The sequence below is a fragment of the Physella acuta genome, unplaced genomic scaffold, assembly GCF_028476545.2.
Source record: "Physella acuta isolate Inbredline_101_S28 unplaced genomic scaffold, ASM2847654v3 ptg000071l, whole genome shotgun sequence".
NCBI lineage: Eukaryota > Metazoa > Mollusca > Gastropoda > Physidae > Physella > Physella acuta.
This window is the reverse complement of record NW_026731591.1, coordinates 31,459-103,547: the sequence shown is the minus strand read 5'-3', so window position 1 is coordinate 103,547 and position 72,089 is coordinate 31,459. Positions and strand designations below refer to the sequence as shown.

At 34.4% G+C, this 72,089-nt stretch overlaps 1 protein-coding gene, 1 long non-coding RNA gene and 1 other non-coding gene across 3 annotated transcripts; 1 reads left to right on the top strand and 2 right to left on the bottom strand.

Moving 5' to 3' along the window:
- Positions 1–10,077: 10,077 nt before the first annotated feature.
- On the bottom strand, positions 10,078–10,150 carry Trnat-ugu (transfer RNA threonine (anticodon UGU)). Its single transcript has one exon. It is a non-coding gene; the product is annotated as a tRNA-Thr (tRNA).
- Positions 10,151–35,090: 24,940 nt separating this feature from the next.
- On the top strand, positions 35,091–36,745 carry LOC131952271 (uncharacterized). The gene is made up of 2 exons (XR_009388524.1): positions 35,091–35,182; positions 35,313–36,745. It is a non-coding gene; the product is annotated as an uncharacterized LOC131952271 (long non-coding RNA).
- A 9,173-nt stretch (positions 36,746–45,918) lies between these two features.
- Positions 45,919–63,386, bottom strand: LOC131952287 (large ribosomal subunit protein uL29-like). Its single transcript, XM_059314897.1, has 2 exons — positions 62,988–63,386; positions 45,919–46,143 (listed from the first exon to the last, which is right to left on the bottom strand). The coding sequence occupies exons 1-2, from the start codon at positions 63,381–63,383 to the stop codon at positions 45,919–45,921; spliced, it is 621 nt and encodes a 206-aa protein (XP_059170880.1). The 5' UTR covers positions 63,384–63,386.
- Positions 63,387–72,089: the final 8,703 nt, after the last annotated feature.

The window sequence follows — 72,089 nt, the reverse complement described above, 5'->3', positions numbered from 1 at the left end:
TCACTTTCCCTGAAGCTTCAGGTCAAGCTTATGTTGATGTTCGTATATATCTTCTTGGTATGCTACTCGCTCCAACCACTCTTTGTCGTTAAAGTATATCAAAAGGTGTTGTTTCCCTTGCACTTCCAATAACAAATTGATTTCATCTTTTAATTCAAAAACGAGATTCACATTTCCTATTGACAGCCATCGTACTGTAATGTAGAACCTCGTGATCTTTATTCATGTCTTCGCACAGTTCTTGACACTCAGTCTAAACATCATTTGCTCAGTTGAAATAATGAATATTGAAGACAATGTTTAATCTGTTTAGAAACAATTCATCTTTCTTTTCTTTCTTTATTTTTTTTTAAAGCAGCGGCAAGTGCAAATAAACTTGACTTGGACAAAATGCATTACTTCCCATATGTTAAATATTTTAATTTTAAAAATCTTACAAGGGAGACTATTTAAAGCAATGTCTTGACAGAAATATATGCATATCTAATTAATATATCAGTCAATATCAATTTAAATTTAGTGTAGAAAATTATTAAACTTTTAATTTTATTATGAAATTTCTAATACATTCTTTTTAAATTTTACATATGTAAAAAAATAATTGTGACATTATAAATTGCATACACTAGATACTTTAAAAACAAAAATACTAATAATTAATTTTGCACTATGTTATACGTTTTTTATTTTTTGTAAACATAAAATTATTTTTGGCTCCCTTGTATAAAGGGGAAATATCATGTTATTTATTATTATTATTCAATAACCAAAATAAAACTGATTTTTACAAAACACACTAATGCAGTAAAAAAAAAAAGGTATAAAGGGGAAATAAAACTATAGTATATATATATATATATATATATATATATATATATATATATATATATATATATATATATATATATATATATATATATATATATATATATATATGTATATATATATATATATATATATATATATATATATATATATATATATTGGGGAGCCTAAAATTTGCGGGGTGGCCCTTTTTTTTCTAGTTCCGCCACTGGTTGCAGTACGGATTTAACTAATGTGTTAAGGGCCAATATGTTACCATTATTTTACTGAAGCTAATTGGTCGATGTCGTTCTGTCAGGTAGCTCTATCAAGTCAGACATGTGGAATAATTCTGTGAACGAATGAGTCCTGGGTTATTTAGTTAGCGCCTTACCTGGAGTACATATGCTGGTGTCGTCTTGTCAGGTGTCTATATATATATATATATATATATATATATATATATATATATATATATATATATATATATATATATATATCGTTTCCCCCCTATAGTAATTTCTATAATTTCATCCGTTAATCTCACGTACTCCTTTACAATCTACCATTAGAAAGCTGGGCTGTCAATTAATTACAATCAATTGCTGCGTTAATCCTTGGATATGGAGTTTAAATTTTAAAAAAGCAATACCTTAAAATCAGGGATCGTGGGTTGAATTCTTCCTTCAAGGGAAAGGGAAGGGGAGGGGAATAATGGTCCTTCACGAGCTACTTCTAGTGTTTAAAACAGGGGTCTCCAAACTTTTCAGCCCGAGGGCCGCATTAACTACGAAATTTCAGTTCGGGGGCCAGTTTCTTCCAGGCATGTCTTTGATTTTTCTGGGCAAAGTTCCACAGCCATCATCAACAAACGATTTTTCCTGGGACAAAAAGATCTCCGCGGGCCGGATGAGAGGACTTCGCGGGCCGCATCCGGCCCGCGGGCCGTAGTTTTGAGACCCCTGGTTTAAAAGCAAAATATTTTCAGTCGCAGCGTTGGTAGTGGTGTATTCTAAAATTATGAATTACTGAAGTGTAGAAAATAAAACAACTAAATAGCGGCGTATACTAGCAACTATATACAAGCCTTATTTGGCGTAAATGAAAACGAGAAATGCACATTTTTTGTAAAACGTTTGATTTCAGAACCCAATATGTTTAAAAACATAAGGCTTCGGCATGATTCGTTATTTTTTTTATGTTTAAAAAATTTAATTTACATAATTGTATATAAATCACAATATCGTGCAGTAATATAGATTGTTTCAACCTTTTTCTTTTATACTGTTTTCACTAAGAATAAACATTTACTTTGTTGAAAAAAAGGCTCCTTTATGTAAGAAAAAGAGATGCACAACTACACGTAAATCCCTTTGTTTAATATTTATTCTGTATCCCTTACAGAAGGGACACCATTTTTAAATTCAAGGGAAATAACTTAACAAAATAGCTTAAACAAATACGAATCGAACAACTCATAACAAAATGCACCATGTCTAATACTGTTTTACTTATAAGTTAAAATTATATATTTTCCATATAAATTATATACATTTCATTTCGAAGAGATGTCTGGAAGAAACTCTGGATACAGTGTGTGGACTAGTGACATTGGAGGTTTATTGATTTTCATGTTATTTTTGGAACTGTGATTATTCATCAATAAATAAAGTGTTGTAATCTCGAACCTGCAGTCAGAGTGTGATTCTTTAGATGAGGTGGATGAGTCAGTGCCGAATGAGGTGTCCACAGCCTGGCGACAGAAGTCCTAAGTCGTGGACAAATACCTACACGACAGGCGGTAAGACACCTCTGTCGCATCTAGGTGCTGCGAGAAGGGGTACAACACAACCTATCAAGGTACGTCACACGTCTGTCACATTTGGCGTCGTCGGCAGGATGGAAACGAGAAATACACACAAACAACCACGAATCATAAATCAATCACAACAACACACAATCGGTTACACATGTAAACACATTGGTATAAGGAAGGCGCCGTGATACAATCTATATATATATATATATATATATATATATATATATATATATATATATATATATATATATATATAATTCTCTTCTTGGAGACGATAGAAAACACCAAGCTGTAAGCGCGCTCCCTACCACCCCCACCCCTAACTGTGGTTCACGCTAAATGTTTACAATCGAAGAGCTGGGTTTAGTGACGGCTATTAGGGGCAGATAAAGTAGTTTGAAACGATTTTAAACTTAGGGGAGGTAACTAAGAAGAGTTAGCTTTCGGGGGTGGGGGTGGGGTGGGGTCGTAGGGGTCGGCTCGTATTCAATATTTTACCTCCCTTTAATATTTTGTTTGTTATTACAGGGGAGACTATTAGATTACAATTTGCTATTTTTACAAAAAAAAAACTTGTAAAAAAAGTAAATTACAAAGTATACCATTTGTCGCTCTCTTCACACAAAACATTATTTTTATCAAGTTGGTTTTAATCGATATTATGTGTAATTTATTTATTTTCAAATAGTTATTAATTTTATCTTAATTTAGTTCCGATATTTATTTATTTATTTTCAAATAGTTATTAATTTTATCTTAATTTAGTTCCGATAATAAAAACTTTAATATTATTTTTTAATTGGTAATATATATTTCAATAGCTTCTCAAAATGGTGTATGTAAGTTAAAATTAATTCTCAAAATTTTGGATCCCTTAACGGGACAAATTTTAATTAAAAAAAAGAGAGGTGTGGGAGGACTCAACAGATACAGATATACATACAGATGTTTAAAAAGGAAGATTGATTGATCTGTTGTGTCTCAATTCATTGTACTCTACATAACATACCAGCTGCTTATAAAAATTAAAACATTTATTTCAGCTCTACTTAAAAGCTCAAACCCCCTCAACCCACCACGACTATGAAAAAAAATCCATTAAATCACCTTTTAATTACACATTTGCAATTTTAGGTTAAAAAAAAGATTGTAATTAGACGTTTTGTATTAGTTCTTTTATAAGCAAACCATCTTAAATGAATTTAAGTAGGCTACAAGTAAGAAAGAAATATTACTATTGTAAATCTGTATCAGTCCTCACAAAACGATGATGAAAACTGTAATACTAAAGCGAACATGGCAAGGCAAACTGACGCTGTAAAATACATGTCTGAGGAAAAAAAGAAATTCAAAAGGGACAACATTCACTATAACTTTCAAATTTATTACACTTAACTAAAGGGATAAGGTTACCTTAATTAACTTATGTTGAACTGTGTAGCAATAACCAATCGCTAAAATTTTTCGAGTGACGCCACAACCGCTAGTCTGGTGCAGAGGCGTTACACCCTTACCGTCGGCCCGGGGAAAAAAATTTTTTATTTGCACCCCCCCCCCCCTCAAACTTTCAACTTGCACCCCCCCCCCCCTCCCCATATATTTTTTATATTTGTAATTCAAAACTGCTGCTAGAATCAGATTTTAATTTGTTTTTCCAACCCATTTTGGCGCCCCCTAAGGTCGGCGCCCGGAAACATATGCAACCCCCCCCCCCCCTCGCTACAACTCTGGTCTGGTGCTGCTAACGAAAATAAACCATTACGTCATAATCCCTTTGTTTATCTACTTCTACAAAAAAAGTTTTTATATTTACCACTCCTTGTGTTACCAGACTGGAAATAAACAATAAGAAAATTTACCCTTGTACAAACATGCAGGCTATTCTTAGAAACAAGAGACACAACACAAACAAAGCCTTGTCTAAAAATAGAAAATTATCCAGAGTTTCTTCCAGGCATCTCCGCTCACCCCGCCGAACGAAATGAAATTTTTATAGATAATATATACTTTTAAGTGTCCCTCCCCCCCCCCCCCCCCCCCCCGAAGAAAATCAACCGCCCGCGCCCCCCCCCCCCCCACCGCCCCGAAAATTGCAAGTGCTCTCCGCACCGGGTGACACCATTTAAGTGGGTGACACCAAGGCAAAAAATAGTAAAATATATAGAGAAAAATGATAATTCCACTTAATTGAGGGATTAATTCGAGTGTTAAATAGTGTTTTAAGAGGTGCAAATCATCGAAAGTTTGAGGGGAGGGGAGGTGCAAATCGAAAGTTTGAGGGTTGTGCAAATCGAAAGTTTGAGGGGGGGGGGGGGGGTTGCTAATTGAGAGTTTGAGAGGGTGCAAATAGAAAATTGAAAGTTTGTCCCCGGGGAGGGTCGCTACGCCTCTGGGGGATTACACCGTTAAGTGCCGCACCGGGTGACACCCGACCTCGCTACGCCACTGCATTTTATAAACGTAGTAAAATTTCTTAATAGATTCAGGGGCGGAACTATCTGAGCCGTTGGAACACCGGGAAAAATCCTATTGGGCCGCCATGAAATAATCCCGTTGGGTCGCCAGGATCAGTGCTGTGTAAAGCGCATAATATAACGCCGATTCTAGCCGGAAAAAAGATATGCATGCGCAATGGAGGGTGGCCGGAAAGAACCGCAACGGAAAAAAGGGCAACGGAAAAAAAGCGCAAATCAAAAAGCGCAACGGAAATAAGCGCACACGGAAAAAAGCGCAAAGAGAAAAAAGCGCACACAGAAAAAAGCGCAAAGAGAAAAAAGCGCAAACGGAAAAAAGCGCAAAGAGAAAAAAGCGCACACAGAAAAAAGCGCAAAGAGAAAAAAGCGCACACAGAAAAAAGCGCAAACAGAAAAAAGCGCAAACGGAAAAAAGCGCAAAGAGAAAAAAGCGCAAACGGAAAAAAGCGCAAACAGAAAAAAGCGCACACGGAAAAAAGCGCAAACGGAAAAAAGCGCAAACGGAAAAAAGCGCAAACAGAAAAAAAGCGCAAACGGAAAAAAGCGCAAACAGAAAAAAGCGCACACAGAAAAAAGCGCAAACAGAAAAAAGCGCAAACGGAAAAAAGCGCAAACAGAAACAAGCGCACACAGAAAAAAGCGCAAACGGAAAAAAGCGCAAACAGAAACAGAAAAATGCGCAACCAGAAAAAAACACAACGAAAAATGTGCAAAAGAGAAATTTAGCACAAAGACCATATGGACTAGATGACACATTTATACATGACTGTTAGGGCTGCTGTGAGAGTGTCGTGTTTGATGGGAGCCGGACGTTTTCCCGAAAGACACTTGCCCGAATGCCGTTTGCCCGAAGGCCGTTTTCCCGAATGGACACTTGCCCGAATGCGACAAACGCCCGAATGGACACTTGCCCGAATGCGACAAACGCCCGAATGGACACTTGCCCGAATGCGACAAATGCCCGAATGGACACTTGCCCGAATGCGACAAATGCCCGAATGGACACTTGCCCGAATGGGACAAATGCCCGAATGGACACTTGCCCGAATGCGACAAATGCCCGAATGCCACTTGCCCGAAGACCGTTTGCCCGAAAAATGTTAATATTAGATAATAAATAATATTTTCAAATAGACATTCTTTAATCAATTTAAGTTTGAAATTTTTATTAAAAACACAATTCTAAGCATAAAACAAAGTTGTTTATATTTTTAAATTTAGCTTTTTTTTTTTTTTTTTTCAAAACTGAGAAAGCGCTGTAAGAAAAACTTTATTCTTTAATAAATGGTAGGTGATGTTGGCGGAGGTTTTCTAACATTCTTTTGATGAATGTTTTGAACACCTTGTTTAGCCGACGTGTTGCGGTGGTTATATAGCTTTTATGACACGGCGTGGGCGGCGCGGCGTCTCGCAACATTGAACAGAGGAACGTTTGTTTGTTTATCTTATTATGCTAAACTTGTGTGGTGATCATTTAACAAAAGAATGAGGCGAGGTCTAGGTGGCGATGTTAAAAACTAAAGGTAGCCAAATATGTTTGATCTCCATTTAATGCGCCTTGTTAAGACAATGTGTTGAAACGATTACTTAATAAAGAAAGCAAAACTCATTTTAAAATCCGGAGATGAATGAAAATTGTATTTTTGTCTAATTTCATATGGAAGAGAAAGTATTTTTCTACACTTTTTAAATATCAAATACAAATTAATTTAAAATGTCTGCGTGGTAACATATATATTATTTTTTTCACTTTTTTTTGCGTAGATGTGTTTTGTTTACCAACATTTTAAATTTAAATTGATTACGAATGATTATTTAGTAATATATAATGTTAACATTTTTCGGGCAAACGGCCTTCGGGCAAGTGGCATTCGGGCATTTGTCGCATTCGGGCAAGTGTTCATTCGGGCATTTGTCGCATTCGGGCAAGTGTCCATTCGGGCCTTTGTCGCATTCGGGCAAGTGTCCATTCGGGCGTTTGTCGCATTCGGGGAAGTGTCCATTCGGGAAATCGGCCTTCGGGCAAACGGCATTCGGGCAAGTGTCTTTCGGGAATTTGTCGTAGACCCGTGTTTGATCACGTGATCTACTACCATTTAAAGCGTACCACTACCATCTGCATTCCCATCACCACGATACAGGCGATAATCACTTTACACAATGCCTATTATTTTCTTGGTCAATAATTATTCAACTACTATTCTCGTATAAACATAAAACTATCGACATTCCACGAAGTATCTTTCACATTCTCCCTAGTCCGAACTACCTAGCTTGCATACTATAACAACCCGTTCCTATGGCAAAACTTCACTCTCTTTCATCCGCGTCATCAAACATGCATTCGTCATATCTCTCGTAACAACATTCATTCGCACCAAAATAACAATTTTGTATTTAATATTTTTTCACATCATGACGCACCTACCTACCTACCTACTACCCACCTACCCACCTACCTATCTACCTACCTAACTAACCACCTACCCACTTACCCACCTACCCGCCTACATACTTACCAAACTACCCACCAAAAAAGTATCGGCGAAGTTCGTAAGTTTCGTAAACTTTTCGTATATATATATATATATATATATATATATATATATATATATATATATATATATATATATATATATATATATATATATATATATATATATATATATATATATATATATATATACCGAGGGGTCTATGGGGGGGGTTATGACCCCCCATAACCCCCCCCCCCCTGCCTACGCCACTGCATATAAGTATTCGCATAGATTTAGAGTAGCGTCCCTTTTGTTTACATGTTTTCATTACCCTTCAAACAAAAGTCTATTTTAGTTATATTGAGATTAAAGAATGTAAATAAATAGTATACACAATTCTGTAGAATAGGAACGATTGGGAGGGAAGTGACATTTAGCGCAGTAAATTTAGAGGTTAGGTAGGGTATAATAAATGGTGGGGTTAGGAAAGTTAAGGGGTCCATTCTCTAATAGGCAATCTATGTCTCTTTCGTACTTTCGTGTTGGTTTATTGTCGAACCTGTCCTCACCTCACATCACAACAGTTGGGTGACGCTTACCGTGTAATGTTAAAATAAATAGCATGTAATTGAGTTAGTTCGAAGTGAGTTTTCATACAAGCCAACCACTAATTAAGGTTGTCGCAAAATGTAACATATATGTAACGTATGTCAATGATGTCAATGAATTTTCATTAAAAAAAAAAAGATGTCTAGTACAGTTTACGAAACTTACGAACTTCGCCGATACTTTTTTGGTGGGTAGTTTGGTAAGTATGTAGGCGGGTAGGTGGGTAGGTGGGTAAGTGGGTAGGTGGGTAGTTAGGTAGGTAGGTAGGTAGGTGGGTAGTAGGTAGGTAAGTAGCTGCGTCATGATGTGAAACAATATTAAATACAAAATTGTTATTTTGGTGCGAATGAATGTTGTTACGAGAGATATGACGAATGCATGTTTGATGACGCGGATGAAAGAGAGTGAAGTTTTGCCATAGGAACGGGTTGTTATAGTATGCAAGCTAGGTAGTTCGGACTAGGGAGAATGTGAAAGATACTTCGTGGAATGTCGATAGTTTTATGTTTATACGAGAATAGTAGTTGAATAATTATTGACCAAGAAAATAATAGGCATTGTGTAAAGTGATTATCGCCTGTATCGTGGTGATGGGAATGCAGATGGTAGTGGTACGCTTTAAATGGTAGTAGATCACGTGATCAAACACGACACTCTCACAGCAGCCCTAACAGTCATGTATAAATGTGTCATCTAGTCCATATGGTCTTTGTGCTAAATTTCTCTTTTGCACATTTTTCGTTGTGTTTTTTCTGGTTGCGCATTTTTCTGTTTCTGTTTGCGCTTTTTTCCGTTTGCGCTTTTTTCTGTGTGCGCTTTTTTCTGTTTGCGCTTTTTTCCGTTTGCGCTTTTTTCTGTTTGCGCTTTTTTCTGTGTGCGCTTTTTTCTGTTTGCGCTTTTTTCCGTTTGCGCTTTTTTCTGTTTGCGCTTTTTTCCGTTTGCGCTTTTTTCCGTTTGCGCTTTTTTCCGTGTGCGCTTTTTTCTGTTTGCGCTTTTTTCCGTTTGCGCTTTTTTCTCTTTGCGCTTTTTTCCGTTTGCGCTTTTTTCTGTTTGCGCTTTTTTCTGTGTGCGCTTTTTTCTCTTTGCGCTTTTTTCTCTTTGCGCTTTTTTCTCTTTGCGCTTTTTTCCGTGTGCGCTTTTTTCTCTTTGCGCTTTTTTCCGTTTGCGCTTTTTTCTGTTTGCGCTTTTTTCTGTGTGCGCTTATTTCCGTTGCGCTTTTTGATTTGCGCTTTTTTCCGTTGCGCTTTTTTCCGTTGCGGTTCTTTCTGGGAACCGCAATGGAGAGAAACCACCGCCTTCTTTCACGGCGATGTTTTCGATGGTACTGCGCATGCGTGTGTTTACAAACAAACCGCAGAACCCTAACCCTGTCACTAACCCTAACCCGAACCCTCGCGCAGCTGTTAAGGCCACTGCGCATGCGCAGAACTATTGTGTTTCGTATCTTCTGTCGAAAAATCTTTTTCCGAGTAGTCACTTCGTATTAATTAATTAATTATATTCACTCGACTTTTATCAATATGTATCCTTTTTTTTGTATCAGTCTACCATTAAAATGAATACATCATTTGATATTGAGCCCTTTATTGTCTTTTAATAATGTACAATATTTTATGTATGTTCTTTAGTTGATTAACTGGCGATTGCGAAAGAAAAGAAAGTTCGCCATTAATGAAAAAAAATTATAACAATAGGCCTATTTAAATTTAATAGAACCCAATTTATTACCTATACGATATAATGCTTGCAACGCATAGCATTTTTTTTTTATTTGTATTAAACGCGCTATTTACAAGGTATTGTTAAATTTATTGTACTTTAGCGAGGGTATGTGATTAATGAGCAACATTTAAATATCAAGATTCGTAGGAGAAACAAAAAGGAAACAAAATACAGCCCCCAGTGAGGATTGAACTCACGACCCCTGGTTTACAAGACCAGTGCTCTAGCCACTGAGCTATGGAGGCTTGTATTCAGTTTGTTATCTATATTTTTAAATTTCGTTTGTACACTAATACCGTATACAAAAATTGTTTATTTGATTTAGTTGAAAATTTGCCAAAATAAAATGCAGATTTAAACCTGAACTTTAATCGAATTTGTTGTTGAATATTTAAAGTAAAATTTAAGGATAATCCTCTATATTGCTTTTTCTTTTAAACTCAGATTTTGTTTTATGTAGATGTTGTATGATAAAGTAAAACTAAAACCTTAACACTCCCCACATACGTGTAGTATGAGCTATGTGTTAAGTACACCGAAACAGCTGGTTGTCATTGATTCATCAGCTAATCTCATTCAAACAATTTTATGGTTTGAATAAACTTGTAACTAGAATAGTAAAAAAAATTTCAGCACTAGGTTGGTTTACTTTTGGATTGCTTTTTTTTAATTTTAAATAGTTTTTTCACCAAGTTATTTAAAGTTATTTAATATCCTTAAAATAAATTCTGAATATAGTTACGTTTTAATAATTTCGTTTATGATTTGTTTAATTATTTATATTTAGTAAGTTAAATAACAAATGATTTAAGCAAAAATAAGACTAAATTTTACTAGTAGCCTACAACTTACAGCACAAATGTATTATTTTATTATTGAAGCTGTAACGAACAGCACATTTACTTTTGTTCTTTATTTCATGAACGAAAAGGGCGTTGAGACAAATCGATAATAGGTTAAAAGGACAACACAAAACGCTGTTATAATTTTCACATAAAAGGGAAATAACCAAAGAAAATATTCAGATTTTGTTTAAAATCTGTTATTTCCACTGATTCGATAACAGCGCTACAGTTTATAGAGCATCAATTGCCTTAAACAGTTTATGTGGTGTACATATGACTAATATAATGTCTATAGTTTATCATTTATGTTTTTAATTAAATTAAAGAAAAGCTAATAGTATTTTATCAACTCCTTATAATAAACATATTAATTTTCTATTTAAAGTAAAATGTAGCGTTTCTCAATTACTAATTTCAAAAACATCTAGCATCTAAATTTACCAGATCAGTTTATTTTTCTTAAGCTTTGAGAGTTGGTATACCTTTTCTTACCCCACCCCCTACCTTCCCAACTCACTAGTTAAGTTAAAGACTATCACATTAGGTCTCCAATTGTTTTAATTACAATCAAAGGCGTCGCGAGGGAGGGGGGGGGGGGGGGGGGGGGCAGGGCCGCGGACCGCACCGGGTGACACCATTTAGGGGAGTGGGGTGACACCAAAGCAAAAAAAAACTCCATTTAATTAAGTGATTAATTAGAGTGAGTTAAATAGTCTTTTAAGAGCAAAGTCTACAAAGCCCGACAAGGGTAAAGAGGGTGGGGGGGGGGGGGGTGACACCATGACGTAAACGTAATGAAAACATGCTACATCAAGCTGTATTTATAACCGACTACAGATAAAAATCGTTAGTATTATCTGAGCACAGTTTAAAGCAATCGCCTCAGGAGTGGGGAGGGGGTGAGTGGGAGGAAGTTACATTAACTCAATGTTGCTAAATATGCCTGATGTAAATGGTTTGGATGAGAATTGTAATAACGTATGTGTTAATTCATGTATGGTTAGAGGTAAAAAAAATTAAATACATCCAGAAAAAATATATGTGAATACATATTCACATGCGTATATACATACATACAAAAGTATATGTAATATATAAATATAAAGCAAAGTTGTCGGGTGCCCGATATGGCACTTCCCGGCGCCTCAGGCGCTTTCTTATTTCAATCATTTTGGCAACGATACGATCAAAAAAATAAAATTGCCTTGGCAATTGCCTCATCTGGAATTGCAGCAACACTTTTAGGTGGTGGTAGAACAGCACATTCAGCCCTAAAATTACCGTTGAATTTGCATTCCATCGAGACGCCAACATGCAATATCACCTAAAATTCTGGAATGGGAAAAGTTCACCAAACATGTGAGCTGACCATATGGGAAGAATGCACGAAGGCGCTCAAAAAAACATTTGAAGCGATGGACGGCACAGTTCAAGATTTGAGGGATATTGGGCAGCACTTTTGCGGATCTATCATTTTATTGTCATTTTATTTTAGAAAAGTCTGCCAGTTATACCACGTTCAACACCAGCCGATACGCTTTATGCATGTCTCAAATCATCTTTTCTATGGCGACATGTAAAGAAATTAACCTTGACAACCAATATGCGTGATCAACTTCAATATGTGCTTCCACCAAACATTTTGCAAAACAATTGGGAAGATGACAGTTGAGAAATGGTAACAATATATTAAAATGCTATATACGTATCAATTAATATGTATATATGAATGTTGATCATATTTCCATATTACAATGATAGTAAAAATGTACAATGAATGCTATAGTATTTTTCCGTATAAAATTATTTTATACATTTTTGAAGATGCAAATTAAGTGTAATATTACTTCCTTTTTTAAAGGAATGATAAGTTTCAATAAAAAATGTAAATGTAATGTCATCATTAATTTCACAATGTGTTTCTTTAATTTGTTTAAACTTTTAAGATCGCATTAACGCGCGGGAAGGGCACACTAGTTATATATAAATCACAATGTCTTATAGTAATATCGATTTTCCAACCTTTATCTTAAATATCGTTTTCACTCAAAATAATTTTTTTACTTCTTTTTTTAAAGATCTTTAAGTAAAAAAAAAAACGATGCATTACTACACTAAAATCCTTTTATTGAAGATTAATTCTATATCCCTTAAAGAAGGGACACAATTTTACAATGCAAGGGAAATAGCTTAACAAAATAGCTCAAATAAAAACGAATCGAACACCTCATAACAAAATACACCATTTCTATTTATTGTTTTACATATACAATGTATGCAATTGTACAGTATGCAAACAATTTTGTACTAATTTTAGATAACAAAATAAAATATAACTTATATCAAATTTTCACTTAGAACAGAGACACATTAGCTTTATTTTAAGAATCTATTATTTAAGTTGTGTTAAAATACATTTAACCACATGCATCTTATAATGTTTTTCATTTTAAATTTCTGGATCCCTTACAAAAGGGACAAATCTGTACTGATCTTAGCCCAGCGGTCGGCTACCTTAAGAGATGAAGAGCCAAAAGTTACAATTTACAAAATTTCCCAGTTTTTAAAGAGCCACTAATATTATATTCCAATATTTTGGTATTTCATAAGGATTAGGTAAATAAATTTCATTTTTTTTAATTTGAAATAAACAACGTTAAATATGAACTAATTACTGCACTCCAATATTTACGCTAGCAGTCAGTCCATATTATATGGTGCGAGTATTGTAGGATAATCTGGAGCGATTAGATGCCACTGTTTTCTTGAGTTTGTAGATCAATGTATACTTGTAGTGAATAGTATGGATGGATAAATGTTCATTATACGATGTTACCTGTCCGTATTGTTCATGTTCCACCCTCTATCTGCATGTTACCTGTCTGTGTATTTCTCATGTTCAACCCTAGTGATATATGTTACCTGTCTGTATTGTTCATGTTCAACCCTCGTGTTATATGTTACCTGTCTTTATTGTTCTTGTCTAACCCTCGTGTTATATGTTACCTGTCTGTATTGTTCATGTCCAACCCTCGTGTTATATGTTACCTGTCCGTATTGTTCATGTTCAACCCTCGTGTTATATGTTACCTGTCCGTATTGTTCATGTTCAACCCTCGTGCTATATGTTAATTGCCTGTATTGTTCATGTCCAGCCCTCGTGTTGTATGTTACCTGTCTGTATTGTTCATGTCCAACCCTCGTGCTATATGTTACCTGTTTGTATTGTTCATGTCCAACCCTCGTGTTATATGTTAATTGCCTGTATTGTTCATGTACAACCCTCGTGTTATATGTTACCTTTCTGTATTGTTCATGTACAACCCTCGTGTTGTATGTTACCTTTCTGTATTGTTCATGTTCAACCCTCGTGCTATATGTTACCTGTCCGTATTGCTCATGTTCAACCCTCGTGTTATATGTTACCTGTCCGTAATGTTCATGTTCAACCCTCGTGCTATTTTATTAACAGCAAGAAATTTTACTCATCGTATTAAAACAGTTATCAAGAACGATTTATAATGTAAGTCTACTAGAAAATCTTATGTTATGCTTATTAATGTCCTTACTAATTTTGACTTTTTAATTCTATGGGGGTTGCGGGTCACTTAATTTTTTTTTATAAAAGAAGGTCGCAACTCGAAAAAGTTTGGGAACTACTGCTCTAAAACTAAACTTTATCCATCTGTGTCATTAAAAAAAAACAACCTAGCTTTATTTGCCCAAGGGTTCGAACTCGATCCCGTTTTGATCTCAATAACAGAAAAGACCATGTTTAATTTGTTTAATCAACAATAATCTTTCATCTCTCTTGTTTTTTTTTAATGCAGCGGCCAGCACAACTCTGCTTGGCCAGTTCAAAACGTATTACTTCCCCTTTGTGAATATTATTTTTTATTTTTTTTTAGATAGGGGAAACAGCTCTTTGCAATAATTTATCAGAAATACATCCACAACTAATTAATATAATACTCAATATACATTTAAAGCGTGTGTTGAAACTCTTTATAAAAACAACTTTTTATGTTATATATTTTTATTAACTTAACGTTTTACACAAATGTTAAAAATAATTGTCATAGCATAAAATATCAAACTCAAACTTTAATAAAAAATGTATACTAAATAAACATTTTATGTTCTCAGAACTAGTTGTGGTGGTATTCATCATAAGTAGAATTTATACTCCCTCTCAAAAGGGAAAACCAAAACTCAGTCCTGGTATATTAATAGCTATGTGGATTGTTCTTATGTATCGCAGTGCATAATCCTCCTCCTGCTGTAATACAGCCATGTAGTTGCTATCTTAATCTCTAATTGTATTGTCACTATCACAGATGAACACATTTCTTGAGGCAACATGACCGTGTTTGCTTATGTAACATAGGGAGCAAACTGTCCACCCTCCATTTAGCTGGGTGAGGAGGGTGTGTGTATCACCCTCTATGTCAACAATTAAGGAGGGTGTGTGTATCACCCTCTATGTCAACCATTGAGATGGGTGAGGAGGGTGTGTGTATCACCCTCTATGTCAACCATTGAGCTGGGTGAGGAGAGTGTGTGTATCACCCTCTATGTCAACCATTGAGGAGGGTGTGTGTATCACCCTCTATGTCAACCATTGAGCTGGGTGAGGAGGGTGTGTGTATCACCCTCTATGTCAACCATTGAGCTGGGTAAGGAGGGTGTGTGTATCACCCTCTATGTCAACCATTGAGCTGGGTGAGGAGGGTGTGTTTATCACCCTCTATGTCAACCATTGAGGAGGGTGTGTGTATCACCCTCTATGTCAACAATTGAGCTGGGTGAGGAGGGTGTGTGTATCACCCTCTATGTCAACCATTGAGGAGGGTGTGTGTATCACCCTCTATGTCAACCATTGAGCTGGGTGAGGAGGGTGTGTGTATCACCCTCTATGTCAACCATTGAGGAGGGTGTGTGTATCCCCTCTATGTCAACCACCAAGTAGTGTGGACGACAGGGCAACAATCCAATGCCCAGTTGTCTCCTTTGTAAACTTTCAAAACGGCGAAGGCTTGTTCTGGTTGGCCTACGGAAAATATGTCCACTAATATGTTTTTGTTCAAATAGCGTCTGTGTCCACTGTGTTAGCGTTAGAAAGTTGTATGATGATACATAAGCAGGATTGTTTCCCCTCTTGTTGAGGGTTTTATAGAGAGCATTTATTCAGTTAAAACGGTACATGCTACTGCTGGTCTAGATGAAAACGTAGTTAAAACCACTGAACAAGATGTGAGAAAGGATGAGTAATGTGTAACAATTAGTGGACAGCAATGTAGTCGTTAAAACCGGTAACAATCTTTATATTACACTGGTATTAAACCTAATAAATTACCTCGTTTTTCACATTTTATTGTGTACGGGCAGGTAACGTAATCAAATGGTTCCACGTTTTAAACAGTCATCTGTATAAATTAGGTAATACAACATTAGGCAATAGGCAAGTCATCTGTATAAATTAGGTAGTACAACATTAGGCAATAGGCAAGTCATCTGTATAAATTAGGTAGTACAACATTAGGCAAAAGGCAAGCCATCTGTATAGATTATGTAGTACACCATTAGGCAATAGGCAAGTCATCGGTATAAAATAGGTAGTATAACATTAGGCAATAGGCAAGCTATGTGTAGAGATTAGGTAGTACAACATCAGGCAATAGGCAAGCCAACTTTACGTGACAACAATTTGACTATGTGGTGAAAAATGTATTAAGTCTCTTGGTATATGTTCAGATTAGGTATAGATTAGGTAGTACAACATTAGGCAATAGGCAAGCCATCTGTATAGATTAGGTAGTACAAAATTAGGCAATAGGCAAGTCATCTGTATAGATTTGGTAGTACAACATTAGGCAATAGGCAAGTCATCTGTATAGATTAGGTAGAACAACATTAGGCAATAGGCAAGCCAACTTGACGTGACAACCACTTGACTATGTGGTGAAATATGTATTTAGCCTCTTGGTATATGTTCAGACATATTACCCGCTCCTATTTATAGAATGATATAAACAGTTTGGTCCAGCGTAGGGTAGTTAGAAGTGGGTGGGTGGGATGACCCGCTTCAGGCACCACCCTCAGGAAATACATCCATAATGAATTAATGGGCAAGGTATGAATAAACTTTTTAATGTTATGCTGAAAGACATTTTAAAATAGTTCGGCACCGCTAGTATTTAAAAAAAAAGCGATATTTCCAGAGACAAAAAAAAAAGTAAAATAATAATAAAAATAACCCAAATACAAACACCCACAAACAAAAACATATATGTTTCACATTTTTATTGTAAACTTAAAAAATCAAATTCAAATAAATGCAACTTGATATCTAGAAGATTCTTGATGTAACACTTTAGCTGTGTGCTATTGTGTCACGGGACATTTAGTTTTTGACTTGAGCCAATATGTTGGGTCGACTTGTCAGTGCTTCTATCTAGTCAGACATGTGGAGTGCTTATCTGGTGGTTGGTGTAGAGTTATGCTATCTGATAATATGTCGTGATTTTTGTAAAGTTATCTTGAGATATTGTGAGATATTTTGTCTGAGATCATTTGTCCTGTCACCCTAATGGAGTCATCTTTAATAAGATTTGCTTCACACATAATCCAATTTACGAATATAAATAAATCAACTATTTCAATCAAATGTGCTTTAAATCTATAGATTTATTTATCAGGATGTACGCTGTCAAATATATACCATATTCGCGACCAAAAATAATAAAAATAAATTAGTTTGAAAAACAACATAAATTCAATTGAACGGCCGGGTTTTTAATGGAATTATTTAAGTCTCTTAATCAGTGTGTGCATTTAATAATATTAAATTAATGTGGTGTTGTGTTGACTAATTATGTAGATAATTTGGTTTTTATGATAAATATTGGAAGGCTATTTTATATTAAATGTGTCGGATTTTGAAGTAATTAGTTATTTCATTGCTTTCTCACTAATATCGTTCAACGTGCAGTAAAGCATTTTGCGTTTTGACCAATAACTTTTTTTATAAAATATTTTTTTCTCAAACTAGTATAACATAAAAAATATATAGACCTATGATGGCTTGTGTCTCTAGAAACCATGATTGTATTCGTGTACACCTAAAGCTTTCCTTAAACGATAATACGCTACTGTCGTGTTTTCGCAGAAAAATTACTACGATAATAAACGACCTGTTTTTAAGTTCGATATGTGCTTTAAAAAATAGCGAACTGAATTTAAAATAAATTTACTACTGCTCCCAAACAAAGAGTATTTCTGACTAACATAATGCTTTACTTCTTTTGTATACACAATTTTATAAGAGTAAAGCGAATTAATTCAGTAAACTTTCAAAATAAAACAATAATTGAAAACAAGTAAAATCAAAAACAATTTTTTTTTATATAAATTACTAAGTCCTACAGAAATATCGCGTTTTTCAACCTTTATTTTATGTATAGTTTTCACTCAAAATAACCATTTACTTATTTTTTAAAATGTTAAATGTTCTTTAAGTAAGAAAAAAAACGATGCATAAATACGCGAAAATCCCTTTTTTAAAAATTAATTCTATATCCCTTACAGAAGGGACATACGTTTCAATGCAAGGGAAATAACTTAACAAAATAGCTCAAACAAATAAGAATCGAACAACTCATAACAAAATACACTATCTCTATTTATTGTTTTAATTACAAAATGTATGCAATTGTATAATATGCAAAATTATTTGTATTAGTTATAGATGAAAATAAAATTTAACTTGTACCATATTTTTACTTAGAATTGAGACACATTAGCTTTATTTTAAGAATTATTATTTAAGTAGTGTTAAAATATGCTTAACAATAGTGGGTCTTCCTGATTTCTGCTTTAAATTTCTTGATCCTTAAAAAAGGGACAATTTTGCACTTGTCTTATACCTAGCGGTCGGCATGAGCCAAAAGTTACAATTTTCAGAATTCCCCAGTTAATAAAGTGCCATTAATAATATATTCCAATATTTTGGTATTTCATAAGGATTAGGTAAATAAATTTCATTTATTTTATTTCAAATGTTTTTTCATATAAAACAGATATTTCGCGCAAGAAGTGTTTTAGCTAGCTCTGCTATGATAAAAGTAGTAATCACATAATATAAATATAGGACTAACCCAATCCACCTTAGAAGCCAACAAGTTGTTTTACTTTCTTTACGGACACCACTGGCTCAGGAGGTGTCTCCCATAGCCAGGCAGGCCTCAACACGGTCAACTTCGACTGCTGGCTTGGGTATCGGTTGGATTACTGTATCGGTCGCTTCTCACCCTACTCCTACCCACAGTCCAGTACCTAGCTCAACTGTAGGAAGCTAATAATTAAAATACTACGTCACTCAGGTCAAACAAATGCATACTGACAGGTAGAGGAATGCCTTTTGTATAAAATAATATTCCACATTTAACGATAATCAAAAACGTAGGCACTTGGGCAGTGGCAAGTGTTATGATAGAATATAAATATCTATCATGATGTCTCCACTTCTCCCCCATTCTTGCTATAAATATCTATAATTGTGTCTACATTTCTCCCCCCTTTATGCTATAAATATCTATCATGGTGTCTACACTTCTCCCTCATTCTTGCTATAAATATCTATAATGGTGTCTCCATTTCTCCCCCATTCTTGATATAAATATCTATCGTGGTGTCTCCACTTCTCCCCCCTTCTTGCTATAAATATCTATAATGGTGTCTCCACCCCCCCCCCTTCTTGCTTTAAATATCTATCATGGTGTCTCCACTTCTCCCCCTTCTTGCTATAAATATTTATCATGGTGTCTCCACTTCTCTCCATTTTTTGCTATAAATATCTATAATGATGTCTCCAACCCCCCCCCCCTTCTTGCTATAAATATCTATCATGGTGTCTCCACTTCTCACCCCCCCCCTTCTTGCTATAAATATCTATCATAGTGTCTCTACTTCTCCCCCCCCCTTCTTGCTATAAATATATATCATAGTGTCTCCACTTCTCCCCCCTTCTTGCTATAAATATATATCATGGTGTCTCCCAACCCCCCTTCTTGCTATAAATATATATATCATGGTGTCTCCACTTCTCACCCCCCTTCTCGCTATAAATATCTATCATGGTGTCTCTACTCCCCTCCCCCTTCTTGCTATAAATATCTATCATAGTGTCTCCACTTCTCACCCCCCCCCCCTTCTTGCTATAAGTATCTATCATGGTGTCTCTACTTCTCCCCCCCCCCTTCTTGCTATAAATATCTATCATGGTGTCTCCACTTCTCCCCCCTTCTTGCTATAAATATCTATCATGGTGTCTCCACTTCTCCCCCCCCCCCCCTTCTTGCTATAAATATTTATCATGGTGTCTCCACTTTTCTCCCCTTCTTGCTATAAATATCTATCATGGTGTCTCCACTTTTCCCCCCTTCTTGCTGTAAATATATATCATGGTGTCTCCACTTCTCACCCCCCTTCTCGCTATAAATATCTATCATGGTGTCTCTACTCCCCCCCCCATTCTTGCTATAAATATCTATCATGGTGTCTCCACTTCTCCCCCCTTCTTGCTATAAATATCTATCATGGTGTCTCCACTTCTCCCCCTTCTTGCTATAAATATCTATCATGGTGTCTTCCCCCCCCCCCTTCTTGCTACCCCACAGGTAACGGTACACACCTGGACCTGAGTCCAGCGGTATCGTAAGGTAGACCGGGGCTCGACCTCAGACTGCGGTCATGGGGGTGGAGCCTGAGTCATGTGACCTGTAGGGTAGGGACGCCACAGTCCGGTCACTCTACCTTCTCCCCTCTACGGAGGTAGCCTGCACTTACTTGTATTAACTGTACTGCTATATATTATAACATAATTATGGAATGTGTATACAACAATTTATGAAAGAAAGCGATATTTTTAGTAATGTGTATGGCAGGCGCTATGTCAAGATAATTTAATATGGTAAATGTATTATCTTTGTTACAATAGTAACGTTGTATGTGTCTGAAGTCTGAATGAATGTGTATATCACACAGATGTTAGAAAGTTTGCCAAATGTATTTTACAGCCGGCCAGCTTGGGGCTAAAGCCTAGACGCTACAGAGGTCCGTGTGTGAGCAAATGTGACCACGCCGCCCTGGAGACCAGTCGCCCATTTCAGGCTACTCTGACTGAGTTAAAACTTTGCTCCTATGTTCATTACTCTATGACAACCTTCATGTATTGAACGTTAAATCGTTGTTACACCTTTTGCACTGAGTTAATTATTGACTCATAATTTCAAACCCTTTCACTTGGCCAAGTATTTGCAACCAGTCAATTATAACAATATAACATTAATAAAACACACGACCGTGGATTCTGGTGCTCAAGCGGCTGTCAGCTGACTGTATACTTTCTACCTCACCTACTCTCATTGTTCTCTGATGAGTGTTTAAATTATGATTAAGTTTTTTTTTTTTTTTTACAGTATCATACTTTGTATGAGTTTTGTAAATTAAATAATATAATTCGTAATATTTGTGCATGGAACGGGAGAGCCGCAACTTGAAATCAAATGAGCCGCATGCGGCTCGCGAGCAGCACGTTACCAATCCCTGTTTTAGTTGATTATGTTTGTCCCTTTTCTAACGGGAGCCAAAGATTGAAGAACAAATGAAATTTGAATTACTTTCAAGACTTTCAATTTATTTAACATTATGTATATAAAGATAGTTTTTAAAGAAAGTTATAGTATCTTATGCTAAGTGAAAATAAGATAAAAATTGAACTTGTTAGAAAATAATTTTATACTCATTAAAAAAACAACTAAAAAATATATTCATTTAATAAGTTCAACAGTAAAAGAAATGGTAAATTTTGTTTTGAGTTTTTTTTTATTCATTTTTTTAAAATTTATTTTGTTAAATAATTTCCCTTGCATTAAGAATTGTGTACCATTTATAATGAATTTAGGAATCGCCATGCAGTTAAGTATCGTTGTTACTTTCTTAAAAAAACTATAATTTAAATAAAGTAAATGGTTCTTGTTTCTTTATTCTGTGTGATAACATCTATATATATAAAGCAAAGTGGTCAAGTGCCCGATAGGGCACTTCCCGGCGCCGCAGGCGCGTCAAATTTGGCACGATGGTGCCTTCGGGCAATAGAACACGAAGGCCGGTGACGGTTGGCCGAAAAGTCTACGGAGAAGGGGTCAAAACTGACCTCGACTGACCGGCGCCTTATATGGGCTATATTACGAAAAAAAATTTCCTCCGACGACCCCCCTTGAAATTTTGTGAGGTGGTAGGAGAACACCTTGGGGTGTCACAAAAAACTCGCCATGTCCGGGAAAAATCGGGAAATGGGTCAAAACTGACCAGTCGTATTTCCCTATATAATCTTTGTATTTTATGGGAAAAACAGAGGGTCATTTCAAAACGGATTTTAGGGCACTTACCCTGTTTACATCTGGCTAATTTTTGGCATGTTTATAGGTAAATGGCTTGACCGTAGGGCAGACCTGTCGGTCTTACTCAAAGCCTTCGACGAGGGCTAAAAAGTGACCGCGAGTGAAATTCTCTTTATATGAGCTCTATTACGAAAAAAAATTTCCTCCGACGACCCCCCTTGATATTTTGTGAGGTGGTAGGAGAACGCCTTGGGGTGTCACAAAAAACTCGCCATGTCCGGGAAAAATCGGGAAATGGGTCAAAACTGACCAGTCGTATTTCCCTATATAATCTTTGTATTTTATGGGGAAAACAGAGGGTCATTTCAAAACGGATTGTATGGCACTTACTCTCTTTACATGTGGCTCAGTTTTGGCATGCTTATAGGTAAATGGCTTGACCTTTAGGGAAAACTGTCGGTTACACTCAAAGCACTCGACGAGGGCTAAAAAGTGACCGCGAGTGAAATTCTCTTTATATGAGCTCTATTACGAAAAAAAAATTCCTCCGACGACCCCCCTTGAAATTTTCTGAGGTGGTAGGAGAACACCTTGGGGTGTCACAAAAAACTCGGCATTTCTGGGAAAACTTCGTAAAGCGGTCAAAACTGACCAGTTGTATTTCCCTATATAATCTTTGTATTTTATGGGAAAAACAGAGGGTCATTTCAACGCAGACTTTAGGGTACTTAAGCTCAGTATATCTGGCTAATTTTTTGCATGCTCCTAGGTCAATGGCTTGACCTTTAGGGAAAACTGTCGGTTACACTCAAAGCCCTCGACGAGGGCTAAAAAGTGACCGCGAGTGAAATTCTCTTTATATGAGCTCTATTACGAAAAAAAAATTCCTCCGACGACCCCCCTTGAAATTTTCTGAGGTGGTAGGAGAACACCTTGGGGTGTCACAAAAAACTCGGCATATCTGGGAAAACTTCGTAAAGCGGTCAAAACTGACCAGTTGTATTTCCCTATATAATCTTTGTATTTTATGGGAAAAACAGAGGGTCATTTCAACGAAGACTTTAGGGTACTTAAGCTCAGTATATCTGGCTAATTTTTTGCATGCTCCTAGGTCAATGGGTTGACCTTTAGGGAAAACTGTCGGTTACACTCAAAGCCCTCGACGAGGGCTAAAAAGTGACCGCGAGTGAAATTCTCTTTATATGAGCTCTATTACGAAAAAAAAATTCCTCCGACGACCCCCCTTGAAATTTTCTGAGGTGGTAGGAGAACACCTTGGGGTGTTACAAAAAACTCGGCATATCTGGGAAAACTTCGTAAAGCGGTCAAAACTGACCAGTTGTATTTCCCTATATAATCTTTGTATTTTATGGGAAAAACAGAGGGTCATTTCAACGCAGACTTTAGGGTACTTAAGCTCAGTATATCTGGCTAATTTTTTGCATGCTCCTAGGTCAATGGGTTGACCTTTAGGGAAAACTGTCGGTTTCACTCAAAGCCCTCGACGAGGGCTAAAATGTGACCGCGAGTGAAATTCTCTTTATATGAGCTCTATTACGAAAAAAAAATTCCTCCGACGACCCCCCTTGATATTTTGTGAGGTGGTAGAAGAACACCTAGGGGTGTCACAAAAAACTCGGCATATCTGGGAAAACTTCGTAAAGCGGTCAAAACTGACCAGTTGTATTTCCCTATATAATCTTTGTATTTTATGGGAAAAACAGGAAAATTTTAACACAATTTTTAGGTTACTTAATGTCTGTACATCATGCTACGTTTTTGCATACACTACTAAAGATGACTAGGCCGTATGGAAAAACTGTTGGTCAGACTCAAAGCCCTCGGCGAGGGCTAAAAGATGATCTTGAGTGAAATTCTCCTTATACGAGATATATATATATACTAGGCATACTGCCTAGCTTCGCTTAGGTTTTTAAAAAACATTTGAGAATTTGAATACTTAATTATTTAGCGATGGATTGGGTGTGGAGTGCTTTAATAAGTTGAATTTAAACAGTAATGCTAACTTTAGAAAAGACATGTTTTTGTTCGTCATTTATATTATGTTCGTACAGAATTTTTGGAAAGTACGCAATGTATAACTAAAATGGAATTAGAACTACACAGGTTTCATGAACAGTATATCTCATAGTTTATATTACATTGCCTTTTGAAATTAATTAATTAATTTAATTAACATACTTAACTAAATTAACAACTTAATTTTGTACTAAAACAAATGCTATACTTCGTCATTTTCTGTTTCTGTTTAAAATAGTATACAATTATTTGAAAAATAATAATTTTAAAAACGTTACCTCCCTTGAAAACTGAACGTATGACGTATGTCATTGTTTACTTATATTGTTTGCTTATATAAGAAATTACGTTATATGAACATATTTAACGACAATAATGGCTGTTTATGACGGGAATAAAGTTTTTTTGTTACCCTCCATGGTCGGTCTACGACGTCACATAATATTAAGGGGATCGTTCGTCAATTTATTTATATATATATATATCTCGTATAAGGAGAATTTCACTCAAGATCATCTTTTAGCCCTCGTCGAGGGCTTTGAGTCTGACCAACAGTTTTTCCATACGGCCTAGTCATCTTTAGTAGTGTATGCAAAAACGTAGCATGATGTACAGACATTAAGTAACCTAAAAATTGTGTTAAAATTTCCCTGTTTTTCCCATAAAATACAAAGATTATATAGGGAAATACAACTGGTCAGTTTTGACCGCTTTACGAAGTTTTCCCAGATATGCCGAGTTTTTTGTGACACCCCTAGGTGTTCTTCTACCACCTCACAAAATATCAAGGGGGGTCGTCGGAGGAATTTTTTTTTCGTAATAGAGCTCATATAAAGAGAATTTCACTCGCGGTCACATTTTAGCCCTCGTCGAGGGCTTTGAGTGAAACCGACAGTTTTCCCTAAAGGTCAACCCATTGACCTAGGAGCATGCAAAAAATTAGCCAGATATACTGAGCTTAAGTACCCTAAAGTCTGCGTTGAAATGACCCTCTGTTTTTCCCATAAAATACAAAGATTATATAGGGAAATACAACTGGTCAGTTTTGACCGCTTTACGAAGTTTCCCCAGATATGCCGAGTTTTTTGTGACACCCCAAGGTGTTCTCCTACCACCTCAGAAAATTTCAAGGGGGGTCGTCGGAGGAATTTTTTTTTCGTAATAGAGCTCATATAAAGAGAATTTCACTCGCGGTCACTTTTTAGCCCTCGTCGAGGGCTTTGAGTGTAACAGACAGTTTTCCCTAAAGGTCAAGCCATTGACCTAGGAGCATGCAAAAAATTAGCCAGATATACTGAGCTTAAGTACCCTAAAGTCTGCGTTGAAATGACCCTCTGTTTTTCCCATAAAATACAAAGATTATATAGGGAAATACAACTGGTCAGTTTTGACCGCTTTGCGAAGTTTTCCCAGAAATGCCGAGTTTTTTGTGACACCCCAAGGTGTTCTCCTACCACCTCAGAAAATTTCAAGGGGGGTCGTCGGAGGAATTTTTTTTTCGTAATAGAGCTCATATAAAGAGAATTTCACTCGCGGTCACTTTTTAGCCCTCGTCGAGGGCTTTGAGTGTAACCGACAGTTTTCCCTAAAGGTCAACCCATTGACCTAGGAGCATGCAAAAAATTAGCCAGATATACTGAGCTTAAGTACCCTAAAGTCTGCGTTGAAATGACCCTCTGTTTTTCCCATAAAATACAAAGATTATATAGGGAAATACAACTGGTCAGTTTTGACCGCTTTACGAAGTTTTCCCAGATATGCCGAGTTTTTTGTGACACCCCAAGGTGTTCTCCTACCACCTCAGAAAATTTCAAGGGGGGTCGTCGGAGGAATTTTTTTTTCGTAATAGAGCTCATATAAAGAGAATTTCACTCGCGGTCACTTTTTAGCCCTCGTCGAGGGCTTTGAGTGTAACCGACAGTTTTCCCTAAAGGTCAAGCCATTGACCTAGGAGCATGCAAAAAATTAGCCAGATATACTGAGCTTAAGTACCCTAAAGTCTGCGTTGAAATGACCCTCTGTTTTTCCCATAAAATACAAAGATTATATAGGGAAATACAACTGGTCAGTTTTGACCGCTTTACGAAGTTTTCCCAGAAATGCCGAGTTTTTTGTGACACCCCAAGGTGTTCTCCTACCACCTCAGAAAATTTCAAGGGGGGTCGTCGGAGGAATTTTTTTTTCGTAATAGAGCTCATATAAAGAGAATTTCACTCGCGGTCACTTTTTAGCCCTCGTCGAGTGCTTTGAGTGTAACCGACAGTTTTCCCTAAAGGTCAAGCCATTTACCTATAAGCCTGCCAAAACTGAGCCACATGTAAAGAGAGTAAGTGCCATAAAATCCGTTTTGAAATGACCCTCTGTTTTCCCCATAAAATACAAAGATTATATAGGGAAATACGACTGGTCAGTTTTGACCCATTTCCCGATTTTTCCCGGACATGGCGAGTTTTTTGTGACACCCCAAGGCGTTATCCTACCACCTCACAAAATTTCAAGGGGGGTCGTCGGAGGAAATTTTTTTTCGTAATAGAGCTCATATAAAGAGAATTTCACTCGCGGTCAGATTTTAGCCCTCGTCGAGGGCTTTGAGTCAAACCGACAGGTCTGCCATACGGTCAAGCCATTTACCTATAAACATGCCAAAAATTAGCCAGATGTAAACAGGGTAAGTGCCCTAAAATCCGTTTTGAAATGACCCTCTGTTTTTCCCATAAAATACAAAGATTATATAGGGAAATACGACTGGTCAGTTTTGACCCATTTCCCGATTTTTCCCGGACATGGCGAGTTTTTTGTGACACCCCAAGGCGTTCTCCATCCACCTCACAAAATTTCAAGGGGGGTCGTCGGAGGAAATTTTTTTTCGTAATATAGCCCATATAAGGCGCCGGTCAGTCGAGGTCAGTTTTGACCCCCTCTCCGTCGACTTTTCGGCCAACCGTCACCAGCCCTCGTGTTCTATCGCCCCAAGGCACCATCGTGCCAAATTTGACGCGCCTGCGGCGCCGGGAAGTGCCCTATCGGGCACTTGACCACTTTGCTTTATATATATAGATAAATAAATTGACGAACGATCCCCTTAATATTATGTGACGTCGTAGACCGACCATGGAGGGTAACAAAAAAACTTTATTCCCGTCATAAACAGCCATTATAGTCGTTAAATATGTTCATATAACGTAATTTCTTATATAAGCAAACAATATAAGTAAACAATGACATACGTCATACGTTCAGTTTTCAAGGGAGGTAACGTTTTTAAAATTATTATTTTTCAAATAATTGTATACTATTTTAAACAGAAACAGAAAATGACGAAGTATAGCATTTGTTTTAGTACAAAATTAAGTTGTTAATTTAGTTAAGTATGTTAATTAAATTAATTAATTAATTTCAAAAGGCAATGTAATATAAACTATGAGATATACTGTTCATGAAACCTGTGTAGTTCTAATTCCATTTTAGTTATACATTGCGTACTTTCCAAAAATTCTGTACGAACATAATATAAATGACGAACAAAAACATGTCTTTTCTAAAGTTAGCATTACTGTTTAAATTCAATTAAATTTAAAGCACTCCACACCCAATCCATCGCTAAATAATTAAGTATTCAAATTCTCAAATGTTTTTTAAAAACCTAAGCGAAGCTAGGCAGTATGCCTAGTCTATATATATAAAGCAAAGTGGTCAAGTGCCCGATAGGGCACTTCCCGGCGCCGCAGGCGCGTCAAATTTGGCACGATGGTGCCTTCGGGCAATAGAACACGAAGGCCGGTGACGGTTGGCCGAAAAGTCTACGGAGAAGGGGTCAAAACTGACCTCGACTGACCGGCGCCTTATATGGGCTATATTACGAAAAAAAATTTCCTCCGACGACCCCCCTTGAAATTTTGTGAGGTGGTAGGAGAACACCTTGGGGTGTCACAAAAAACTCGCCATGTCCGGGAAAAATCGGGAAATGGGTCAAAACTGACCAGTCGTATTTCCCTATATAATCTTTGTATTTTATGGGAAAAACAGAGGGTCATTTCAAAACGGATTTTAGGGCACTTACCCTGTTTACATCTGGCTAATTTTTGGCATATTTATAGGTAAATGGCTTGACCGTAGGGCAGACCTGTCGGTCTTACTCAAAGCCTTCGACGAGGGCTAAAAGGTGACCGCGAGTGAAATTCTCTTTATATGAGCTCTATTACGAAAAAAAATTTCCTCCGACGACCCCCCTTGATATTTTGTGAGGTGGTAGGAGAACGCCTTGGGGTGTCACAAAAAACTCGCCATGTCCGGGAAAAATCGGGAAATGGGTCAAAACTGACCAGTCGTATTTCCCTATATAATCTTTGTATTTTATGGGGAAAACAGAGGGTCATTTCAAAACGGATTTTATGGCACTTACTCTCTTTACATGTGGCTCAGTTTTGGCATGCTTATAGGTAAATGGCTTGACCTTTAGGGAAAACTGTCGGTTACACTCAAAGCACTCGACGAGGGCTAAAAAGTGACCGCGAGTGAAATTCTCTTTATATGAGCTCTATTACGAAAAAAAAATTCCTCCAACGACCCCCCTTGAAATTTTCTGAGGTGGTAGGAGAACACCTTGGGGTGTCACAAAAAACTCGGCATTTCTGGGAAAACTTCGTAAAGCGGTCAAAACTGACCAGTTGTATTTCCCTATATAATCTTTGTATTTTATGGGAAAAACAGAGGGTCATTTCAACGCAGACTTTAGGGTACTTAAGCTCAGTATATCTGGCTAATTTTTTGCATGCTCCTAGGTCAATGGCTTGACCTTTAGGGAAAACTGTCGGTTACACTCAAAGCCCTCGACGAGGGCTAAAAAGTGACCGCGAGTGAAATTCTCTTTATATGAGCTCTATTACGAAAAAAAAATTCCTCCGACGACCCCCCTTGAAATTTTCTGAGGTGGTAGGAGAACACCTTGGGGTGTGACAAAAAACTCGGCATATCTGGGAAAACTTCGTAAAGCGGTCAAAACTGACCAGTTGTATTTCCCTATATAATCTTTGTATTTTATGGGAAAAACAGAGGGTCATTTCAACGCAGACTTTAGGGTACTTAAGCTCAGTATATCTGGCTAATTTTTTGCATGCTCCTAGGTCAATGGGTTGACCTTTAGGGAAAACTGTCGGTTTCACTCAAAGCCCTCGACGAGGGCTAAAATGTGACCGCGAGTGAAATTCTCTTTATATGAGCTCTATTACGAAAAAAAAATTCCTCCGACGACCCCCCTTGATATTTTGTGAGGTGGTAGAAGAACACCTAGGGGTGTCACAAAAAACTCGGCATATCTGGGAAAACTTCGTAAAGCGGTCAAAACTGACCAGTTGTATTTCCCTATATAATCTTTGTATTTTATGGGAAAAACAGAGGGTCATTTCAACGCAGACTTTAGGGTACTTAAGCTCAGTATATCTGGCTAATTTTTTGCATGCTCCTAGGTCAATGGCTTGACCTTTAGGGAAAACTGTCGGTTTCACTCAAAGCCCTCGACGAGGGCTAAAATGTGACCGCCAGTGAAATTCTCTTTATATGAGCTCTATTACGAAAAAAAAATTCCTCCGACGACCCCCCTTGATATTTTGTGAGGTGGTAGAAGAACACCTAGGGGTGTCACAAAAAACTCGGCATATCTGGGAAAACTTCGTAAAGCGGTCAAAACTGACCAGTTGTATTTCCCTATATAATCTTTGTATTTTATGGGAAAAACAGAGGGTCATTTCAACGCAGACTTTAGGGTACTTAAGCTCAGTATATCTGGCTAATTTTTTGCATGCTCCTAGGTCAATGGGTTGACCTTTAGGGAAAACTGTCGGTTTCACTCAAAGCCCTCGACGAGGGCTAAAAAGTGACCGCGAGTGAAATTCTCTTTATATGAGCTCTATTACGAAAAAAAAATTCCTCCGACGACCCCCCTTGAAATTTTCTGAGGTGGTAGGTGAACACCTTGGGGTGTCACAAAAAACTCGGCATATCTGGGAAAACTTCGTAAAGCGGTCAAAACTGACCAGTTGTATTTCCCTATATAATCTTTGTATTTTATGGGAAAAACAGAGGGTCATTTCAACGCAGACTTTAGGGTACTTAAGCTCAGTATATCTGGCTAATTTTTTGCATGCTCCTAGGTCAATGGCTTGACCTTTAGGGAAAACTGTCGGTTTCACTCAAAGCCCTCGACGAGGGCTAAAATGTGACCGCGAGTGAAATTCTCTTTATATGAGCTCTATTACGAAAAAAAAATTCCTCCGACGACCCCCCTTGATATTTTGTGAGGTGGTAGAAGAACACCTAGGGGTGTCACAAAAAACTCGGCATATCTGGGAAAACTTCGTAAAGCGGTCAAAACTGACCAGTTGTATTTCCCTATATAATCTATGTATTTTATGGGAAAAACAGGGAAATTTTAACACAATTTTTAGGTTACTTAATGTCTGTACATCATGCTACGTTTTTGCATACACTACTAAAGATGACTAGGCCGTATGGAAAAACTGTTGGTCAGACTCAAAGCCCTCGACGAGGGCTAAAAGATGATCTTGAGTGAAATTCTCCTTATACGAGATATATATATATATAAATAAATTGACGAACGATCCCCTTAATATTATGTGACGTCGTAGACCGACCATGGAGGGTAACAAAAAAACTTTATTCCCGTCATAAACAGCCATTATAGTCGTTAAATATGTTCATATAACGTAATTTCTTATATAAGCAAACAATATAAGTAAACAATGACATACGTCATACGTTCAGTTTTCAAGGGAGGTAACGTTTTTAAAATTATTATTTTTCAAATAATTGTATACTATTTTAAACAGAAACAGAAAATGACGAAGTATAGCATTTGTTTTAGTACAAAATTAAGTTGTTAATTTAGTTAAGTATGTTAATTAAATTAATTAATTAATTTCAAAAGGCAATGTAATATAAACTATGAGATATACTGTTCATGAAACCTGTGTAGTTCTAATTCCATTTTAGTTATACATTGCGTACTTTCCAAAAATTCTGTACGAACATATTATAAATGACGAACAAAAACATGTCTTTTCTAAAGTTAGCATTACTGTTTAAATTCAACTTATTAAAGCACTCCACACCCAATCCATCGCTAAATAATTAAGTATTCAAATTCTCAAATGTTTTTTAAAAACCTAAGCGAAGCTAGGCAGTATGCCTAGTATATAATATAAATGTTTAAATAATCGATATTACTGCACGATTTGGTGATTTCTATAAAATTATGTACATTAAAATGGTGAAATATAAAAAAAAAACCAATATACTGCATTATGTACATATTATCTAGATATCGAGTCATGTTTGTATTAATTTTTAAACTTAATTATTCGCCTTTTTGAAGTAAAAGTTTAAAAAAAAAATATTTTTCTAGCAATTTTTTAACCACGTTACGTTGATAAACTAACATCCAGAAATATCCAGAAGCAAATTAATGTTAACTGAACTTGATAATTAATTTTAAATCGAAGCTAATGCGATTGTTCTATGACTAAAAGTAAGAATTAAATAATATTGCTTAGAAAATAAGTGTTGGCTGGTGAGTCCAACATGTTATATGTAAGTGTTGGTGAGTCCAACATGTTATATGTAAGTGTAGGTGAGTCCAACATGTTATATGTAAGTGTTGGTGAGTCCAACATGTTATATGTAAGTGTTGGTGAGTCCAACATGTTATATGTAAGTGTTGGTGAGTCCAACATGTTATATGTAAGTGTTGGTGAGTCCAACATGGGAGACTATAAGGTAAACATTTATTAAGAAAACTTTGAGCACATGTTCCTATCAAATATAACATCTGTGTTTACATTACCTGACGTTTAGCATCAAGACGTGGTGTGGCTAGTGTAGAGCGTCACACTCTCACATGACATTAGGCTGGCTCAGTATCCGTGGTGTCTGTACTACGGTAGCAGAGACTAATACGTAGAAAATGTATCTAATCTATGCATATGATGTAGGAAAACAGGTTAAGAAATAATTTTGTTATTTAGACAAACAAAAATAAAACGTGTGTAAAACAATTAGCAGTTAACAATACGTAGACATGGAAGAATAAACTCTCCTCAAGAAATTGTGTTTTAGCCACTAAACTGTAGAGGACTGAGATTTCTTGTGGTTAGATCCAAATCTGTAGACCTATTGTATGTATAATATTGTTGATATAAAGTAAAGACTCAACTTTAGATCCAGCGATATATTGGGCAGATGAAGAAGAGTTTATATGTTTCTTCACTTTGGTATAAGAAGTGAGGGTGTGGTCAGTACGTTCTACTGGACACGGTTTCGAACTCGAGACCTAACAATTTCTATGAAAATAGATTTGTTATAGGCCTACCGTTTTTAATAACATTAAAAAACAATATATTGTTCACAAAGAGTTTTGAAAATGCTATATAATATATAAAAAATTGACACTCACTATATACCAGATGTATGAGATATTAAAACGGTTAACTAGAAGTAGAGCGCGAGGTTGGTATATTGTCCAGGTTTCTCTATTGTCTATTTTATTTTATTATATATAAACATGTTTTGATTTTAAATTAGTAACTTTGTGTTTTGGTGTTGTCAGGGTTGGCGTCACAGTGTGCGGATATGACAATAATGATCTTTCATTAACGTTTTTCTCTTTATAGCATTATGAAAAGTCATTATACGATGGTAATACCTGTACCGGTACACAACGTTTGTAGTAGCTTATTTTAAATACTTGCTCTATTTATTAGTGATCCGAAATGTATTTTTTTTTTTAATAATTGTGACCTAAATTGTATAGCATGCTATTCTACTTCGAAGGTTAAGCCCTAATACAAAACGGATGTGTCATTTTAAAATACATTTTAATTAACTACTGCTTACAAACATTTTTTGTTAAAGTATGGTCTCCTTTCCAACGAAACGTTAAAGAAAATGGGATGGTACAAGCGAGTTACTTCTCGGAGGCGGTGACAAAAAGAAATTACCTCCCATGTAGATTTTATTTTATTTTCTTTGTTTGTTCTTATCTGCAGGGGAATTAATGTAATTGAAATGTCTTTTGTAAATTTTTGATTGTAATTTAAGAAAAAACGTTATTATAATTCAATTTTTTTTTAAATTCTTAATTTGTAAATTTATATAAATCTGAAAACAGTAGAATGTTGTTTATTGTTTGTAAATTTTGTTAAATATTTCTATATTTTTAAATTTTGCACCCCAAAATTGTTTGAGTTTAATTTTAGAATAAATATTAATTATCTTTATTGACATTATAGTAGCGAGTTGCGCAGCTTGCGCCGTGACCTTTGTTGCCATGGTAATCATGGCTGTACCTTGAACCTAAATTCCATGTTTCCGGTTGCCCATTGGTAATTAAGGCCATGTCGCTTAAGGCGCTACCACAGCACACCTTATCTACGCATGACACAGTGCGCATCTTTGTTTTAACCTCAAGAGGATTTAGATTCCAAGCCTATTTTAATTTTTGGATCTCGTTTATTATCTTACAGAGGAGCAATGTGCTGAAATATAAGGTAAGAGTCTTTAAATAATAAAGTACTTAATATTTAGAAAGAGATGCCTAAATGTTGATGAGAATAATAATTGGGTCTTGTAAAATTAACCTATATTTTAAAATTACGATTTCAATGGTCCGCAAGCCTAGGAAGGCTGTCCGCGAGAGAGCCTTAATTTCGCGCCAAATTTCCTGTGATTCTTACATTATTAAAATATCGCATTACTTGATAACGGCTCTCCGATATCTATGATATATATTATATTACTTAGGCCAAATATTAATAATTTAGATTAAGTAGCCTACATTTACTAAGTTATTACGGTTGATTACTTAGGACAATTAGGTCTAGACTCTACATTAATTTAATTTTTAGATTTTTACACAGGTAGACTTAACTTAAATTTTGATATAGATTTCTAGATCTAGAACTAGACTCAGTAAATAGGCCTAGATCTAGAGATCTAGATCTAGATTCTAGATGATATTAAGATAGCCTAATAGATTTTGGATTTAGAAAAACAAATCCCGATTACTAGATCTAGCTCTATTGATCTATTCTATAGTAACTAGATCTAGATCAGACTATATACTACTAGAGTCTAGATAGATCTATAAAAAATAATCTACTGAATCTAGCTTTAGGCCTAGCTAGTTCTGGACTCAAGTTTAATTCTAGATCTAGATCTAATTGAATCTAATAGGGCCAACACTGATCTAGATTCTACATCTAGTAAGAAATAGGTGCTAGTTCATTTAGATATAGATTCTAGATCTAGAATCTAGATAAGTTAAATTAATTAGGTATAGGCCTAAGTGTTCATCTAATTCTGCATTAAGTATTAAGTAGTCCTGTCCTAGGCCTATACCATTTCAGTAATTAGCCTATTTATTTTAATTCAGTACATTTAGATGAACACAATCATTTAATCATTATGTTTGATTAGGACTCTACATTAATTTTTTAGTTATATTTTTACACGTTTTCAGTTAGGCCTACAGTCTACAGTAATGTTTTTTTTATTTTTGCCGAAACTATTCTATTTCATACAAGTACTAGATCTAGTCTAGATCTAGATCTTGTAAAAATAGTCACATAGTGAAACATTGTTAAATGGTTAAGAATAGATTTAGACTAGTTCAGGTATAATTCTCCATCAACTAGGCCTATTAATATATTTAAATTAATATAAGCCTATGTATTGTAGATCTATATATCTATAACTAGTCCTAGACAATTTTAGTACTTGATAATTTTATTAATATTAATTTAATTCTAGACTTGTGTGCCTACAACTTGGTATAAAGGGGATCGCTAATGTAATCAGAAACTTGATGGCTGAGATAAAGAGGCTGAGGAGAACAGAGGCTTGTGAGTGGAATAGGTTGGTGGAACTTGTGTACAGCCCTTTCTATGTTCAACAAATGTCTCAGGTGGAAGTACATTCAGTAAGTATGGAGACTGAATTTATTTCAAATTTTTATATTTATTTTATATACTTTGCAATATGTTGTGCTTGGTATATATTTTGTGAAATGGTCTCCTAAATTCTAATTCCATTTGCCCTTCTCTTTTAAGGTACAGTTTCCATGGAGATCCAGCTTTATTCAAGGCTCATCTTAAAGAGAATGATGTGGCTGCTGGGACATAACTAAAATCTACATTCAACTGCTTGCAGATCTCAAGAAGCCTGGGGTTCTCGTGCAGCACCGCAAGCACTCAGGCTGATTAAGAAGTTAATTTCTGGCCCTTTGATAAAGATCATTTACAAGAATGCAATGTGGCAATCAAATGTAGATCTACTCTGTTTCTTAAACTCATGGAAGCTTTGTTGACAGTTGACTTCTACTGAGCCTTTCTTGGTGCGACAGCTGGAGAGGTATCTGATGGGAAATCTGATTGGTGTCCAGCTGACTCATAAGTGGAAGCAAGGTGATCAGGGAGTGTCGCAATACAGTGGAAGGACTATCAAAAGGGTGCCAGCAACAAAACAAAAGTCAGCTCTTTACACCATAAGCTACTGGGCAGAGGATGAGGATAATGCTGAGGATTTCAGTGATCTGGCAGAATCACTGGTTGTTGACTTTGTAGGAATCTTGTTTTTCTTTCTGAATAATAGCTTATCAGAATTTCAGAGTACTTCTTTCATTTTTAGTATACAAATGAACTTTATTTTTTAAACATTAGTGTTTTTGTAAATTGTTACTGAAAAAATGATTGCTCTGAATTGTAAACTTATTTTGAAAACTAATACTAACAATGTTTATAATTAAGTTTAGTTTTCATAGTGTAAAAAAAATTACATTTTAATTAATTACTTAACTAATTTTTCAGGGTAATTGACATCAGCTAGATAATCCTAGAATCAGTAGTTAATGTGCTTCAAAAATGTTGGTCCAAACTAATTTATCACACAAGTACTAACGCTTTTTAAAATATATATTTTTTCCTCAGATGTGCTAATTGTATCTAAAGATTAATTATAATTGATACTTTAGAAAATTGTTTTAACACTAAAGAGACTAAAGTGGTCCAAGAAATTTTTCGTCACCTTTTTTTTTTCCAGCATACATTCAATGACTGGTTAGATTTACTAGTAATTATACTTTAAACCAATATTTTAATGTTTATTCCTGGATAATTAATACTATACTACTTTTCTTCTTAAGAGGGATCGTAATGAGACGAGGTTGATTTCTTGTACTGTAGATTTGTTTCTTCACACTAATTATGATTATGTAACTGTTTTACAGTACTGTGATGGTCGTAGATTATACAAGGGCTAAATTTAGGTTGTCACTATGTAGTTTATTTCTTTGCTCTGATAAACATATTTTTAAATTATTGCAAAAAAATCTTTTTTTTACTTTGCCATTCTCCTAAATGTTTCTATTTTATTAGACAAAATTAAAATTCATGTGGTAATCTGATTACTGTATTTTAATACTGTGTTTCTCACATTCTAATAATTTACATTGCATAGTTTAGTAGTAATAAACACTGGTACACACTTTGACAGCTGTTTTCTTTTATTTTGTTCTATAATTTTATTATGGCCTCCTGATATAGACACTGAATATCAAGTAAGTGGGGGGGGGGGGGGGGGGGGCTGAGAAAGTAACGTAAAGGCAACCAGTTGCTACTTCCATTTATCATGTAGTGTGTGTGTAGGTCTACTCTACTTCATCTACCCAAGTAATATCGTTCATTACAATTAGATATAAAGAACTTGTGCAGTAATATGTGCTTATGCATTTCTATTATATAATAATAGTAGTAACAGTATTAAATATTAATAAATCGATTTACAATAACTAGATCTAGTTTATTTTAAACCTAGATCTACATTTTTTTTTTACACGGAGTAATAAGTCCATAATAATATATGAATGGCATTAAATTACTCATTCAAATCACATCCAGTCCAGTATAACTTAGACTGTAAGCTTGATTATAATTTTTTAGTTTTAAAAAAAATGCGAATCCCGGATGATGCAATAAAATTATAATTTTTTAATTTTTCGAAAAATGCGAATCCGTGATGATGCAATGAAAAAACCATCGGTGCCAACTTTTTTGCTTATGTAACATTGACTTGAATGACGAAGGTCTAAGCTGTTTTAGCCACGCCCACAAATTTTTAAAAGGCCATATCTTAGCTCCTAATTAAGCTAGAGACACAAAATTGGTATCAATGTGTAGGGAAAAAAATCCTGTTTTATTGTGGTATAATTTTACTTGAAATTAGTGGAGTTTAAAAAATACGAGCAACAGCCTAATTATAGTGGTAAAAATTGCAAATACGCTTAAAATTTTGGATCCCTTCTGATTGGGGACACTTAAAAAAATGAATTCGATTAATCTCTTGTTCAGTGGATGCAATGTGCGTGTAGTTAATATCTCCTTAACTATTGTTATTAAGAAAACGCCTACTTAAGAGCTATGTTAGTGAGGATATTCCGTCAGACACTCAAACTTCCAATAACTTCGACTAACTATATTTAACGTGTAACTCGATTACTCGATATTAACGAACAAAAATTACTCGAAAACACTTTTCAAGTAATGTATACTATGCACCCGATACACTCAGCTCACGATTACTCATATCTCGATTACTAAAAAAAAACGTATGACATCAAAGATATACGATTAACTCGATACTCTCAACTTACGATTAAACAACACTCAACTTACGATTACACTACCCTCTATTACTCAAGACTAGTCAACGTTTCAACACTACAATACCCCTCACCTCTTCAAGTTCTACTCCCGACGAACAAAGTCTCAACGTAGCAAGTCACTACAAAACTGTAGCCAATCACTCTTCGATACCTATCACCAAAGTCGTTACACCATAACTACGACACCACCTCCGTATTACATCGTTGTTTTCGGTGTAGGGAGAGCGAAAATGGCAAACACAAGGCGCCGAATTTGTAATAAAACACAAATTAGGCCGACAAAAAAAATAAATTGTAAAACTCTAAACTCTAGATGAAAACGTAGTTAGAACCACTGAACAAGAGGTGAGAAAGGATGAGGAATGTGTAACAATTAGTGACCAGCAATGGCGTCGTTACAACCAGTAACAATCTTTATATTAACCTGATATTAAACCTAATAAATTTCCTCGTTTTTCAAATAAAACATGACCCCTACGCTTATACAGCTATATTTAGCTGTTTATTGAGACTTAAAAATTACCTGCTCTATAAATCATATCACGTAATAGAAAGCTTTTAGCTTCTATCACTGAATAATTACATTATTTGTGTACTCTTTTCCTAGGCACTGTCTAAATTTGGTTACGTAAACCCCTTACTTCCCCTTTGTTACTGACCGCCACTCGTATCAATAAACATGTATTCATAATTATTTCACATCATTCTTTACATGTGTATGCTTATCACTAGTGTATTTGCTACTTGTTTTTATTTAACCCCAGTGTACAAATTGTAAACAAAACATTTTAAAACTGTATTTTGATTGTGATATGTGTTCAGCTGTAACCTATCTTGATGTCAATAACACATCCACCGTTCCAAAAAGCAACAAACGCCCTTACAAATCCAACTCGTCCGCACCGTGCGTCCCCCTCCCCCTTTTCGTTTTAGAGTCAAATACCCCACACACATAAACACAATTACTGCTAGGTGAAAGTATAAATAGGTAAAAGTTTATATTTTCTATATCTATTCTATTTCGTTTGCTATTGGGCGGGGGCGAAATGTAATAAGAAAAATAAGTAATATATTTTTTTTAATCTGAAAAAGTATTACACGTTTGTGCATATTTAATTAAGCACGCTGATTTTTTGGTTTCCCTTTAAATTAAAAAAAAAATGAAATACATGGGAGGTAACAACAGTTTACGATTACAGCATTGTAAAATAATTTTTGTTTCAAAAATTACAAAATACTTACAATACTATGGTAATTAGAAACATCGCAGGTTTTGTTGTCTAATAAAGTAAGTACATACATTAATCGTAATTTATACATTGATAAGCGATACATTAATACGCGAACAGTTTAAAAAAAATGTTTGCCATTCGCAACACATCAGTTAATCGTCAAAATGTGCTTACAACTATTTGAGAAATCTAGTTGATTTTTTTGCAGATAAAGCGAATTGTTTGGGTATTTTAACGTGAAAAAGTGTCTTGGTGGGAATTAAATGGGTTGTATTAATATACTGACAACATATATTCTCAATTACAGAGTTAAATAATGTCAACCAGATAACGAACGAAATTATCCAACTGTAGAATTCTGCCTAAGAATTGACTAATCAGGATTACGAACGGGATAATCGGATAGCAAACAGGATGAATTTATAAAAATAGCTATCCACATTACGAACTAAGTGACTTGGTTTTATAACGGTAGGACACGTCTAGGGAATAAAATAAATTATTGTAAACGATTATTGTAATACAATAAATTGTTGTAAACGATTCCTGTTCTTACATGTATAGCCAACATGCAAATATTAAGTATCAAACACGCGAGCTCTATATAACAACTATATAATCAAAACAAACCGGTTTTTTTTATAATTAGAAAAAAACCAACGTGTCAGGGGTAATAACTCTGTTATAAATCGTCTGGTATTGTTTTTTGTTTTTTTTAAATTGGTATCGGGTATCAGCCCTAGCAGTTAAAAATGGGGGAAAACGCTCTATTTGTTTAACACAGATTGTCAAGTATTTTGTGCAGAATTTCTTTCGGATATTTTTCTCCAAGAAGGAGGGCGGGGCACTAACTAGCAGCTTTTTGTCCACTCATGCTGAAGTTGACCCAATGGTTTGTTAAACTGTGTGGCCATGATAATCATAACAAAGCCATCTCACATGAAACTCTAAACCAGTGTTTCTTCCAGAATTTTTTCTCCGGGGGGGGGGGGGGGGGCACTTGAAATTTTCGGGGGGGGGGGGGGGGCGGTAGACTTTCTTTGAGGGGGGCGGACACTGTTAAAAGTATATATTTTCTATATAAATTTCATATTTCATTCGGGGGTGGGGGGGGGGGGGGCGGTAGACTTTCTTTGGGGTGGGGGGGGGCTCTGCCTGGAAGAAACTCGGCCCTAAACGTAACAAATAACACAACAACAAGGGGCAGTTAAGGTCGAATGCATTATCACCCTCGTGTTGTTAAAAACGTTTTTGACTTGCAAGGGAAATAGCTTAACAAAATAACTTAGACAACAACAGTTCGAGAATAAAAATACAAAATACACCATAGTTATTAGAGTCTTAATATTTAATAACTACAACTCTACAGTAGTCATATATTAAGTTTACTAGTTTAAGATTTAAAAAAAATGCAACTTGCATCTTATTTTCACTTAGTAATCAGACACCATAGCTTTAATTTTAGAATCGTTATTTTAGTACTGTTAAAATGTGTTTAATGAAATTTACATTCCTTCTTATTAAGTAAATTCTGGATCCCTTATACAAAGGGACAAAATTTAATTTAAATAATGGTTAGTAAAGTATTGCAGTAATAATTTAGTTTGAAGTTAATGGGTCGCAGTCGTTCATATATTTATCATTTATATTCAGCTTGAGTAGTAACGAAACAGTACATATATTTAAAACTTTTGAAACATTTGAATCCAACTTTTTTAACTGTTGTCTCTACGTGTCCTTCTAAACCAGCGTGTCCATCTAAACTGGAGGTGTACAGACTCGTGTGTCTTGTTTAGTTTATAAATGATCGCTTTCTTGTTTTTGTACTACCAGAATTGACACAGCAAACATATACAAACAAGATAACTTGAAATCTTATACACGCGGAGGTTCATGGGCGACGCAATTGAAGGATCAAAGAAAACCCCACACACATCTAACAAAATGTACACACAAGAACGCAATAATTGAAACATCTGCATCACTTTTGTTACATCAATTTGCTTCTTCGTATCACATTATTTGTGTTCTTTGTTATAAAAAAAAAATATTTTTATAGTAATTTCTTCTTTACGAAAATATATGATACATTTATTTTAAAGAAGAATAAAGAACCATCTGAGACAAAAAATATTTAAAAGTGTATTAATAGCTATAAATAATGACCTTTTTTTTTTAAAATGGGTTTTTCATTTTTACATAGTTAACAATAGAAATAATAAAACAATGATTATTTAATGAAAATAAATGAAATATACACATTGATATCATAACCTTTTTTTCTAGTTCCTTAATTGTTCGATTACTACACAGGTATTAATTTTGTAAACATAGATGCCATCATTACCCGGAGTGTTGCCTGAATAAAACACTGTTCTATACTGACACCATGGCCATTACATTCTGTTCACGTGCTACCATCAGTTGTTTGAGTTTTGGAGTTTTCTCTCTCAAATGAGTGGCTGTCTCAAGCTATGGAGCCTCATCTCGGATATTTTTTTTAGGATTAACATGATTGAGCTTTATCGCACACCGAATTTATTACCATCAGCCGTCAATAAACTTTCCCAGATAATATTTGCTAATTTAACAACAGTTGTCGTACCCTTTTTAAGAGGTCAAAAATTAAAATTGAAAATCAATAGAAAAGGTGATGTTGCGTCATAGCTTCAATCTGTAGAGAACAATGTGAATAAAAGTTTCATTTGTCTACTTTCTAGTAAATGAAATGATTAAAATAATTAATACTCAACAAAATTATTAAAAATGTTCGAAAAAAAACCCACATATTGCATGCTGTATGCGGTTCATTCATCTATTTTAATTTTTTTATCTTGTAGTTTGTTTTATAAAGGTGAAGGAAATAGGCATGCACCCATCCCGCCTACAGTCCAATCAAACAACTCGAGTTTGATAACACAAAACTGTACTTTCCTTCCATTACTGATTGTCCAACAAAATATTTGTTGTCTATACCGAAGTACCTTAAATGCTATACATTTAAAACAAATAAATAAAAATTAAATTTTGTATTGTGTTTTTGCATTTTTAAGCTTCGTATTCACAACCGGTAATTCGTTTCGCTGCAATTTTTTTTTTTTTGATGTCTCGTTCTAATGAGAATTTGATCTAATAGATATGTATGTCACGGTGGCCTCTAAATTAAAACGAACGGAAGTCATCCTAATTAAACACACACACACACACACACACACACACACACACACACACACACACACTCACACACACACACACACACACGTACACACACACACACACGCACACACACACACACACACACGCACACACACACGCACACACACACACACACACACACATTGGGCAATAATGCAAAGCCGGACTCTTTTGACTCATTAAAGGTTATTGTCAAACTTAGTTTCTTGTTCCTTACCGCAAATAGGCTGTTGTAAAATTGATAAAGAAGAAAGACACGAGACAGACCTCTTTTTTAAGATAATGTCAGAAAAATGCTGCAGTCGATATAATAACCAAGTGTACTCAGTTATTTAAATATTTTTGATCATGCTTAATAAAACAATTATAATGTTTAGCGGTATGTTTTCCAAACCAAAGCTAACGATGCCGTTTATTTTTTATTTATTTATTTTTTTTTTTATTTGTCCCTCACGTTAGGGATCCAGAAATAAAGAAATGACACCATCGACGAAACGTGTTTAAACAAATTTTAACACTACTTAAATAAATATTATTAAAATAAAGCTAATGTTTATGAATTATATGTGAAAAATATGGTACAAGTTGTATTTTATTTTTTACCAAAACGAGAACACATTTTTTTGCCTTCTGAATAATTGCATACATTATATAAGTAAAACAGTAATAGACATGGTGCATTTTGTTATGATTTGTTCAATTCGTATTTGTTTGAGCTATTTTGTTAAGTTATTTCCCTTGAAATTAACAATTGTGTCCCTTCTGTAAGGGATACAGAATAAATATTAAACAAAGGGATTTACGTGTATATGCATTGTTTTTTCTTACATAAAGAGCTTTTTTCAATAAAGTACATGTTTATTCTGAGTGAAAACAATATATAAGGTAAAGGTTAAAAAAATCTATTTTACTGCACGAAATTGTGATTTATATACAATTATGTAAATTAAAATTTTTAAACATACAAAAATAACATCGTATTATATCAATACTTTTCCAATGAAATTAGTACTGCGTTTTAATTTGCTATGAACTTTTTTGAATATATCTTTTTTTTTAAACGATTAATTTACTTTTCCCAAATTTTCGTGCAAAATTTTTAATTAAATAAAGTTCACAAACAAGCATCCTATTGTCAAATTAAATATTACCAGACATTGTAGTGTTACACGCTTGGAGGAGGGGGTGGGTGGATCGCATCAAAGCAAAAAAAAAAAAAAACATACACACACGCACATTTTAATTGAAGTTCCAAAATGCATTCAACTAAAATTGAAAACTCAGGAATTGTTGGGGAGGATGACTTCTAGAAGGAATGAGCTGATATTAGAGAAAACATTGCTACAACCTTCTGTGTTAATCAATGACTAAAGATTAGCATATCGCTTGTATTGACTTTCAACATTTTAAAGATATTAGTTTTGTTAACTGGCCAATTGACATGTCTGACTCGACATGATGGCCCAAATACATTGGGACACAACACGGGTGGCCAAAGCAGTATAGATCTCAACCCATGGGCCACAATGATGTGACCTCTGAGAACGGGTTGTAGCGGGTTGTTGTAGGTTGGGTTGAACTTTACCAGGAGGCACCTAAATTTATTTCTTTATCAAATCATTGTCCAGTTTATAGAGTTGATGCAATATTTTACTGTTGGCTTTGTCAACTTCTGGCTCTAATAACAGGGGTTAACATTATTTATAAATTAAAACTTCAATAAAATCAACGTGTCTGATTTCGGAGTAATATTGCACTTGAGAGTAAATAATGTTGGTTTCTGTTGTTCTTGATTTTAATGTATTAAAATAAAACTAAGGTTGTTTAAATCAAAGAGAGAAATCACGGAAACAACATATTGAGTGGTCGCTCACCCTTCACTTCAACTCTCAGACTTTCTACTATATCACATAGTTCATTCATATCGTGATAGAGGGTAATTTATTATTTTTAACATCAGTTTTCACATATTATTATATCTATCAACGAGAATAGATTGATCTACAATAGTGGCATTTAACTTCTACAAACTATCCTACAGTACTCACACTATCCTATCGTAGACTGATTTCTAGCACAAAATGGAGGCCACCCAGTTGACGAGAATCATTTTATTATATTGTTGACATGAATAATGTTTTTTTTTTACTTTATAGAGGCAGTAAAACAAAAATAAGACAAATTAAAAACTTATACCAAAATATAATTTAGAAGTTTAATATTTTTAGAATCAATGTTATAACAGTTGCAAATCCTGATAACTTAAGAATATTTTTTTTTTTTAGTTTAAAGTTACATTTCTATTTATTTTCATGAAACCTAAGTTATAACCGGATGTTTCACTTTCGTAAGACAAACATTGATTGGCTGTAAAGGAACTCCGTGATCTTCTTCTTCGTTCTTCATTTAATGTTGGAAGGGATCACCACTAACACAAGTATACGTGTCAATAGATTATGCGCCATTGTGGCATTTGACTCCATTTTCACCCTATTTTCCATTTATTTTTTTTTGGATTCGCTTCCATAGCCGTTGTCCAAACAAGAACAAACTACAAGGCAGCATTTTTTTTTATTTTGGAGTTGTCTCTCCTAGAAGAGTGGCTGTCCTCAGCTAACCAGCCTCATCTGCCCGAGGGTTCGAACTCGAGAAACTTTTCGGTTTAGCAACCATGAGCTTTTCCGACTCGACCACGCCGACCCATTAAACTGGTATCTCTTGATGTGCAGTGTTCGAGCATATATATACTATACTTTGTTTTCTAAAGTAATGTGTTGTCTGAAAAGAGAAAGTAATTAAGACTTTTTTTTTCTTTATATTAATGGGTAGTGACCTAAAAAGCGGTTTATTACCTCCCCTATACAAATCGTTAAAAATATGTAAAAATTGCAGGGGGGTAAATAACTTATTTTGAACTGCTGCTTTAACTTCTGAAATGGAATTAATAATATGCAGTTTACTTGAACTATCTTTTTGTTTTATTTGAAAATGAAATTGTATTTGTAATTAAAGTGTAGTAAGGAAAACTGAAATATACATTTTTTTTTTAATTTTACATTTTTTTTAAAATATTATTTTTAAAACGAATATAGAAACATGCGTTTTGTTTTTGTAAAGGTTATCTAGTTAAGGGTACTTATAATTTACAACAGTTAAAATAATTCACAACACAGATTTATTTTTGGCTCCCTATCCAAAGGGACAAATATTCAATTGAAATTGTAGAGGCTGGAAGACAGGAGCAAATAGGCTACTGAAGACTTATGGCGAAGAAAATACGGAGACATGAATCTTTAAAGTTTTTCAACATTTCGACTTTCAGTTCTAACCTAAATTATTGCAGAATCTGATTAAGAAACAGTCTACATTACTTTAATTATCCTCCAACATTAAGTTTTTTTGTTTAAATTTAGCTTTGAGTAATACACGTTTTTCTTTTGCTTAAAACATTTAATTTTTTGCCTCGAAGAGATAAACAAATTTTATTAAACTGAAACACACACACACAATCACACACACACACACACAACGCTATGGTTAAATAAGCGACAAGTGCACTCTGTCTCTGGTCTATTTATAGGACAAGCTCCTCCCATATAGGACAAGCTCCTCCCATATAGGACAAGCTCCTCCCATATAGGACAAGCCCCTCCCATATAGGACAAGCTCCTCCCATATAGGACAAGCCCCTCCCATATAGGACAAGCTCCTCCCATATAGGACAAGCTCCTCCCATATAGGACAAGCTCCTCCCATCTGATCCTCTGCTTGTGCTTGATACAATTTTTCTATTCTCTTGTAATATCATGTTAAAACACTTTATCTGATAATAATTCTAGTAATGTGTCATGTCTCTTTTAATGTTCATTTAACATTCTGTTTGCTGTAGTACCAGTGAAGCATGACACTAGCCCCCTGCTATTTGCGCTACATAATTCGTGATGTCTATTTCTGTTTGCTATAGTACAAGTTACAAGTGACAAGATCTATACCATGTTCAGTGTATACATTATGTGACCTATTATTTTATTATATGTATATCAACGTTATCCCTTACAGTTTATCCCTTACAGATGTGTTAGCCTTTAAATGAATTGAAATCGAGTCATCAGCTAACGTCAGAAAATAGAATGCCTGATCTAAGTACAGAGGGTAGTTGATGTTAGCAGAGTGTGTGGCTCGTGGATGGTGCAGATCTATGTCCAGACCAGCTGGTTTGGATGGATAAATGTTCATTTTACACTGTTACCTGTCTGTATTGTTCATGTTCAACCCTCGTGCTATATGTTACCTGTCTGTATTGTTCATGTGCGACCCTCGTGTTATGTGTTACCTGTCTGTATTGTTCATGTTCAACCCTCGTGTTATATGTTACCTGTCCGTATTGTTCATGTCCAACCCTCGTGCTATATGTTACCTGTCCGTATTGTTCATGTCCAACCCTCGTGCTATATGTTACCTGTCTGTATTGTTCATGTTCAACCCTCGTGTTGTGTGTTACCTGTCTGTATTGTTCATGTTCAACCCTCGTGTTATATGTTACCTGTCTGTATTGTTCATGTTCAACCCTCGTGTTATGTGTTACCTGTCTGTATTGTTCATGTTCAACCCTCGTGTTATATGTTACCTGTCTGTATTGTTCATGTTCAACCCTCGTGTTATGTGTTACCTGTCCGTATTGTTCATCTTCAACCCTCGTGTTATGTGTTACCTGTCCGTATTGTTCATGTTCAACCCTCGTGTTATATGTTACCTGTCCGTATTGTTCATGTTCAACCCTCGTGCTATATGTTACCTGTCCGTATTGTTCATGTTCAACCCTCGTGTTATATGTTACCTGTCTGTATTGTTCATGTTTCACCCATGTTGCCATACATGTCCGTACGTTACGAGATAACAAACAGTAGCTCCATATTCCGACCACTGTACAAGCCGACAACTTCAACTGTTTTAACTGCCTGTAACTCTGTACGTCCCAGCTGGTAATGTATCTCTATACTATTCTCTATCCCTGCTTATTATATATATATACATATATATATATATATATATATATATATATATATATATATATATATATATATATATATATATATATGTTTTATATGCAAAGTAGGTATTACGTACTTTAGTTTTTAGGTCCTATGTATGTCGTTTTTTTCCTCTCGTGATTTTTATAACTTCATCCGTTAATCTCACATACTCCTCCATAATCTACCATCACAAACCTGGGCTGCCAATTAATTACAATCGATTACTGCGTTAATCGTCGGATTAGCAGTTTTAATAAAAAGAATTAACTTTAACAGCGCTGTCTTGAACATCAGGGATTGTGGGTTGAATTCTCACTACAAGGGAATGGGAGGGTGGGGATAATCGTCCTTCACGAGCTACTGATAGTGTTTTAAAGCAAAATATTTTCACTTGAAGCATTGGTAGAGTCAAAAATAACTAAATAGCTGACACACGGCTAAATATGAAATTAAAAAGGTTATTTAGGTTATTTAGGTTTCGGTTTAGAGCCGATTTATTAACCTAGTGCCCTTTGTGTTTCTCCCTCAACGGACATCTATTACGTAAGCAATGTTTACGCATGTGATTATTGCAAGTCTACCACCTTCCCCCATTTCGGGAGTTTTTACATTTAGTTGAATACATTTTTAAATTTCAACTAAAATAGATGTGTGTTTATGTTTTTTTTTAATTCTTTTGTTTTAGTGCGATCCACCCCACCCCCACATTTAAATGTGTAACGCTACAACGTCTGGTCAAATTTAATTTGAAACCGATAATCCTGAAGACAATAAAATATTCGTTTGTGAACTGTATATTTTTTTCAAAATTGCAAGAAAAATTTGGTTAAATTAAATTATACCTGGTGTTTTTTTTAAAAATATCAAACTATTGATCTTCAAAAAGGGAGAATACTAACTAAAACACAGTTTAGAAATCTTTTGAAAATTAGTAATTTCATACGATGTGAGTTTTTATGTTTCACAATTTTAATTTACATAATTTTATATAATCACAGGGGGAGGCGTGGTCGGGTCGGATCATGGTTGTTAAAATTTGAAAATAAAAAGACTCGAGTTCAATTCCTCTGGCAGATAAGGCACGATTCCTTCCAACACTAAATATTAAGAATGAAGAAGAAGATATAAATCACATACCGTAATATTGTACAGCAATATCGATTTTTTTTCAGCCTTTTTATTTTATATTGTTTTTACTCAAAATAACCATTTACTTTATCAAAAAAAAGTTATTTAAGTAAGAAAAAACGATGCATAACTTCACGACAATTAAATGCAAGGGAAATAACTTTACATAACAGCTCAAACAAATACAAATCGAACAAGTCACAACAAAATACACAATCTATATTACTGTTTTACTTATAAAATGTATGCAGTTGTTCAGTAGGCAAACTTTTGTGTACTAGTTATAGATACAAAGAAAATACAACTAATGCCTTATTTTCACATAGAATTTTGATGCAATAGCTTTATTTTAAGAATTTGTATTTAATTAGTGTTAAAATTTGCTTTACCCTATGTACTATTCAAGTTTTGGGCTATTTCTGGATCCCTACAAAAGGGACACAAGTAATATGATGAGTGAATGTCATGGGTTAGGGTTAGGGTTAATCTTTTGGAATATTTAGTTATTCCCTATTTAAATGAACTCTAAAAAAAAATCAACATAATGGTGGATATTGTTTTCTCGAAAAGAGGATTGTTTCTAAAAACGATTATTTGTTTTTGTTGAAGATACGGAAAAATCTGAAAAAAAATATCGTGAAGAAACTAATGTTACTGTTAACATGAATTACTTCACGTAGTCTATATTATTAGTACTACATTGAGACAACTTAAACCACCATGGGCACACCGTCAGCAACAGTCAAGAGTAATAAAGAAGACAGCACCACCACAGAAAAATACAACCATAAGCTGTCAAAACTAACGACACAGAAGACAGCACGACAGCAACAACCACACCCTTAAACCAGTCGACCTCAGCAGAAACCCAAACAGAGAAGAAACCCCACACCCCCCACCTGCCAGTGTTACTACTGTGTTACTTGTCCTAAGGGAAAACCCACATGCTCGACATGTGTCTTTGTGTTTGATAATAAATATGACAGAATATAACATACGAATGTACCCAACCCTTATCCCAACCCAACACAGTGACAACAGAATAATTGAAGCGACACAGGGGGGAATAAAATATGGGGGGGGGTCGCCTTTCAGAATTTTAAGGGGTGGACTAAAATTTCTAGAGTGGGGGGGGGGGGGTTTATATCAGATGTTTTACAAAGTATATATAATCTATATAAATTCCATTTCGTTCGGGGTGCGGTAGACTTTCTTTGAGGGGGGGGGGGGGTCTTCGCCTTCACGAAGAGATGCCTGGAAGAAATTCTAAGTAGGCCTACTATCAACCTAACACACCTCTTTTAGTAGAGTCTACTATCAGAAATTGGTATCTTCAATCATCCGTGCCTTCAAATATCCTAATAATAGAGAATTTAAAAAAAGTAAATTTAACATTTATTTATTTGAAATAAAATCGCTTAAAATAAAAGAAAATAAATGAAAATAAATAAATGTTATCTCCCCTGAACTGTCTCATACTTAACAGTAAGTGTAGGTGACACTTTCAGTGCAATAGACATTTTACGTAAAGGTGAAAAAAAAAACCGCTCGATTTTCTAGAATATACAGATACCAAACGATTTTTTTGTAACTATACTGCTATATACTAATATTTTAAATGGGATAAAAAAATTGTAAAATTGTTAATGTTTTTATGAAATCGGAAATAGAGTTGTTACACTTCCGGTTATTAGACGGCCTGGCCTAGCCGAATTGATTCCGCGTGTGACTCGGTAGAAAGGAAATGAGCCTACTCAGCTATGTCTGTTAGGTACCTGAATTATGCTAGGCGCAGTGTGGCGCCAGGTTATTTAGCGACAATGATTTGATAAAGAAATACATTTAGGAGCCTCCTGGTAATGTTCAACCCAAACTACAACAACCCGCTACAACCCGTTGTCGGGGGTCACATCATCGTGGTTCATAGGTTGAGATCTATACTGCCTTAGGCCACCCATGTTGTGGCCCAATATGGTTGGGCCATCATGTCGAGTCAGACATGTCAAGTGGCCAGTGAACAAAACTAATATCTTAAAAATGTTGAAAGTCAATACAAGCGATATGCTAATCTTTAGTCAGTGATTAACACAGAAGGTTCTAGAATTGTTTTCTCTAATATCAGCTCAATCCTTTTAGAAGTCCTTATCCCCAACAGTTCGTGAGTTTTCAATTTTAGTTGAATGCATTTTGGAACTTCAATTAAAATCTACGTGTGTATATATATTTTTTGTTTTTTTTGCTTTGATGCAATCCACCCACCCCTCCTCCAAGCGTGTAGCGCTACAATGTCTGGTTATATTTAATTTGAGAATAAGATATTTGTTTGTGAACTTTATTTAATTAAAAAATTGTAAGAAAATTTGGGAAAAGCAAATTAATCGTTTAAAAAAAATGATATAATTAAAAAAAGTTCATAGCTAATTAAATCGTAGTACAAATTTCATTGGAAAAGTAGTAATATAATACGATGTTATTTTTCTATGTTTCAACATTTTAATTTACATAATTTTATATACATACTGTCGTGCAGTTGTATCGATTTTTTTCAACCTTTATCTTATATATCGTTTTCAGTCAGAATAAACATTTACTTTATTAAAAAATAACTACACGAAAATCCCACATTTAATATTAATTCTGTACCCCATACAGAAGGGACACAATTTCTAAATACAAGGGGAGTAACTTAACAAAATAGCTCAAACAAATACGAATCGAACAACTCATAACAAAATGCACCATGTTTATTACTGCTTAACTTATAAAATCTATGCAATTATTGTGTACGAAAAAATAGTGTACAAGTTATGGATAAAATAAAATACATTGTGTACGATATTTTTACTTATAATTAATAAACATTAGCTTAATTTTAAGAATTATTATTTAAGTAGTGTTACAACTTGTTTAATGACGTTACGATGTTTCTCTTTTGTTATATATTTTGGATCCCTTACGCAAGGGACAAATTAAAATAAAATAAACGGCATCGTTAGGTTTGGTGAGGAAAATATACCACTGAACACTATATTTGTTGTATTAAACATGATCAAAAATATTAATACAAAGAGTACACTTGTGGTTTTTGGGTATTTAGTGACTTTAGCATTTTTGCTGACATTATCTTTTAGAAACGGTATTTACTCTTGTCTTTCTTGTCTTTATGAATGTTACAACAACCTTTTTGCGGTAATGAACAAGAAACTAAGTTTGACGATAGACTTTACTGAGTCAAAAGAGCCCAGTTTTGCATTCTTGCCCAATGTGTGTGTGTGTGTATGTGTGTTTGTGTGTGTGTGTGCGTGCGTGCGAGTGGTTGTGCTTGTGTGTCACGATAACTTGAGTACCGTTACAGCTAGGTTGATGAAATTTCACATATAGGTATTATATGAAATGTGTAGATCCAAACTATTATACACCTTTTTTTCCGTTCACTTGATGTGCTATTCTTTTTTTACGAGATTTTATTCTATTTTGAAAGTTTACGTAATTAAAATGGATAAAAATCATGTCTATATCGTTATGTGCCATCTCCCGTAGTGTTATATACGAATATGCGAGAAAGTTTAGGGGAGATCACTCCCGGTTTTTTTTTTACTACTTGAGGTTGATAATAAATTCGGCCTTGGATAGCGCTTTAAAAAAAATTAAACTATTCATTATTCATGGTATGTCATACTTTCTACCTGACTAACAACGACTATGAGGATAGCGGTGATGTGTTAGTTGTTACGTTTAGAGTATGACACTAATTGTTATAGCAATTTAAAAATAATAAATAGTATTGTGATAGTCACACCTAAACAATTCTATAAGCGCCCAAGAGGAAATAAACTTTATTTAATTGTGTCCTATCTGTTGTGACACTGTTAAAAGTATATATTTTCTATATAAATTCCATTTCGTTCGGGGAGGGGTAGATTTAAATAATTTGTAATGCTTTTCTATCGTACAGATTTTGGGAACTGAATAAAAAAATAAACTAAAAAGTCTATGGAACCTTCTTTGTCTTCCTCTCTGTATGCGAGTGTGTTAGTGAACATTTTAGATTTTTTTGAGTACTGTAAAATAGCTCCTAATACTAACAGTCAGCCCACGAGATATTAGTATGGATGCCGTTGGATGCTCTTTACACTCCAATGTCTATGCTAGCAGTAAGAAACTTTACGCTGCAAAAGTATGTGAGACATAACACAAGTCATTATGAGATCTGTCATAATGCCATCTAACTCTGAATTCGCTACTGCATGCATGCTGTTTTTTTCTCCAAGAAGGAGGGCGGCGCACTAACTAGCAGCTTTTTGCCCACTCATGCTGAAGTTGACCCAATGTTTTGTTAAACTGTGTGATCATGATAATCATAACAAAGCCATCTCACATGAAACTCTAAACGTAACAAATAACACAATAATAAGGCGCGGTTAATTAAGATCGAATGCTTTATCACACTCGTGTTGTTAAAAATATTGTTGACGTGCAAGGGAAATAACTTAAGAAAATAAATAAAACAAATACGATTAAAAAAAAATGCACCATAGTTAATAGAGTCTTACATTGTTAAGAATCGCAATACTACAGTAGTCGTAAGTGTACTAGTTTTAGATCTTTTCTTTACAAAAAACAACTTGTATCTTAATTAGACAGAGAAACCATAACTTTAATTTAAGAATCGTTGCTAAAGTATAGTTAAAATGTGCTTGACGAACAACTCCCTCTGTTTCTTGATAAGTTATTTCTGGATCCCTTCCAAATAAAGACAAAATTTAATATAAATGATTGTTAGTATAGTATTGCAGTATGAACTCAGTTGGGAACTATTGGGTCGCTGCCGTTCATGTATATAATCACTTGTATTCCGCTGTATAGTAACAACACAGTACATATATTTAAAACATTTGAATCCACCTTTTTAAACTGTTGTCTCTACGTGCCCATCTAAACCAGCGTGTCCATCTAAACTGGAGGCGTACAGACTCGTGTGTCTTGTTTAGTTTATAAATGATCGCTTTGTTGTTTCGTACTACCAGAATTGACACAACAAACATATACAAACAAGATAACTTGAAATCTTATACACGCGGAGGTTCATGGGCGACGTAATTAAATAATCAAAGAAAACCCCACACACAGCTATCAAAATGTACACACAATAACGCAATAATTGAAACATCTGCATCACTTTTGTTACATCAATTTTCTTCTTCTTATCACATTATTTGTGTGTTATAATAAAAATTATTTTCATAGTAATTTCTTCTTTACCAAAATATATGATACATTTATTTTAAAGAAGAATAAAGAACCATCTGAGACAAAAAATATTTAAAAGTGTATTAATAGCTATAAATAATGACTTTTTTCTTTTAAATGGGTTTTTCATTTTTACATAGTTAACAATAGAAATAATAAAACAATGATTATTTAATAAAAATAAATGAAATATACACATTGATATAACCTTTTTTTCTAGTTCCTTAATTTTTCGATTACTACACAGGTATTAATTTTGTAAACATATACGCCATCATTACCGGAAGTGTTGCCTGTTCTATACTGACACCACATATCGCATGCTGTATGCGGTTCATTCATCTATTTTAATTTTTTATCTTGTAGTTTGTTTTATGAAGGTGAATGAAATAGGCATGCACTACAGTCCAATCAAACAACTGGAGTTTGATAACACAAAACTGTACTTTCCTTCCATTACTGATTGTCCAACAACATATTTGTTGTCTATACCGAAGTACCTTAAATGCTAGAAATTTAAAACAAATAAATAAAAATAAAATTTTGTATTGTGTTTTTGCATTTTTAAGATTTGTATTCACAGCTGTTAATTCGTTTCGCTGCAATTTTTTTTTTTTTTTTTTTTTTTTGATGTCTCGTTCTAATGAGAATTTGATCTAACAGACATGTATGTCACGGTGGCCTCTAAATTAAAACGTACGGAAGTCATCCTGTTTAAACACACACACACACACACACACACACACACTCACACACACACACACACACACACACACACACACACACACACACACACACACATTGGGCACTAATGCAAAGCCGGTCTCTTTTGACTCATTAAAGGTTACTGTCAAACTTAGTTTCTTGTTCATTACCGCAAATAGGCTGTTGTAAAATTCATAAAGAAGAAAGACACGAGACAGACCGTTTCTTTAAGAAAAATGCTGAAGTCGATATAATACCCAAGTGTACTCAATTATTTAAATATTTTTGATCATGCTTAATAAAACAAATATAATGTTTAGCGGTATGTTTTCCAAACCAAAGCTAACGATGCCGTTTATTTTTTATTTATTTATTTTTTTATTTGTCCCTCACATTAGGGATCCAGAAATAAAGAAACTGAAAATATATTGGCCTATGAATAACAAATTTTAACACTACTTAAATAAATATTATTAAAATAAAGCTAATGTTTATGAATTATATGTGAAAAATATGGTACAAGTTGTATTTTATTTTTTACCAAAACTAGAACACATTTTTTTGCCTTTTGAATAATTGCATACATTATATAAGTAAAACAGTAATAGACATGGTGCATTTTGTTATGAGTTGTTCAATTCGTATTTGTTTGAGCTATTTTGTTAAGTTATTTCCCTTGCATTATAAAATTGTGTCCCTTCTGTAAGAGATCTATATTTAATAAAGGGATTTTCTTGCAGTTATGCATCGTTTTTTCTTACTTAAAGAGCATTTAACTTAAAAAAATAATAAGGAAATGGTTACTTTGAGTGAAAACGATATATAAGATAAAGGTTGAAAAACTGGATATTACTGTAGGACATTGTGATTTATATAAAAAATGTTTTGTTTTACTTTTCCCAAATTTTCGTGCAAAATTTTTAATTTAAATAAAGTTCACAAACAAGCATCATATTGTCAAATTAAATATTACCAGACATTGTAGTGTTACACGCTTGGAGGAGGGGGTGGGTGGATCGCATCAAAGCAAAAAAAAAAACATACACACGCACATTTTAATTGAAGTTCCAAAATGCATTCAACTAAAATTGAAAACTCACGAATTGTTGGGGAAGATGACTTCTAGAAGGATTGAGCTGATATTAGAGAAAACATTGCTAGAACCTTCTGTGTTAATCACTGACTAAAGATTAGCACATCGCTATTATTGACGTTCAAATTTTAAAGATATTAGTTTTGTTCACTGGCCAATTGACATGTCTGACTCGACATGATGGCCCAAACACATTGGGCCACAACACGGGTGGCCAAGGACAGTATAGATCTCAACCTATGGGCAACGATGATGTGACCTCTGAGAACGGGTTGTATCGGGTTGTTGTAGTTTGGGTTGAACTTTACCAGGAGGCTCCTAAATTTATTTCTGTATCAAATCATTGTCCCATTTATAGATTTGATGCAATATTTTACTGTTGGCTTTGTCAACTTCTGGCTCTAATAACATGAGTAAACATTATTTATAAATTAAAACTTCATTAAAATCAGCGTGCTGATTTCGGAGTAATATTGCATTTGAGGGTAAATAATGTTGCTTTCTGTTGTTGTTGATTTTAATGTATTAAAATAAAACTAAGGTTGTTTAAATCAAAGAGCGAAATCACAGAAACAACATATTGAGTGGTCGCTCACCCTTTACTTCAACTGCCCAGACTTTCTACTATATCACATAGTTCATTCATATCGTGATAGAGGATTATTATTTTTAACATCAACTATTACATATATCTATCAACGAGAATACAGTATCTACAATAGTGGCATTTAACTTTGTATTTAGAGTGGTTTTAACCTGGGTATTTAAGGAAATAGGAGATAAACGACAACCATGTCTGACGGTTCTTTTACATTACAGAGACCATATCACATAATACTTTTTGCAAGTGTTTAAATTTCTCTGGAAATAAATGTATGTTTTAACTATTTCAATTGTGTTATATTTAAATATATCTATTGCACTGCTACTGCACAAACCGAATACGATTGCAATAGTATGCATGATTCTTATATGGGTTCGGTTTTTAACGCGTGCTAAATTACGGACATTTTACTTTATGCTTCTCTAGTGCCACCTAGATAAAAATGCCTGAAAGAACTATGATTAAAGAAGATTTGCATCTACACCACTAGCATCTCCTATGTTTTCTTTCAATAATTAATTAATGAGATAGCTTTACACCACATAACTATTCGACATGTCTGACAAGATAGAGGCACATGACAGAACGACATCGACCCTTTAGTTTTAGTAAAATAATAGAAACTTAATGACCCTATTCTCCCAAATAAATCAATATTGTAACTTAACTACAATAACCAAAATTTTAATTCAAATAGTCCCTTTTGTGAGGGATTCAAAAATAGTTCAAGAACATGAAAATACACATTGTTTCACATATGTTAACAATACTTAAATAAAGATTAATAATATAAAAGTTAGGTGTCTTTATTCTAGGTTTAAATAACATACAACTTGTATTTTCTTTAAATTTAAAACTAGTTCACATTTTCTAATTAGCATACAATTGTATAAGTTTAATAAAAAAGCATTGCTTACTATGGTGTATTTTTTAATTTTATTTTTTAACACGTTTTTATTAACTCAGCTTCGCGTGGATGTGTTTGTTGTTAAAATTGACATCGAAAATTAGCCCACTTCTGATTGCTCTATAGATCTGAAATTTGGCATGCAGGTTACTTTCGCCTAACAATTTCAGATGCAATCATAAAAACTAGCAATTAGAGACCGTAATTAGCTTAATTTAATTACGCCCAAAGGACCATAAAATTGAGGACATGATTTCTAAAGATACCGACAAGACTGGAGGCTTATAGACACAGTTACTTCGGCCCCAATCGATGTGAGCGCGCTGGCCGTGATCGTATAGTGGTTAGTACTTCGCGTTGTGGCCGCGACAACCCAGGTTCGAATCCTGGTCGCTCAAGATTTTTTTAGTCCGTGTATTTATATACACTTAGTCAAGTCATACTTAATCAAGTCATTAGATAAAGTAGAAAATAAACTATATAAAAAACTTTTTTAAAAACCACGTTTTTCATGTGTAGCAACGGACTAAAAAGGAGAAAATAAAATACTTAAAAAAAACTTTTTAAAAAACCACGTTTTTCTTGTGGACTAAAAAGTAGAAAATAACTATTTACATACATTTGATGACAAAAAACGTGGGTCGGGCAGATGGGTCGGGAAATTTGATGGTGAACCCACGTTTTTTGTCATCAAATGTATGTAAATAGTTATTTTCTACTTTTTAGTCCACAAGAAAAACGTGGTTTTTTAAAAAGTTTTTTTTAAGTATTTTATTTTTCTATTCAAATTTGTTTCATTTATTTGTATAGTTATTTCCCTTGCATATGAACATATGAGGATTGAGGCTAGCGGTGATGTGTTAGTTGTTATGTTTAAAGTATGACACTGATAGTTATAGAAATTTGATAATTTCTTTGTTAAAATTATCATGATCACAAAATACTTGAATGTTTTTTGTAATTAATGCCGATCCATGTACATACGTAAGCCCCTATATTTTTAGCTAGTATTGTGTTAGTCAGACCTCGACAATTTTATTAGCGCAGAAGAGGAAATACACTTTATTTGTGTCCCTACAGTCCAGGGGTCGGCAACCTTTTGAGGGGGAAGAGCCAAAAGTTACAATTTACAAAATTTCCCAGTTTTTAAAGAGCCACCAACAATTACTTTTCAACATTTTGTATTTAAATAGGATTAGTTAAATAAATTTGATTTGTTGTTTAAAATAAATAGCGTTAAATATAAAATAATTTTAATTCATTTAAAAACATACACATTTTTCACCAGAATAATAAAATTATTAATCAAATAATATAATATCCCAATCAACTTTAGAAGCTCTTTTTTTTACGGATAACGCCGTCTCAGGAGGTGTCTCCCATTAGCCAGGCAGGCCTCAACACGACAAACCCGACTAACTGGATTGGATATCGGTTTGATTACCGTGCATCGGTCGCTTCTGTTCTTAGGTTCTCGCCAGGCTTATACGCCTCCCTACCTGAACGCAGGGTAAACTTGTACCCCACCGCCCAGTGAAAATGAAATTATATAACCATTAATATGTGTGCAAAGAGCTGGAGAGCCGCATGTTGACATCAAAAGAGCCGCATGCGGCTCGCGAGCCGCGGGTTGCCAACCCCTGCTACAGTCTAAGGGGAAAAAATTGATATACTACGTAACTCAAGAAAGGAGTGTTTCTTTCCCCTATTGATGCAAGCCAGAATAAAGAAGCTGCGAAATAATATCTATCCAATCACGAAAGTCAAGGAAGTATTGTTAAAGTATTGTTTCTTTCCCTTTACTTATGTAAACAATTCATCTCCCAAAGCATTATCGAAAGTATATTGTATTAGGTCAACCCATCTCATCACATATTTATTATATTAATTGCTTTAATCATTCGCCCATGTTAGTCCTTTAATGTTAAATGTATCCAATTGTACTATGTATCTCCTTTATTAGTTGCTTGTGCTATTTATGTAGGAGAGGTAATTGTTATTGCATCTAGTACTTAGAAGTATGGGAGTTAGCGAAGCAGAATACTGAAAGGTTGATCTGAAACAATTAAAAAATCATACATCCTTCTAGAAGATTGGCATTTTAGTCCTATAGAATTTTAAAAATAAAAACTTAGATTGGCGGCTACACACTAAACTCAAGTAACTGGTTACACACAGACCGCTGTAGTTTCCAATTCAAGAGAAAATATTGTAGAAATCTATAAGTCAATTTTATAAAACAAGTTATTTGACTTTGGCCGGTACAGTACTATATATTTTATGATTAACAAACTTAAACTACTTTACTTGTTTCTATGTTATCAATAGACCCACCAAGACAGACAATTCTGCCAAAACTACCGTACCATCCGTCCTAGGAATCATCCCAACAATAACCTGCTAAAGAAATTCCTAACAGACCCAAGCCACAAGCTGAACAAGTTTAGAGTTGTGGAACAAACAGGTTTAGACAGGGACTGAGTACAACTGAGCAGATCTTTGGTTACTGAGCAAACATACCTACAACACCAGTAACACCTTTACAACTTTCCTTACATTACGATACAGACACCTATAACATCATAATTTTTGCAAGTGTTTGAGTTCTACTTGAAATAAAGATGTTTTAATTGCTTGATTTTTGTTAGCTTTAAATATATGTATTGTATTGTTACAGTACAAGCTAACTATTCAATATGAATAGTCTATGTAATTATACTATATTTATGAATACATCTTTTTAAAATATAGAGAAACCAATACAAATATAGTTGTATTTGTAAAAATTAAAGCCGTTTGGGAAATATCGTTTACAATAATTTTTTTTTTTTTTGTACAGAATATATGTCTTTGAAATGATGTTTAGAATTATTTTATCAATTCATATATTTTCATAACTGTCCTTAACCTCTCTTTGAAGTCAACCGAAATGGTCAGAGAGAGTAAAACAGTTAAAGTCAGAACAATTGTTTTCCAAATTAAAAATACACAATAAGGATCTATGATGTATAGCGTTGTATTGTATTTATACGAAATAATATAACATCCCCAATCACCACAACATCCTAATTCTATTAATCCAAGTTAAAAATAAAAGTGTTTTGTAAATTATTGTTTATATATTATTAGTTATTATTTCTTGACTATTGCATCCTTATTGAAACCGGATATAATGATGTACTTATATTGACAATGCATTTGAAATAATCAATTTTGGTTGAAGTTTATGCGTCTTCCGGTGGGGAGCAGTGGAGGTTCGAAATATATTTTAACCCTTGTCTTCCCACCCACGGAAATTTATAGAAAAATGTCTTTAAGAATATTTACATCGACACCACTAACATATTTGCTATATTTTTATTTATTTCAATACTGAATTAATGAGTTAGTTCTATACCGCATAACTGTTCGACATGTCTAATTAAGATAGCGGCGTCTGACAGAACAACAACGACTCATGAGATTTAGTATAATATATACCCCCTAGAGAAAAATGTCTTAAATAATATAATATTGGGAGCTTAATGACGATTGACATTTTAGCTCCCAACTAAGTCCACACTGTAACTAAACTATACTGAACACAGTTTTTAATTTAATTTTGTCCCTGATTGTAAGGGATCCGGAAATAATGCAAAATCGACAAACACGAAACCTTACGTTAAGCGACTTTTAACAATAATAAAATAACAATTCTTTATCGAAAACTAAGGTGTTTATGTTCTAACTGGTATTTTTAGCGTTGACAACGACAATGGTCAAAGTAGAGCAAAGTTATGCCTAGTGTCCATCCAAACAAAGCGGTTGTAGTTGTAGTTACCCAGCTGTTACGTCCTTGGTTACTTCGTATAAGGAAATATGCACCTTTAAGAAGTCAGATTGACTCTAGACAACAGCCACCAAAGTAACGTTGTTACCAATTTTCTTACACAATCAACTGTCCAAAAGTCCAGATAGATTCCTTAATTAAAATATGTTACTAGTTTATCTTACATAACCTGTTGTCAGGACCGGTGCTACCTATAAGGCGAACAAGGCGGTCTCCTACGGCGCTATCCTTGGGGTGCGCAAAAATGTGTGATCGCTATTTTTTTAAAAAGTACCTAATAATTCATAACCTTGATTATATTATTTAAACTAAATAAATGATAATATATAGGCCTAAAGGCATAGAGATCTATTTTGGTGCATAGGATGAACTATCAATTTTGCGCCCCTTCCTCAAATTAGGCCTATATATAACTATACGCGTTTGTGAAAATGCCCCCAACCATCCCCATTTGGAAAGGTCTGGGCGCTTTTTTACAGTTACCTTGCCTTTTTATTTTGCTGTCATACAATTGATGCATAAAAAATGTAAAGAAGTCCGTAATGCCTAGTAGCAGTCAACATTCTTTATTTCAACTGCATATTATTCAATAATGAGCCTTTTACATTATTATCTACCTCGCTGGGCGCCCCTTTGAGTCGGCACCTCTGGGATTACAATGAATTAATTATTGTATTTAATATAAATCTTTTAAGTTCGAGCATTTCAGATAATTATCTAACTCCAATGCTGATTCAGTGCTCGATATAGCTTGTAAGTCTCATCGGAAAACTTCAGATTTTCAAATTAAATTGATTTAATTTAATTGATTGTTGGCACTAGAAGATCCTAAACAGAATTTTAAAACAGATGTCTACTATGCTGTATATATTAGATATTGATATACAGTCTATTTAAAGAAAGGTTCCAACAATTAGAACAAAATAATAGTTTACTTGGCTGCTTTTATATGATATATCCCATATCAACAAAAAGGCTCCTGCATATAAACCTACTGACTGCAAAATTTAGAAATATCGTTTATGCTGAAAGCTATTATGGATATTGATGCTAATAATTTTTTCAATGAGCTTCAACTAAAAGCTTCCTATGCATATGCCACGAACAGATGTCCTTCTGTATATAGTACAACCAAAATTGGAAGATAATGTACCAGATGTTGTTATTTCTTTGCGAATATTAACACTTCTAGTGTCCGTGGCTAGTTGAGTACTCAGTTTTTTTTCAAAATTGTAATTTTTAACTACAGTTGTGAAACTACTATACCGCCAGACCCCGTAATACGGCAGGGAGGAGGGGACAGGCCCTTGTCGGGGGGGGGGTCAAAATCAGACCAAAAATAATAACTTTCTGCACCTAGATAGACTAGTGGTTTTGTGAAAACAAAAAACTGATCGGCTGCAGCAGTGATTGTTCTACAGTAACTAACACATACCGTTGTGTGGAAAAAACCAACTAAATAAGTTGAAGATTGAAAAAAGGCAAACCTTGAAACCACGTCCATGGTTGTATGGTCATCTTTAAAGAGTCGAATAGGGTTGATGATAAAGCTAATTAAAATAGTTTTGTACAAAAAGAAATCTCTTCTCTTTATTTTTTATTAAATAAAGCATCCCGAAGAATGACTAAGGTATAACATGAATTAATTCAAAATTAATTATATGAATGCAAGAAAACAAAACAAAAAAACAACTTAAGAATAAAACTAACACGGGAAACCATTACACATAGGTCTGTAATATAAATTATCCATGATTAATATTCTTTTGACCGACTTGCCAAATAAAATTTTAGAGTATTCACAACATTCGGTGGGTAAAAATGAGATTTTTAAAACTAAATTCTTTCGGTCCAGATGAGTTTGAACCGTTTTCTGTGTGGTTGTTGTCTCATGATGAATATGCAATAAAATAGGTTAAATCAAATGGTTAATTTAAAATTAAGTGAGACAGTGTACTAAGACACACAGACACATACATGTATATATACATATTATATATATATATATATATATATATATATATATATATATATATATATATATATATATATATATATATAATATAGCCCAAAGACATATTGCAATTAACAGCACGCACATTGAATCTACTAATTGGATAAAGACCCTGTTTTCGTAATTCCTTTTTACTCTTGCAGGTGAGTTCATAAGTTGTGAGTGCACGTCTCATTGCCCTGGTCTTCTTTTGTTTCAGGTCCTTGGGTTTGTGAGCCTTCATTCGGTAGATTTTACCTAGGTTATCCTTCTGGTAGAATTTACGTAGGTTATCCTTATGTGTCTGTTTGATGACAGTGAGGACACGAGCAACTGATTTGTGCACAGTGCAGATCTTAGCTGATTTAGCTGCAGCTCCACCAATTACTTTGGCAACACGAGAGGTCTGCAGTTCATTTTTTAGCTCTTCGAGCTGTTTCAGAAGCTCTTCCTCCTTCTTGCCACGAAGTTCCTTAGCCTTGACTATGGCCATCGTAGATGAGTTAATGCTACAAATAATTGTACTGTGTCATTTTGTCAATCGTGATCCAAAATTTTTAATAAATTGTTATTGTTTGAAGAAGTGATGATACAAAGAAAAATTTAAATTTATTCTAAAATTCAACTCAAAAAAAATTAAGGGTGTTAAAGTCCTACAAATAAAAATATTTAAACACAAAGTTAAAACGATAAGCGAAATTGATGTTTTAAGATTTATATACATTTTTAAATTAAGAATTTTTGATACAATTGAAACCTGGTTACCATTATTTAAAAATAATTACAATCAAGAATTTAAAAAACAAGTTATAATTACATTATTTCCCCTGCAAATAAAAAACCAAAAAAAAAATCTACATGGGAGGTAATTTCGTTTTGTCACCGCCTCCGAGAAGCAACTCGCTTGTATCACCCCTTTTTCTAAAACGTTTCGTTGGAAAGGAGACCAAAATTTAAAAAAAAATGTTTGTAAGCAGCAGTTAATTAAAATGTATTTTAAAATGACACATCCGTTTTGTATTAGGGCTTAACCTTCATATTTAAATGGCATAAAAGTATAAATGTAATTACAAAATATAGCTTAACAAATTGTAATATTCCATTAAAGTATATATGGATATATATATGGATATATATATATATATATATATATATATATATATATATATATATATATATATATATATATATATATATATATATATACGGCAACTCTAGGCTATGCCAAAGAGAAGGAAATGAATAACCTGTTGTAAGGACAAGTTGCAATGACTTCAACTTATATAACTCTTTTTGTATTATTGTATTTATTTTGCCAACTTATGATTATTATATTTATGTATGTATTAATGATAGAACCAAAACTTATTTGATAAATTGTATTAGACTATTAAATATGTATTACTGTAAACTCTTATGACAAATAAAAGGCAATTTAAACCCTTTTGCAATGGCTAATAGAACCTTCCTAACTCCTTATCTCCCTTTCCTCATTTTGTGTTGGACGTGTAACCTTTCCCTTTTACCATATAATACATCCACGTGTCAAACATCCCCATCACCACACTGATATAAATAATCGCTTACACAGCTACCATTATGAAGAGAAAAAAAAAACATTGTGAACTATAGAAGGGAAATAGCTGCTTAAATATTCCACCGTCCCATCATAAAATCGGTTATAGCCCCTTACCAAACGAACATCTAAAATTTCGAATCACTTTCTGTCAACAAAAAGGTACAAACCTGGAAAAAGATCGACCCCTGCTCCAACCTACATTAACTAGATTTCTGGTCTGATGGTTACTAACATTGTACTTATAATATCAACAAAACATATTTCAACAAATAGTATTCAACTGACAAATTATGCATTACTGAAATCCTTTTTACAAGAGGAAAATAAACCCCGTTGTAATATCTAGCTTTACAGACTGCAATCTTTATAAATATACTTGTATTCACCCTTTTACTCCTTTCAGGATCTTGATGTTCATTTCTCTTTTATTATTAATACCTTACTTTTTGCCCTACACATTAGATCAGACATTGTTAAACTAGTTTCTTTTCCTTGTGTGTAAATAGAATACTAGTGGGTAAACACTTGGTTTATCTATCTATGCTGTGGTGGCCATAGGTGCAACTAAGAGACGGCGTGTTTGATTGGGGATTGTGACCAGCTCGCTCATAGAGTACCTTGAGTGCAGCACTCGCAGAGAACAGTGTCAGTAGAACGTGAGATACGGAGTGATACAGTGTGTGGACTAGTGACATTGGAGGTCTGTTGATTTTCATGTTATTCTTGGAACAGTTATTATTCATTTAGAAATAAAGTGTTGTAATCTCGAACTTGCAGTCGGTGATTCTTGATTCTTTAGATGAGGTGGATATGTCAATGCCGAATAAGGTGTCCACAGCCTAGCGACAGAAGTCCTAAGTCGTGGACAAATACCTACAAGACAGGTGGTAAGACACCTCTGTCGCATCTAGGTGCTGCGAGAAGGTGTACAACGCAACCTATCAAGGTGCGTCACACGTCTGTCACATTTGGCGTCGTCGGCAGGATGGAAACGAGAAACACACACAAACAACCAAGAATCATAAATCAATCACACCCTCGGTTACACATATAAACACACTGGTATAAGGCGGGCGCCGGGATACAATCTAAATATATAATTCTCTTCTTGGAGACGTTAGAAAACAAGCTGCAAGCGCTCCTTGCAGTCCCCTCTCTTCCTCTCTATCACTACCGCCCCCACCCCCCACATGGTCTGGTGAGCTGTGGTTCACGCTAAATGTTTACAATCCGGGTTTAGTGACGGCTATTAGGGGCAGAAAATTTAGTTTGAAACTATTTTAAACTTAAGAGGAGGTAACTAAGAGGAGGCTTCTTTCACGGGGGGTGGGGGGCGTGTAGGGTAGGGGTGGGGGAAAGGGGGGGGGGGGGGGTTAGTGTTTTAAAGCAAATATTTTCAGTGGCAGCATTGGTACTGTCGAATTGACAAATTATGAATTACCGAAAAGTAGAAAATAAAACAACTAAATAGCGGCGTAAGATACACCGCGGGTCGGCTCGTATTATATATTTCTGCTAAAAATTCTAGCGCTTCTGCAATCACTACCCTTCAAGCTGATACTAAAAATAGTTATAATAATTGATCAATTTTTAAAAAAAAATACATCGAAAAGCTAGTTGTTTATACAAGCGATACATTTTCATTGAAATAGGCATTTACATTAAAATGTGCATTTTCAATGAAAAGTGCAAATGCACGTTGGAATTATTATACTTCAGATATTTAGACAAGTGTTGTCGTTATGTATCATATTAGGTGCAAAATAAATTAATTGAGTTTACCCTTAACATTGGATTGTGTGAGCAATGTAGAAAGGGTCGATTTTTACTTTTAACTCAATTATTATATAAAAAGCTAAGGTTTTAACTTTTAATTTAAATTTAATTAACAATTTAAATTAATTTTATATCTTTATTTAAACAATTTTATTGAATTACAATTGTAACTAGAAATCATTTTCTTTTTAAATTAACATTATATTGTGTACTTTATTTTTTTATTTTTTTATATAACCACATTTAAGAACAAATTAAAATGTTGTCTCCCTTGCGTATGTGTCATTTGAAAGAATGTTAGGTAAGGGGTCTAGTACAGGGGTCGGCAACCTGCGGCTCGCGAGCCGCATGCGGCTCTTTTGATGTCAAGTTGCGGCTCTACAGCTTTATGCTTAATAAAAAAATTGTTCTGCAACACTCGGTAATGAACGATAAAATAATAAACATAAACAATAAACACTCGCTATTCCATTAGAATATTTAGTAACGCCATATTTCAATGTACTTTCTATCTGTCTATCCCAAATTGCAACATTCAACTTCTTGGCGGAGATTATAAAGAAACTAAACGAGCTAAATGTAAAACTGAGAGGAAAACTCAGCCTATGCCTTGCTTAAAGAAGTGGTTTGTTTCGAAAAAAAAACAACTATTTTTTTTTGTTAAAGACACGGAGAGCGGTAAATTACTTAATTACAAAAAATCTGAAGAACAAAAAATATCGTGATGAAACCAATGCTACTACTAACATGAATTACTTCAGTATTACTATAAACAAAATGAAGGGTGTTCAAGCACTCTGACATTTATAGTAGACCCTTTGTTTCAACACAGAAACAAATGAAATTATTTCATACATTTAAATTAAAGCTATTTATTTAAAATTGTATATATATATATATATATATATATATATATATATATATATATATATATATATATATATATATATATATATATATATATATATATATATATATATACATATATATATATAATCTTTAACAAAGATCATATTGACATAAAAATGTTTGTGGCTCTTTAAAAACCGGATAATTTTGAAAATTATAACTTTTGGCTCTTCCGTCTCAAAAGGTTGCCGACCCCTGGTCTAGTATTCAATATTTTAACTCCCTTTAATATTTTTTTTGTAATTACAGGGGAGACTACCTGCTTACAAATTGCTACTTTTTAAAAAAAAAACTTGCAAAAAAAATAAGTAAATTACAAAGTATACCAATTGTTGCTCTCGTCATTCAATACATTATTTATATCAATCTTAGAATAATCAATATTATGGTAATTGATTTATTTTGAAATAGATATTAATTTTATCTTAATTTAGTTCCAATGATAAAAACTTTACTATTACTTTTTTTAATTTGTTATATATTTTTCAATAGCTTAATAAATTCCCTCGATTCAGTTTGTACTAACTATACAAAATTTATATGTTTAAAAAAAAAAAAAAAAAAAAAAAAAAAAAAAAATTAAAAAGGAAGCTTGTGAGAGTACTGTAATAGATACACATGTTTAAAAAGGCAGAATGTTTGATCTATTGTGTCTCATTGTACTCCACATAACATACCAGCTGCTTATAATAATTAAAACATTTATTTCAGCTCTACTTAAATGCTCAAACCCCATCAACCCACCACGACTATGAAAAAAATATCCATTGAATAACCTTTGAACTACACATTTGCATTTTCAGGTTTAAAAATAAGATTGTAATTAGACGTTTTATATTAGTTCTTTTTATAAGCAACCCATCTTAAATGAATTTAAGAAGGCTACATGTAAGAAAGAAGCATTACTATAGTTAATCTGTATCAGTCCTCACAAAACGATGATGAAAACTGTAATACTAAAGCGAACATGGAAAGGCAAACTGACGCTGTAAAATACATGTCTGAGGCAAAAAAAAAAATTCAAAAGGGACAATCATTCACTATAACTTTCAAATATATTACAATTAATTAAAAGGTAAAGGTTACCTTAATTAACTTATGTTGAACAGTGTAGCAATAACCAATCGCTAAAATTTTTCGAGTGACGCCACAACCGCTAGTCTAGTGCAGAGGCGTTACACCCTTACCGGCGCCCGGGGACAAACTTTTAATTTGCAACCCCCCCCCCTCAAACTTTCTATTTGCATCCCCCTCCCCATATATTTTTTATATTTGTAATGCAAAATTGCTGCTAAAATGAGATTTTAATTTGTTTTTCCAAGACATTTTGGCGCCCCCTAAGGTCGGCGCCCGGGAACATATACAACCCCCCCCCCCCCTCCCCTCGCTACGACTCTGGTCTGGTGCTGTTAACGAAAATAAACCATTACGTATAATCCCTTTATTTATCTACTTCTACAAAAAGTTGTTTGTATTTACCACTCCTCGTGTTACCAGACTGGAAATAACAATGGAAAAAGTTACCCTTGTACAAGCATGCAGGCTATTCTTAGAAACAAGAGACACCACACAAACAAAGCCTTGTCTAAAAATAGAAAATTATCCAGGCATCTCTTCGGGGGGGGGGGGGGGGCTAAGCTCCCCGAAAAAAGTCTACCCCCCCCCCCCGCCGAACGAAATGAATTTTTTATAGAAAAAATATACTTTTAACAGTGTCCCCCCCCCTCCGAAGAAAAAAGTCTGGAAGAAACACTGCCATAAACTGAATTTTTGTCCGTATAAAATTAGTTTATACATTTTTGAAGATGCAAATTAAATGTAATAATACTTCCTTTTTTAAAGGAATGATAAATTTCAATAAAAAATGTACATGTAATGTCATCACTACTTTCATAATGTGTTTCTTTAATTTGTTTAAACTTTTAAGATCGCATTAACGCGCGGGAAGTGCACACTAGTTTTATATAAATCACAATGTCCTATAGTAATATCGATTTTTCAACCTTTATCTTAAATATCGTTTTCACTCAGAATAATTTTTTACTTCTTTTTTTTTAAAGATCTTTAAGTAAAAAAAAACGATGCATTACTACACTAAAATCCTTTTATTTAAGATTAATTCTATATCCCTTAAAGAAGGGACACAATTTTACAATGCAAGGGAAATAACTTAACAAAGTAGATCAAATAAAAACGAATCGAACACCTCATAACAAAATACACCATATCTATTTATTGTTTTACATATAAATGTATGCAATTGTACAGTATGCAAACAATTTTGTACTAATTTTAGATAAAAAGTAAAATTTAACTTGTACCAAATTTTCACTTAGAACAGAGACACATTAGCTTTATTTTAAGAATCATTATTTAACTTGTGTTAAAATATTATCAATCTCATTAGGATTGCTCTGTGTCATTTTAAATTTCTGGATCCCTTACAAAAGGGACAAATCTGCACTGATCTTAGCCCAGCGGTCGGCTAGCTTTAGAGATGAAGAGACAAATGTTACAATTTACAAAATGTCACAGTTTTTAAAGAGCCAGTAATATTATGTTCCAATATTGTGGTATTTCATAAGGATTAGTTAAATACAATTGATATTTTATTTGAAATAAATAGCGTTAAATATGAACTAATCACTGCACTCCAATATTTATGCTAGCAGTCAGTCCATATTATATAGTGCGAGTATTGTAGGATAATCTGGAGGGATTAGATGCCACTGTTTTCTTGAGTTTGTAGATTAATGTATTATTGTAGCGAATAGTATTGATGGATAAATGTTCACTATACGCTGTTACTGTCCGTATTGTTCATGTTCAACCCTCGTGCTATATGTTACCTGTCCGTATTGTTCATGTTCAACCCTCGTGTTATATGTTACCTGTCCGTATTGTTCATGTTCAACCCTCGTGTTATATGTTACATGTCTGTATTGTTCATGTCCAACCCACGTATTATATGTTACATGCCCGTATTGTTCATGTTCAACCCTCGTGTTATGTGTTGTCTGTTGTCACGTTGACCTCTCCTGTTTGTTCTTGTTTATTGTACGGGTATAATAGGGGTGTGGTCACGTGGTCTCAGTCTAGTAACTTCCTAATACCAGGTTAGTAGAGTTTAGTTCTCTATAGTAGCCATTGTTTTCTGCTCGATGCCATTAGTGGTTATTATGTGGAAAGAGGGGTGGGGGTGGTGGTGTTAATGAAGAAAATGTACGAAAAAGTTACCTCATTGTCAACGCTTTAATAGAAGTATATTGTGATATAGTTGTGTCAAATATTATAGATAAATGAATAATAAACCTAAATCAATGGCTAAATATATCAATATAGTCCAGAAAATAACTTTAAACAGCAGTGTCTGCGAGCAAGATAAGCTATATAAACAGCAGCCATTTGTAAAATAGAGTGGCTTCCCCTGAATCTCGCGCTATAAGTTTACAAAAAAAAAACTTTAACAAGATGGCTGCTATCTATATATACATAATTCTCTTCTGGGAGACGTTAGAAAACAAGCTGTAAGCGCGCCTAGCAGTCCCCTCTTTTCCTCTCTAGGCATATCGCAACCACCCCTACCCCCACATGGTCTGGTGAGCTGTAGTTCACGCTAAATGTTTACATCGCTATTAGGGGCAGATAATTCGGTTTTAAACTATTTTATAATTAGGGGAAGTAACTAAGTGGAGGCTGCTTTCACGTGGTTGGGGTTGGGGGGGGGGGGGGGGGGTAGGGGTTGGGGGAAAGGAGGGTTTTAGTGTTTTAACGCAAATATTTTCAGTGGCAGCATTGGTACTGTCGAATTCACAAATTATGAATTACTGAAAAGTAGAAAATAAAACAAATAAATAGCGACGTATGATACGCCGCTAGTTGGCTCGTGGTAAATAAACATGGTTGCATCTGTTGGAAACATCGCTAGTCTTCATTTATTACTGAAAAGTTTTAATTTAATTGTTTAAAAACAGGTACATAAATGAAACAAGCAAACATTTTTGTATTTTTCAAAACATAAATCGTCCTCAAAATATGAAATAATTATTAAAATTTAAGGAGTCACCTGTTTTTCACAATACTAGACGCGGGCGATTTTACGTACCTAAAAAAGGGGTTGGCAACCTGCAGCTCGCGAGCCGCATGCGGCTCTTTTGATATCAAGATGCGGCTCTCCAGCTCCTTGCACAAACACTAATAATCTTAATAAAAAAATATTTGAAATAAAGAAATGTTAGTGGCTCTTAAAAACCAGGGAAATTTTGGAGATTGTAACTTTTGGCCCTTCCGCTTCAAAAGGTTGCCGACCCCTGATCTAAAATGATAGATTACCATTAATAAAGGAGTTGTCCCATTAGAATGGGAGCCAAAATTACATGTGTTATACCACGGGTTCCCAACCTGGGGGTCGCGACCCCCCAAGGGGTCGCGAAGGGTTTTCAGGGGGGTCGCCAACTGGTATATTAAACCTTATTAATGAGAAACAAAACCTAAATATTTAGAAGAATATCTGAAATTCGGCTTTACTAACATCACTGGAAATGGAATAGAGAAGAAGCAATGGGTACTGTATAAAGTTGTTCTCAGTCACGAGTTTATGAAATCTTCAAAACTAAAACGTCATTTGAGACGAGTCATTCTGAACATACCAAAAAAGATATGGAGTCCTTTCGTTGGCATGAAGCTAGTTGCAAACGTCAGAGACTTGATCGAACATGAAGTTTTCACCAAGGAAACATAGAATTAGTACAAGCATCAAATAGAGTCGCGATAGAAAAAGCGAAACAAAAAAAAAACACAATAGGAGAAAATCTCATCAGACGCTGCATGTTGAAGATGGTGAAGTTAATTCTTGGGGATTCTAGTGAAATAAAAATGCAACAAAAATCTCTACCTAATAATACTGTTCAGCAGACATGTCCGTAGATGTTAAAT

Bases quoted from the DNA above. Each gene is read 5' to 3' on its own strand.
- LOC131952287 (XM_059314897.1), bottom strand. From the start codon at position 63,383: ATGGCCATAGTCAAGGCTAAGGAACTTCGTGGCAAGAAGGAGGAAGAG. The intron at 46,144-62,987 runs GTTAATTGCAAT...TGATATTACAAG, and splicing joins GTAGATTCAATGTGCGTGCT to AGAATAGAAAAATTGTATCA.